At 47.0% G+C, this 71,315-nt stretch overlaps 3 protein-coding genes, 1 long non-coding RNA gene, 1 other non-coding gene and 2 pseudogenes across 5 annotated transcripts; 2 read left to right on the top strand and 5 right to left on the bottom strand.

Annotated features, from left to right (window-relative positions):
• Window positions 1-20,026: 20,026 nt before the first annotated feature.
• On the bottom strand, window positions 20,027-20,904 carry LOC136495352 (uncharacterized). The gene has a single exon (XM_066491301.1). It carries the CDS (start codon window positions 20,834-20,836, stop codon window positions 20,069-20,071), a length of 768 nt encoding a protein of 255 aa, XP_066347398.1. The 5' UTR covers window positions 20,837-20,904; the 3' UTR covers window positions 20,027-20,068.
• A 1,854-nt stretch (window positions 20,905-22,758) lies between these two features.
• On the bottom strand, window positions 22,759-26,509 carry LOC136496190 (U-box domain-containing protein 16-like; annotated as a pseudogene).
• A 12,433-nt stretch (window positions 26,510-38,942) lies between these two features.
• On the top strand, window positions 38,943-43,365 carry LOC136496889 (BRAP2 RING ZnF UBP domain-containing protein 1-like). The gene is made up of 12 exons (XM_066492659.1): window positions 38,943-39,362; window positions 39,440-39,555; window positions 39,636-39,744; window positions 39,838-39,952; window positions 40,573-40,670; window positions 41,278-41,384; window positions 41,779-42,028; window positions 42,124-42,177; window positions 42,322-42,465; window positions 42,567-42,631; window positions 42,863-42,917; window positions 43,023-43,365. The coding sequence occupies exons 1-12, from the start codon at window positions 38,988-38,990 to the stop codon at window positions 43,170-43,172; spliced, it is 1,638 nt and encodes a 545-aa protein (XP_066348756.1). The 5' UTR covers window positions 38,943-38,987; the 3' UTR covers window positions 43,173-43,365.
• A 1,300-nt stretch (window positions 43,366-44,665) lies between these two features.
• Window positions 44,666-48,958, bottom strand: LOC136496188 (receptor-like protein 15; annotated as a pseudogene).
• A 368-nt stretch (window positions 48,959-49,326) lies between these two features.
• On the bottom strand, window positions 49,327-49,398 carry TRNAD-GUC (transfer RNA aspartic acid (anticodon GUC)). The gene has a single exon. It is a non-coding gene; the product is annotated as a tRNA-Asp (tRNA).
• An 854-nt stretch (window positions 49,399-50,252) lies between these two features.
• Window positions 50,253-52,143, top strand: LOC136495307 (uncharacterized). Its single transcript, XR_010768964.1, has 3 exons — window positions 50,253-50,535; window positions 50,645-50,982; window positions 51,581-52,143. It is a non-coding gene; the product is annotated as an uncharacterized lncRNA (long non-coding RNA).
• A 268-nt stretch (window positions 52,144-52,411) lies between these two features.
• LOC136498080 (probable LRR receptor-like serine/threonine-protein kinase At3g47570) lies at window positions 52,412-55,892 on the bottom strand. Its single transcript, XM_066494020.1, has 2 exons — window positions 52,952-55,892; window positions 52,412-52,854 (listed from the first exon to the last, which is right to left on the bottom strand). Exons 1-2 carry the CDS (start codon window positions 55,860-55,862, stop codon window positions 52,484-52,486), a joined length of 3,282 nt encoding a protein of 1,093 aa, XP_066350117.1. The 5' UTR covers window positions 55,863-55,892; the 3' UTR covers window positions 52,412-52,483.
• Window positions 55,893-71,315: the final 15,423 nt, after the last annotated feature.

Genomic DNA, 71,315 nt, shown 5'->3' with positions numbered 1-71,315 from the left:
TTATAGCTGAAGATTCCGGTTGTTCGAAGAATGCATGGTGCTCTTAAAGAAAAAAGAAAAAGATTTCTTTCCTTATCAAGTGTGCCCACTTGTATTTCTAAAAAGAAATGTAAGTGACCCTTGGATAGTAGTAATTCTGGCAATCAGTCAAAGCGTAGGGGTCGAAAAAATAAATACATTCACCGCAAGGTGAAGTGTGCCCACTTAGTCCCCGAGCCTGGTAGTAGGTGACGTAGGCACATGGTGCCAGGGTCTAAAAAGAATTTCCACTGAAGTTAAGAATCCAATCGTCGTACAAGCAATACGAGATGCACCGGCAGGTGTATTGTACCGATGTACTCCCCGAGCTTGCTGGAAGGCGAAGTATAAGCCTTGTAGCAAGGTCCAAATAAATGCCTCTCGATTGTATGTGAGTACAAATCACATGTAGCCGAGGAGAGCGGTCTCTGAGTAGTGGTCGGAACAGTCCCCGAGCACGATAGTGGTCGGAGCAGTCCCCGAGCACGGTAGTGGTTGGAGCAGTCCCTGAGCACGGTAGTGGTCGGAGCAGTCCCCGAGCACAGTAGCAGTTTGGGCAGTTCCCGAGCACAATAGTGGTCTAGACCATCCCTGAGCACGAGACGTGCGGCGAAGAACCAAATGCCACTTGTACTATTATTTGATATATTTATTTATCTTCTTACTTTGTCAAGTCCAATCTGACACGTCTAGTCAAAAAAGTAGGCGGGTATAGCATATCATACTGCCTTCTTGTCCTTTCAAGCAAATAGTCCCTTGGCACCTGTAAGGAGGTGCGTTAGTGTGGGCCCTCTCACACTGGTAACGAAGAGGCGCATACACTGATAACGAAGAGGCGCATATATTGGTATAGATCTCGAGGTTGTGAAAATAACCGTCTGCGGCGCATGCGCATGTCTCCCAAGAATCTCGGGCAGACAAAATGGTGGACCTCTTGGTTAAATATAGTATAGAATTGGTAAGTTACTTTTTACCGAGCCCCATTACCATTCGTCGCCGCAGCCTTCTTCTTCCTCTTGCCAACCCTAATACCTCCAAAATCATCACCAACCACTCCTCCACCGTATCCGTTTTCATCAACAAGGTCGGATTCATGGCGAAAAGTGACGCCCAGAAGAAAGCCGGAGTCATGGCGAAGGAGTGGTGGAAGTCAAGAAGCAACGAGTAGACCATCGAAGACCTCGTCATCATGGGAGTACTCCACAACAAGGAACTCGCGGGATGACGCGCGCCGGAGGGCGAGGGGTACCCCGATCCACAACTAGGTGAGATTGTGGTTTTCAAAGATTTCTTCAAGCAGGGTTTTGGGGTTCTAGTGCACCCTTTCCTTTAGGGGCTCTGTCTGTATTATGAGATTGGGATTTGTAATCTGCATCCCAACTCGATTCTTCTTGTCTCCACCTTCATTCATCTTTGCGAAGCATATGGCGGCTTCTAGCCCCATTTCGACTTCTTTCGCCATCTTTTCTGTCTGCGGAAGAAAGGAAGCGGCGGCTCAAAGATAGCCAGAGGTGTGTACCTCAACCTTCATGACGGGATGAAGGCCCAGTACCTGCACTGCCCTTGGAACACGTCACTTGACGACTGGTACAAGAAGTGGTTCTACATCCGTGAAGAGCCAAACACGATCACACTGTGCGACGTGGGGTTTATTCCGGAGAAGAGGACCAACTGGTCGGAGAAGCCCGAGCACCTGGAACATATCCCAGAACTACTTGGGATGATCCTGTGGAAGAAACTAGACAGTCCGAGCGTGGTTGGGAACTTCATCAGCCGAAGGATCCAGCCCTGCTAGAGGAGGGTACACCCCGGCTATGAGTACCAAGGTAGCGCAGACCCAACGAGGACAAGGCAAGAGGCACTTGACAAGATCAAAGTCAGAGCCAGAATTGGAGAGCTATTTAACTTAGCTGATCCAAATTATGTCAGATTGAGCGACATCGAGCACGCTTTCAAGCTCACCCGACCTCCCCCAAAGGTAAATCATCCTGCCTTGTACCCGTAGTTTTATGTTGTAACAGAAACTTAATGTGTTATCTCCTTTGTGTTTCCCAGATTAATGGTCGAGATAGAGCAATAGTGTTCGTGTCTCCACCCCCTAGTGTAGATTGACCGCAAGTTGCCGGCCCAACCACCCAGACCAGCGCCGGGATCGAAGACGTCGACTAGGCTGTGCTCGGAGTTAGGGAGGAGGCAACGACCAAAGCTACTGGTAAGCGGCCGACAGCCAGGAAGCGTCGTCAGGCGATCTTAACACTACTAGACGGTGAAACAGAGGATGTAGACATCTTTCGACTTGTCCCTCGAAAGAGGAGGAGGCAACTGGAGTCGACGGAGCAAGGTGGCTCCTCCGTGTCGGTGGGACCCACATCGCATACCACTGCAGCGCCGAGGACAAGCGGCGGAGGGGTCGAGCACCAAGCCCCAGCATCGGTGCTGGTCATAGAGGGAGACCAGGTGTCACCCGCAGAGCATGTGGAGCAAGCATGGCCAAAGAGACATGCCTTTGCCACATCATTCCGCGCTTCCAACATATAAGTATTTGTAACTTTGATGTAAGCTTGCAATTTTTATTGACTATTGTTGCCTTCTGAACTTATCTTGGATGTACTAGGTCGGTGTCCACCAAAAATCCGGATCAACTAGCCGAGAGTAGCGTGGCTCCGGCAATAGATGTAGAGAAGACTACGCAGCAGTCGGCCATGGAGGAAAACATAGCAGAAGGTCCACCAAAGCCTCAGACCACAAGCGGTCAGACAATAGTCCCTGAGCAGGGGGTCGAGAGAAGAGCCGAGCCAAGCGCAAGTGCTCCAAGCACTAACCCTCCTGAGGGCGACACTTCAGCACCCAGGGTAACGGGTCAGACCGAGGAGCAGCGGATGTAGCCGAGAGCATAGAGCACGTTTATCGATGCTGCAGCCTGTGGGAAGGCTATAGTGATCGCAGAAGCTACCAACTTTGGACCAGCACCGATACCCGAAGAAGAGGCCGAAGAGGATGAAGTAGAAGAGGTCTTGGGCCATCCACAGGACAGATGACAACATGTATATGTGTCGCGCTGGCGGAACGACCAATGGGTTGTTCATGAGGAAATCCCAGAGGTCGAAGAGACCATGAAAGTTGAACGGGCGGCGAAACGGCTGGTGATGGAAGTCCAGGTATGCTTTGCTTGACCACTTAATCTTGCTATCTAGTCATACTGTCTTACTTAGCTTTTTGCATGTAGGACTTAATGAAGACCGCAAGGTATCGCAAGAAATGCTTCGACCAGATTGAGGGGATCAGAGCAAGCAATAAAGAACTGGCGGCCAAAGTGGAACGCTGGCGCCACCAACTTGAAGCCGCCAACCATGAGAGGACGGAGCAAGAGGCGCAGAACCAGAACCTGGTCGTCCAGCTCAGTAACAAAGAGTAGGAAAAAACAAGTAAGTAGTTACTTTATCACAACGATTGCATGACAAGTGTTGTTGCATTGTTGGTAGTAACAGCCGTAGTGCAGGCTTAGAAGCCAAAGTAGTCCGTCTCCGAGAGGAGAATAGTCGTTCAGTCGTAGAGTGTGATCGCCTGAAGGAGGACAACAGGAAACTAGCGCATGACTAGTCACAGCTCCGGGACCATACGACCAAGATGAAAGAGGAACTGAAAAGTAAGTGTTCTAGACCCCTTTGCTCACTTTTGTTTCCCACCTTATCTTGTCGTGGTATGACGTTTTAATGTCTTGTGCGGTTTGCAGTTTTAAAAGTCAATGCCAAGAAGCATCTGGAAGCCATGATGAAAGATCATGACGGCTGGAAGACGCGATGCCAAGAGATCACCGAGGATCGGGGCACATGGAAGAACCGGTGCCAGGATGTGGCAACGAGCATTTTGCCGGTCCTCAACCTTATCAACCGAGCGCTTACGGAGGACGTGCCAAGGACGCCACAGCTCGGACTGGTCGATAGATGCCAAAAGGCATGGGGATGGTTCTAAGAGTTTATGAAGGAGGCGGGTGAGTACACAGGCGCACATGTGCTAAGCATGGTACATGCTCACTACCCCTTGATCGATCTCAAGCGCCTAGAGGCTGGATACCCAAAGGAGGTAGATCTAGACAAGGCTGAGGAGCTTCAGATGACCCAGTTGGACTTGTCAGCAAAAAAAAATTGGTGACATTAACCTATATGGAGGCGGGATAGCACCTATACAGGGTACGCCATCAACAAGTCAGCTAGAAATGCTATCAGTTTTGAGCCAACCGGTGAAGCCTACGGTCTCGACTAGCCAACCATTGGCGAGGCCATCTTCTTTAGCTCGACCAGTACAAGAGTCCCCAGGACTCGAGCACGATGTTAGGCCCAGCGAGCAGCAGGTGCCGCGTGACCTGACCAGCCAATAGTATCGGCTATAGCTGTAGAAGAAGATGTAGTTGTGTTATTGTAAACTTAGACCTTTTCAGGCAAGTTGTAATAACATAACTGTATATCAGCATAAGCTTGTTTGTTTTGTTGAAAATGTATTTAAGCTTGAATCTCATGTTGGTGTAACTAAGTGAGAACATGTTAGTGTTCTGTTTAGTTGTACCAGTTTAGTCGACATGTCATCCTGATAGGTTTGTGTGGCCCTGGTTTGTCCTATGGTTGGAGTGTGAGGTGCGTAGCCTGTGCACACGTAGACGCAGACAAGTCAAACCAGAGGGGATCTGCCGATCACCCATAGCGTAGAGAGCAGATCCCATGCACGCGTTGGGAGCAACCGAAGACAGGGCCTGCTCCAAAAACCTAGGAAGGAATGGTGGTCGGTTTTGACTGGTTGAGTTAGAATAACCATAGACTTCGAAGTGACACATTAGAGTGGTCAGAGAAATCAGAATAGCTTTATTGAATTAAATTGAAAGTACAAGAGGAGTACATATCTTAGTAGTTAAGCATAGAAACGCCAAAGCTTGTCGATGTGCCATGAATTGGGCATGTCCGTACCGTTCAGGTGAGCTAACCTATAAGACGTTGGTCGTGTGACTTCTTTGATCATGAAGGGCCCTTCCCATGGAGTTGCGAGTTTGTGGACACCAGCCTGATTCGTCTTCCACTTCAGGACCAGGTCCCCGACCACGAAGAACCGCTCCTTAACGTTCTTGTTGTAGTACCTGCGCAAAACAACAAGGTATTTGGCTGTACGTACACAAGAATCAAGCCGCTTCTCTTCTGCACTATTCACTTCTAGCTCCCACGCTTCATTGACCTTGTCTTCGTCGAAGTTCTCTACCCTTGCTGATCTGAAGGCTATATCCATTGGTAGCATTGCCTCAGCAACGTAAACCATAAAGTATGGTGATATGCCGGTATTACGACTGGACTGGGTTCTGAGGCCCTAGACCACGGCTGGTAATTCTTTGAGCCATCTTTCGGGAGCTTTGTCATTTTCTCTGTACATCCTCTTCTTCAGTGCGTCCAAGATCATACCATTTGCCCGCTCGACCTATCCATTAGCTCTGGGGTGCGCCACCGAGACATATTTTATTACTATGTTCCTTTCATCGCAGAAGTCCCAAAAAGTGTTCTCGATGAACTGAGTACCCAGATCAGTGATGATGCTGTTGGGTATGCCGAAGCGGTGGATGACTTGGTCGATGAACGTGATAGCCTTTTCCGAAGATGCCTGTACCAGAGGCATATACTCTATCCACTTAGAAAATTTGTCAATCAGCACAAAGACACATGTAAATTTCCCAGGAGCCAGTTTAAAGGGCCCGATCATATCCAGTCCCCAGCATGTGAAGGGCCAAGAGGCTGGTATTGTCTGGATCTCGTGTGCTGGTACATGGATTCTCTTGGTGAAGAACTGACAACCCTCATAATGGCGGACTAGCTTCTCTGCATCGGCTACAGCTGACGGCCAATAGAACCCTGCTCAGAAAGCCTTACCGTCCAGCGTTCTCAAGGCTGCGTGGTTGCCGTAGGAGCCAGAGTGGATTTGGTCCAGGAGATGTTTGCCATCCTCTTGGGTTATACACTTCATCAATATTTCCTCCTTTACGTTCTTGCGCCATAATTTGCCATCGGCGAGTAGGTATTGCTTACTGCGACGCATCAGGCGTTCGTTTTCTGTCCGATCAGTGTAACTGCTACCATCTGTCAGGTACTTGATGAAAGGTACTCTCTAGTCGAGCTCATTGGTGGTCAGAGGTGGCTCAGTGGTGCTTGACGCCGGAATCAAAGCCACCAATAGCTGGTCTGGAAGCTTGTCGACCGTGGGGTCTTCCTCTTCGATGGAAGGCGTGAGCAGGTCTTGAACGAATACACCATGTAGAACTTTGGCTCAGGATGATCCTAGCTTTGATAGCACATCTACTGCTTGATTTTTGTCTCGGTCTTCCTTCCAGCTTTCTGATCGATTTACAGTATGCATCCATCTTTTTCGCTGGTCGTGTCCCAGTCCTTATTGAGTTGATTGATGACCAGAGCCGAGTCTCCATACACATAGAGACGTTTGACACCGAGCTCGACCATAATGCGCAAACCGTGTAGGCATGCTTCATACTCGGACGGCATTATTCGATGCTGGGAAATAAATCCTGAGAACATACCGGAGCTGCTCCTTAGATGGTGACACGAAAAGGACTCCTGCTCCTGCACCATCGATGTTGAGAGAGCCGTCGAAGTACATCTTCCAATAATCATCGAGCCCCTGAGAGGCAGGTGTGCTTAAGTCTGTCCACTCGACGATGAAATCGACGAGTGCCTGAGACTTGATTGTAGTATGGCTTGCAAATTCTAAGGAGAAAGGGCATAGCTCCATTGCCCATTTGACAATGCGCCCATTCGCATCCTTGCTGCGAATGATGTCTCCCAGAGGGTACTCGGTCATGACCACCACCACACGGTATCTATCGAAGTATTGTTTCAACTTTTGGGATGTTATCAGTATGGCGTAGATCAGTTTCTAAATCTATGGGTACCTGGTCTTGGATTCATTGAGTACCTCACTGATGAAATAGATTGGTCGCTGTACCTTGTAGGCGTTGGTAGGCTCATCGCACTCGACCACCATGCCAGTGGAGACCACCCGATTAGTTGCTGCAATGTAAAGTAGGAGAGTTTCATCTTCTCTGGGAGCAGTGAGGACTGGAGGTGATGTAAGGTATTGTTTTAGCTATGTGAAGGCAGCATCTGCTTCCTCTGACCACTCAAACTTCTCGGATGCTTTGAGCAGCTTGAAAAATGGTAGTCCTTTCTCTCCTAATCTTGATATGAAATGACTGAGAGCAACCATGTATCCGGTAAGCTTCTGGATATTCTTCACCTTTTTGGGTGGCTTCATGTCTAAGACAGCTTTGACTTTCTCCGGGTTAGGGCGTGTGCTGTCATGACTGACGATGTTGCCAAGTAGTATACTAGAAGGAACACCAAAGATGCACTTCTTTGGGTTTAACTTCAATTGGAATGTATTAAGGGCTGCAAAGGTGCGTGCCAGGTCATCAACAAGGGTATGTGCTTCCTTGGTCTTGACAATTACATCATCAACATAAGCCTCGATGAGGTCATCTTTTATCTCGTCTTTGAGGCAGGCCTGTATGGCGTGTTGATAGGTAGCCCCGACATTCTTGAGCCCGAACGACATGGTCGTGTAGCAGTATGCGCCAAAAGGCATGATGAAAGATGTCTTGATCTGGTCATCCTTTTTTAGAGCGATCTGGTGATAACCAGAGTAGCAATTGAGAAAGGAAAGCAGCTCACAACCGACGGTTGAATCTAAGACCTCGTCTATGCGAGGTAAGCCGAAGGGGTCTTTAGGGCAGTGCTTGTTGAGATCAGTGTAATCAATGCACATTCTCCATTCATTATTCTTTTTGCATACAAGAATCGGGTTGGCTAACCACTTCGAATGATACATTTCTTTGATAAATCCGGCTGCCAAAAGTCATATAACTTCTACCCTAATCGCCTCCTTCTTGTCGAGAGCGAACCGCCATAGCTTCTGCTTGATAGGTTTGGCCTTGCCATTGACATTCAAGGAGTGCTCGATCAAGTTCCAAGGTACACTGGGCATATCAGCAGGTTTTCATGTGAACACATCCATGTTGCTCCTCAAGAACCTGACGAGCGTGTCTTCGTATTTGGGATCCAGGTTGGCCCCGATAAGGGCCGTTTTGCTGGGATCACCATCGACCAGCTGGATCACCTTGTGCTCCTTGGACTTGATGTTCTTGCATGGAGCCTCGAGCTCTAGGATCTCCAAGTGGTCGGCTGAGGTCTTCTTGGCGTCGAGCATGGTCTCAGCCATGTGAATAGAGAGGTCGTGAGCCTCTGCTATTTTGAAGCTGTCGTCCTCGCAGGTGTAAGCTGCATATACATTGCCCCTGAGAGTTAGAACTCCTTTCTCAGTAGGCATCTTGAACACCAAATACCTGTAGTGAGGTATGGCCATGAACTTGGTGAGCGATGGTCGACCAAGGATAGCATGGTAGGTGCCATCAAAGTCAGCGACCACGAAGTTGACGTAGTCGGTGCGGAAGTGGTCCGGAGTACCAAACTGCATAGGTAGCGTGATCAGCCCGAGAGGTGTAGAGCTCTGACCAGGGAGAACACCCCAGAACTATGCCTCATATGGTTTGAGATCCGCCTGGGTTATCTTTAGGGCTGGCAGACTGTTCTTGAACAGTATATCGATGGAACTACCATCGTCAATCAGCACTCTGTCGAATTGAACCTTGTTGATACAAGGATCGAGGACCAGGGGAAAATGTCCTGGCTCAGGTATTGTCGCCCATTAGTCCTTTCTGCTGAAGGAGATCTCGCGGTGAGACCAAGGAGGGAGCCACAGATCAGCGATGAGGTTGTCAGTGTTGGCCACATTCAAGCAGGCGTGGGCGAGCAGCTTGCGTTCTTGTTTGGTTTCGATGGACACTTTGCCTCCAATGATGGTGTGGACATGATCGATTGGCTCGACGTACTTGTGACGGAGATCTACGTCTTCATCGTCGTTGTCCTCGTTGCACTATTCCCCTGCATCGTTAGGCTTGTCGGATGTATCCGGAGCCTGTTGACGCGTGTAGATAGACTTAAGAACGTGGCAATTCTCCATGGTATGGTTTGACTTGGGATGGAGCTGGCAGGGCCCTTTCAATGCTTTGGTGTAGTCTTCTTCGTAGTTACAACGTCCGCCACCTTTTTTAACGGTGTTGACCTCGCCGTCATCTTCCCAAGCACGCTTGCTCCTATAATCATCACGGCGGTTACGCCGCTGATTACGTTGGTCGTGGTGGTCGCGGGAGTCATTGCGCTGGTTGCGGTGGTCAAAATTATCGTTCTGACCATGGTTGCCACGGTAGTCGTCGCGGTGTGGGGGTGGTCGGAGCATGGAACCCTTGCTGCTTCTTCGATAATTATCTTTTTGGCGTCGTCGGCATCCGCATATTTCTTAGCAGTGACTAGGAGCACTGTGACAGATTCAGGTCTCTTGCAGAGGAGCTTGTCCCTTAGGGCGTCGTGGAAGCAGAGGCCAGTGATGAAAGCCTCGATTGCCTCGTTGTTGGAGATTGACGGGACCTTGATGCTCATCTCTGAGAAACACCAGACGTACTCACGCAGTGGCTCATCTTTCTGATCTTGAATCCACTACAGATCATATTTGTTGCCGGGTTGCTCGCAAGTAGCAATGAAGTTGTCGATGAAGGCTTGCTTGAGCTCTTGCCAAGAATCAAAGTAGTTTGCCAGCAAGTTGACCAGCCATTGGTGACCTGCATGGCCAACAGCGACTAGGAAGTAGTTAGACATGACGTGCTCGTCAGCCATGGCTGATCTGCACACAGTTTCATAGAGCATGACCCATAATTCGGGGTTCTCCTTGCCATCGTACTTCTGAAGTTTTTTGAGCTTGAAGTTCTTGGGCCATATGACTTGGCGAAGGTGCAGAGTAAACTGCTTCAAACCCGGAGGGCTGTGGGCAGTATCATATTCCATACGGCGATAGCTTTCGTGGGATGCACGATCGTTGGCTCTTTGGTTGATGCGATCACGTAGATCGCGTCCTCTGAGGTAATGGCGGAGATCATTATTGCCATCACGGTGATCTCGATTGCCATCCTGATTAACCCTGTGACTGTGGTTATCGCAGCGATTATCGCGGTTGTCTCAGCGGTTGTCATCCCAAACGTCGCGACGGTTGTCCTCTCGACGACGGTTGACGTCCCGACCACCATCATGGCCACCGTTTCCGCCTTAACGGTTGTCTGATGGGTCATTGTTGCGCGAGCCACGTTGGTTGGGTGGCTGTGAGCGACTTGAGTATTGGCGGCTGTGGCTTGATTTGACTGAGACGGATAGAGCCCGAGCTTGATTTACAATCTCTGCGGTCTGGGCCATAGCAGTCGTCAGGTAAGCTTGTATATCATCATGAACTACCTGTGTTTCCGGGGTGTTGGGTAGTCATTGCAATGGAGCCATAGCAACAGCTACGTTGGCGCTTGGAGTCCTAAAGACCTGCTTGTCCCCCACCCTGTCAAAAGCATTATTAAGGTCATGTGGCTGGACCCTTATGCGTCGGGCCTCCTCTTCTGCCTCAGCTTCAATTTGTCGATGATTAAACCGATCAATATTGCGTGCTTCGCGCGCTATCCTTTCTTGTTTTGTTTCGCCGACCACCAGCGGTTCGTCATTACTAACGACATTGATCAAGTCTCCTTGCCTTGGTGGGAAGGACGGGAATTGTGGGAACCCTAGGGCGTGGTCTGGGGTACCTAGATCGTACTCAACGCCTTCATCGTCATGATGCTGGAGCTCGGTGTGGACAGAGGCATTAGATACAATGCCGGACGAGGAGCTTGAGCCACCCTCTTGAACTTTATGGACCGATCCTTCTTGATAATCCTCAATTCGGACCATGTTGACGAAGTTGAGCAGGCCGTAGGGCTAGACCTGGTGGTTCTCCATCGGGGCTTCATACTCGAAGAGTCGGAGACCCATCGCAGGGGCTAGTCGGCGATGGACGGAGCGCCCTTCAGGAGTAGATGTGACCACGAGATCCGTACCGAGTCATGCAGGACGACTGGCCTGAGCTGGTCGGGTAGATCTGTTGTGGGTCATAGTTACCTACTCATTAGGTTGACTTTGAATCAAACTTACTAGAGCTAGGGTTTCGGCGAGTTTGGTGCCGACCCGATCGATGGAGTCGAGCAAGTCGGTGTTGTCGATCTGCCTCCTTTTGTAAGCGGAAGACAGGTTGTCAGCATGGCTGAAGACAACACGGGCATGGTCGGAGCCAGATCCACCATGGTCGAAGCCAGATCCACCGTGGTTAGAGCCAGATCCATCGTGGTTGGAGCCAGATCCTTAGTGGTCAGAGCCGAAGCCGATGCAGGTGAAGCAGTGGTCGGCGCGGATTGAACCCGCACCTCCTCCGGGGTCATGGCGATGAAGTCGTCGAAGCCGGTGGTCCAGGTGATCTGGCCGATGGTGAACGTGAGGCTGTTCGGCGTAGCCATGGAATCAGGGATAATGACCATCTTGTTTGCCTAGAGAGTAGTACGCATACCCCCTACCAGACGCGCCACTATCGACGAAATATGGTCGGTAGTCTACCTAGGGGTATGCCCAAGGTAGTAGATTATTGGTAGACAGATGCGCAAGCAACAAACAAGATGGTAATGCAAGACAGACACAAGGTTTTATCCAGGTTCAGCCGCCGCAAAGGCGTAATACCTACGTCCTGCGTCTGATTGTATTGTTGTATGTCAATGAGAGATGTTTTTAGAGGGGTCCCCTGCCCGCCTTATATAGTCCGAGGGGCAGGGTTACAGATCTAGAAACTAATCCTAGCCAGTTACAATTGCCATAGGTGGCCGGATAAGGATTCCTATTCTAACCGACCAGGATCTTGCTTGATCTCCAAATCTATCTTGATTCATTGCGTGGGATTCCGAACAGGTTGGCTGGGCCACGCATCGTCATCTAGTGGACCGGACCCCCTGATCTGGGCCGGCCCAAGCCTAGCCATAAGGGTATAGGGGTTAATACCCCCACAGTTAACAGTGGATAGTCGGGAGTAATTGGAAAGTCTAAGTGGACGTCTTGTCCTAAGCCCTATGCTTAGTTGACCGCGCTATGCATGCTGGGTCATTATGCTGCGTGCCCTACAAACACCGCCTGTGTCGGGATCTGTAGCATCCTGTTTTTGTGTGGCCACAGCATCGTGTAGTGCTCGCTGTCTTTGTGCACTGTGCGCTTCTCCTTTTTCCTAGCATCCGGTTGGCTCTCGACTCTCATGCCTCGTCCCTCATACCGGACCCCCCATTTCCCCTTCCCTTTCTTTCTTCTTTGGTGACGCGACTGCCCGCACGCTTGTCTCATCGAGTGGACCCCCTCTACTCCCTTTTATTTCCCCTCCGCCACTCGCACAGAAAGCACACCATATCCCCGACCTTATCTCCACAGCATGCACCGTCTGTGTACCCCAGCCCCGCCGTACCCACCTCCGGTGTGTTGCTCCCCACCTCCGTTTGCCTCTATAAAATCCCCTTGGACCTTGCTCTTCTTCATCCTATTCCCTCGTATTCAGAGTAGAGCTACAAGATCCAGTCATCACTCATGGAGTTAGGCTCGTCAGTCTAAGGTGATGGTGTAATCTGAGGAGGAGAAAGGATTTTGTTCTTCGAAGAAGTTCAAGTTCCCTTTGGTTAGTTGGTCTTAGGGGTCCCGATGTTTGAGTTCTGGGAGTCCTATTTCTGGACCATATGGTGCTATGCCATGTTTTGGATAATCATCTTCTTATTGTTTCTCCATTGTCCTCGTCTATCTCGACTTCTGGCGTAGGTCTCGGTTGTACCAAGTTGCTCTTAACCATGTATCCCAAGATCCCCGTGTGGTTTAGTATTCAAAGTCATGTAATCTTTTGTGTAATCCCTGATCTATAAAATATAATCGCATTTCCCCTTCTGGTTCTTGCTTCGATTCTCAGGACGAGATTCTTTTTAAGGGGGGTTGGTTGTAACACCCTGGTGTTACGATCCTTTTTAGCGCCGCGATTTAGGCCTCAGTAAAACTTTCGAAACGAGTTTCTTAAATTTTTGATTTAAAATATACGGGAAATGATAAGTGAAGCTTGCGTAAATTAGTAAACCACTGTAAAAGTTACGACGGATGAACGCGCTCCGAAGCAAAGTGTTGTTACGACGATATAGATATAGAAGAGTGTCTGAGTCAGAAGCACGTGGTCCTATTTTTGAGTCAACTCGTGTCATTTTCGCCGCGCTGTTCTTGTTTTGGTGGAGTTGGCCGACCCTCGTGCTGCTGTCCTCCTTCCTTGTCCATTTCTGCTGCTGGTCCCAGCTCCTATCCGTTAATCGCTCTGTTGTCCCATCGCTGCTCGCTCTGTCCCCTTGCCTCTTCCTTTTCTATACTGCAACCACCGACGTCTCCTTTCACGTCCGCAGCACTGCTTTTCCGCGTCTCAACCCATCGCTTGCTGAGCAAACCGTGCGCCCGACCAAACATGGCCATGCCCGTAGCCGCTCACCGGCACCCCTTCCTTTCTCCCTCGCGAGCGTGCCCCTCCCTGACTCCGCACAGGGTTGCGCCAAGCACAGCATGATGCGCGAGCGCGTCCCTTCACCCCGGTCCACGCTGGTGCCGCCGTGGCATAGCCCGGATGCCGTCTACCGCCGGAGGCACCCTGCCAGCGCTGCACCACCTCGCCTCCAGTGCCCCGCGCGCCTGTGCTTTGCCATCATGCCCCATCGTTGATTGGCGTCCGCTCCTTAGCCCTGCACGCCAGCACCGCCGCTGTGGCGCATCCACGTCGTCTGGGCCTGCTCCCCCACAGTTTCCCAGTGCCCGTGTGCCGGCGCATCCACCGCCGTGGAGCTCCGCTCCGCATCACCCTGCCAAGGCCGCGACCGCCCGTGTTGCTCACCCGGCCGCATCACCTCACCACCGCATCCCCGCAGCGCCCGCCGGGGCCTAGCCGTTCGGTGCTGGCCCCTCGCACGAGTGCACGCAAGGCGCCGCACACCATGGCTATGACTCGCGCGCAGCTCTGCCTCCCCGAGTCCCATGGCCACGCCTGCTATGCCCTGCCCGGTGTCCGCACCACCATCGAGCCCCGCTGCGCCCCCGGCGTCACAGCCATCGTGCCCGCCTGTCGCCCGAAGACGCCCTACCAGCGATGCATCGCCATCGCCGTACGTGCCTGCACGACCACCGTGCCCGCCTTGGCTCCGCGCGGGTCTGCTGCTCCGTGGCACGCCCGAGCAACAGCACCTTGCCTCCACCCGTGCCTCTCCATCAGAGCTCCACGTCGCTCTAGTACGGCCGCTCCACCACGGTACCCACTTGGCCATGCTCGCTGTCGCCCTACCGACGGCTGGCCTCCTCTGCTTTGGAAGAAGACGAAGGGTAAGTATCCAAGCCGGAACGTAATACAGGGTCTTTACTGCTAATACATGACTCAAATGAATAGTGTAGTCAGGACTGTGGATCGATTTCGTAAAACTACAAGGACCTTTTTGCATAAATTCGCGTCCTCCCTGGATCCTGGCCGCATGGGCTAGCTGTTGGGCCACGGCCTGCACCTTTGGCTCGACTACGCCAGTTTATCGGCCTACTTCCACGCGTGCGCCGGCTGCTTGCCCGCGCTGGGCCGGTCTGTGGCAGCCGCGTCTGGGCCGCCTGCGCGCCACGCTGGGCCGGCTAGTGTCGCCGCATTGCTGGGCCGTGCCGCTCTGCTCGGCCGCGCGCCCTGTCCCCGCACCTAGGCTGCGCGCGTCCTGCCCCGTCTGGGCCGGTCTCGTGCTCGCCTGGGCTGATCTGGCCGTTGGGCCGAGTGGGTGATTGCTGGCCTCTTTATTTTTCTTAAGCAATTTCTAAATTCGCTTATAAGGCAAAACTGTAAAATCAATGTAAATCTATGTAGTGATCCAAAAATTTATGAAACCAGTTTTGTTAGTCTCCTAAAATTATGCTCTACCTATTAGTATATTTTGTTCACAAAGTTTGGTAATATTTTTGGGAGCTATATAAGTATTTTAAAATGCTTAAAAGATGAACTTGTAGGAATTTTCGAGATAAATTGGTAATAGTGTTGACTCTAAAAATTTGATAGGAAAATACTAATATTATTATCTATTCACCATAATTTTGTAGCTCTAGAATAATTAGTTGCTAGATAAATAATAATGTCCTATTGCGAATAAAGAAGCAACTTGGGTTATATAACCTAAATAATCGTTGGGAAATAACGCCTTGTTCGATAACATGAATATGTAGCCTAAGTGTGGTCATTGTTAGAACTAGCTTGTTCGCTCGAGAGACGTAGAGCGTAATTATACGAGTCACGATTGCAGTCAATTAATTACATCTTTGCATTGCATTACATTGCATATCATGATAGGGACCACGATGGATCATGGAGTCATCGGGAGTTGCTGGAGAAATGGTGCTTTTGGAGATCATGTCGCCATAATGGAAAACTAACTTCTGATTATACTTTACCTAGGCAAGCCTCGGTGCATAACCCTAACTTTTCTGCAGTTTAAATTATGTTTGTGCATTAAGTTTTAAGGAGTCGAATGAAACCCACTTGCATATATATCTTTATCCTATGAGTCTTACTAGTATGACAGGATCGTGTAGGATGCTATGCTATAGGACTCCGGTAGAAGTCGAGTGATTACCTGTCACTCGCGAGATATAGAAAATATGTTACTATATGATTATCACTTGGAATATAAAAAAATGGTGGAAAGGAAAATGGTGACCGGGCAGGGATATGGTTTGGGTATTGGTGGGTGTAAGAGGTTGTGTCGCCGTGGATGTAGGGCATAGCTTGGTTACACTGCTTTCCCTGTCTGGTCGGTTAAGGACCGTTCGTTGCATACGACTCTAGGCAGATCACAGACTTATTATCCCGAGCACATATTTGTGTATGGGCGCTTGGAAGACTTGTTGCTCTCTTATCGCGGATCCGGCTCTTTCCGGACTGACTGTTAGGGTTTTATTTTGGTGGAGGAGGTCCTTGTACCGCACTGAGTTCGGGACTCAGGGGCGGGGGCTTGGAGTCCAGTTTGGATGAGGACCTAGACACCTGGGACAGGAGAGTGATGGGTTGATCCTGCTTGTGCCTAGGGTACAAATGGGGCGTGTGTTTTTAGGGTACCCAGCTGGGGGCATTGATTCACGAATCGCTAGGCTATCCGGTACGGCTTGTCTACGATTTAACATCGTAGTAAGAACTAAAAGATAAAAGATGGAAGATGGACAAAAAAAATCTGATTGCTTACCACCTGCTTGAAAGTAGCACAGGTGCTTACATAGAATGGTTAGTTAATGAACCAATACGGCTATTAATAAAAATCGAACATAAGGACGCACGCTTAGTAATGCTTTCTGTAAATGCAATAAACCCACAAGCCAGATAGCCCTGCATATCCTTGGAGTCTTTTCTTTTCTCCTGTCCGGTAAGTCTTGATGAGTACAATTGAGTACTCAGAGTTTTATTCCCCCTGTTGCAGGTAATAGGTGGAGGCTTGAGCTGACCTTTGTGTGTGGATTTCTCCTGGTGGGCTCAGAGAGGATTTCCTTTACGTTGTGATCGTAGTTGTCATTTATAACTCTCACTAAATACTTTTATAAACGAAAGTTTCATGATCTATTGTCGTAGTTTATATATCAATATTTCATCATGTCATTAATAGATGTTTATTTTCGCTGTAACTCAGTTCACATGTTTCTATTCTGCTGTTCAATTAAATTATTTATAACTCTGATAACATGATTTCATTCCGCTGTTATATTAATAAATATTATACTCTGATGTTGTATTAAAAGTGATGTAAGAAATGATTACGAATAATGTAAGCTTTATTCTCTCATTTGTGATCCTGATGGCAAAAATGTGGATTTTCGGGTTCTCCCCTGGGGTGTGCCCGACGGAACCGAGTAATTTAGTGTTCTCCCTCGAGTGCTTAGTGTCTAATAGAAGACAAACACTCCTATGAGGTATTAAATTAGGCGGTTCTGCCACACCGCTCGCCTAGGACGCGTGCGTTCCGGATGGAAAAAATAGAGAATTAGTAAATAAAGCCCCTTTGGCATGGCTCATCCAAAACGGCTTCACCGGTGAAGCCAAAGCCGGTGAAGCCAGAAAAACTGACTTTTTCTGACTTCTAGTTCATTTTAACCCTGGCTTACAAAACGGCTTCACGCTACAGTGCATTGATTTACGCAAAATAGATGAAGCCAAAGCCGGCATAAGCCGTGCCAAAGAGACCCTAAGTAGAGGGTCTAGCTTGTGCACAATATGCGTGTGTGTGTGCGCGTGCGTGTGCTGTGAGTTGTGAGTTTGTGCTTAAGTTTAGATACTGCAACTTGTATATGAAGTAGTGAGGCATAAAAAGAAACAATACTATAGCAAAAATAGTGGGTAGGGTGTATTGAACACAAGACTTGTAAGGTAAATATTTTGTCTAAGTTATAAAAATTGATATTATTAAATTGTATCAGACAATTTTAAGTCAAGAAAAACATTCCATCCTCACATGAATAATGTTCTAGACCAAAATATACTACGAAAAATCTCACATAGAATATAAAAATCTACTTAAAAGAGAAAACAAAACACAAATATAAAAGAAAAAAACGGAATAAAAAATAATAGTCAAAAGATAAGTAAAAGAAAAAAACAAAACATGTTACAGAACAACTGTGTACTACACGAACATTCCAAAATACGTCATAGAACATCACGTGTATACTAAGTGAATATTACAAGTATGTTATGTAAAACAGGGAATAGAAAAGAAAAAGCACGACAATGAAAAATATAAAATGATGAATTAGTGTAAAATAAAGAAGAAGAAAAATGGAAATAAAAATGAAAAACAAATGCCGTGAATATATAGAAATAAAAATAAATAACTTAAATAGAAAATAAATTAATAAAAGGTTGAGCAAAACATGAAGAAAATAATGAAAAGGAAAAATATCCACGTAATACAGGAAAATAACCGAGAATGTCTAAACCCTAAACCCCTAAACCCTAGATGAGTTATCGAGAGATGAGGGCATCAAGCCAGCGCCGACAAGGCCTCATAGACGAAGACCTCCGCGCCGACAAGGCCTCAGACAAAGGTACCGAAGACGAAGGCCTCGAAAACGAAGACCCGTGCGGTAAGAGGATACCACACGAGAAGGTCATGCAGTAAGAGGATACCACAGGAGAAGGTCCTCAAGGTTTGCTTGGGTGGTGCCAAATTACAAACTTTAAGCAAGATTTAATAGACAGATGTGGGAATACGTGAAATACAATCAAACACATCCTTAACCTTAGGCTCGGGATCATTCAAAACATATTAAGGAAAATCTTAATCCAGTCTTCGCCTGATCAGATAGCGAGGACCACGGGATCTTTGTCCTCACCCACTACTATTCCATTGGTATAAACTTTTGGAGGGCGAGCCAGTGATTGACGCTGACAATGTAAGCAAGCAACAGAGCACGGCCCGTTCACTGGGGAGATGCCAAGCAACCAAAACCCGAAGCATGCTTGCACGCTGCAGCAGGGTGCACGAACTGGAGCGGCGCTGCCGAAAAGCCCGGGAAAGCAAAGACAAACCACTGGCCACTGGGCGTCTGCGGCTGGGGGCCTGGGGCGCCGGAGGCCGGACCGCTGGTTACCTTTTCGTCTTGGTTGGTTCTCGTGACGCCCTCAGGCTTTGCTGCTGCGAAGTGCGAAGCCGAACTGCCCAAAGGCGGGCCAAGCATGCATGCACGTTTCGGCCAGGCTTTTCTCGACTGCAACGGTGTGCGGCCATGGCCTAGATACGTACGCAAGTCTCGCCCTTTTTTTTTTTGTCCCCCGAGATGTGCATCACCAAACGGCAAGTTACCGAACACATGCAGGGGGCGTGCCGAGCTACAGCTTTTGCATGTTCCGATGGCACCAAGAGTTGGCGGTGTGCTTCTGTTCTGTGAACACTTTGTGTCTTTGCCCATCATCCATGAGAGATTTTTCAGATTTACATGATCTTCATTCTGCAAGACTGCAATGGGGCCATGGGCGGCGCCAGCAGGGACGGATCTAAAGGGGGGCCTTCAGCCCTCTACAGCTGGTGCATCAATGAAAATATGGAGAGGACGGAGAAGAAGAGGTGGAGAAAAGAAAAAAAATAAAGAGGGAAAGAAAGAAGAAGAAATCAGCCCCTTTAATCCTTTTCTGCATTCGCCACTGGCCGCCTGAGTAATCGAGTACACTGCGTGTGTTGAGGCGTCGTCAACAGAAGAGACCAGCCCCTTCTGTTCTGCATGTGTCGCTGGACGCCAGAGTAATCGAGTATACTGCGTGTGCTGAGGCGTGGTCAACACCAGTTTGAGACCTTTTGTGCAACAAAGTTACAGCTCGGTTAATGGAATAGTGTTCTTGGGTCTGATGTCAGGACCCACTGAGCCGATGTCAGCCTCTCTGCCTGAACACAGCACGACGGGGCCCTTCTGTACCGGTGTCCAGGTTGCTGAAACGACCAAGGCAGCGTTTGGATGTCGAAAATTTTGGTAAAACCACACGGCATTTTCGTTGTTATTTAACTATTAGTGTCCAATTATAGTATAATTAGGCTTAAAAGATTTATCTCGTGAATTTTGTTTAAACTGTGTAATTAGTTTTATTTTTTATTTATATTTAATACATGTGTCTAAAGATTCGATATGACGAAAAATCTTGAAAAATTTGATGTTTTGGAGGGGAACTAAACAGGCCCCAACACAACTCACGAACTGAAAACTGTTTCCTTTCTTCGCAATGAGATCAATCCTCTGTTCAGATATTCGTGAACATTAGAACTTACTCCTATAGTGGAAACAAAGTTAGCGAGTTATATATGGATAAAACACTGATTAAAGGCTTCGGTTTTCGCACGCCAAAACGGCATCATAAGCTAGTGGAGATGGAATGTGCAAGAACTAGCGGGCCGAGCCGATGATAACGATATGACTGAACAAGGAAAATGGCCAAAATATTGAATGAAATCGAGCTGCAAAACACGTCCATCTCACTACATTCGGCGCAGGTTACCAGTGATCTCTTACTTCGACGACCATGAAGAGAAGAAGTAGGCGGACGACGTCGAGGACGCCCGGTTCGTGTCGGTCACCGTCGTCACCAGCGACGGCCTGGCATTGGAGAAGCTCAGCGCCGGCGGGGGGTACGCGGCCAGGACGCCCAACGGCGGAAGTTTCCTCATTGCCGACAGCGGCGGCGAGAACCCGCCGCCGTCCTCCTCGTCGTACGCGTCCGCCTCCTCCGTGATCCCGAACGACGACGGCGATGGCGACGCGCCGGGAGTCTCGAACGGCGGCGTGTCCCCGCCCGCGGCCACCTGGCCCCGGTCGTACACCGGGTTGGAGATGCACATGAACCCGTCGCCGCGCGCCGAGGAGCCCGACCCCGACGAGCCCGACGACGGCGACGAGCGGCGCGCGGGCGACCACCGCCACACGGCGCCCTCCAGCCTGGGGATGGCGAGGAGGAGGTCCTTGGTGCTGCTGGCCGCGTGCAGGACACCGTGCGCGTAGTAGAAGGGCGGCGTGCCGGCGAGCGCGTCGCGCGCCGCCGTCGTGGCCGTGGTCGCCACCGACGACGCGGCGTCGTCGGCGCTGTGCTCCGGGGACGTCGTCGCCAGCGCCAGGCCGAGCTTCGACCGGGACGCCTCGGCGCGGAGCCGCCGGCGCCGGAGGTGCGCGCAGATGAGGTCCGCGAGGAGGAGCACCAGGATGGTGAGGAAGATGGCCAGGCTCAGCGCCACCGTGACGCTCACCGCCACCGCCAGCCTCGACATGCCGTCCGTGAACATGGCTGGCTGGCGCCGGCCTCACAGCCCGTGGCGTGGCGGTCGCGGTGCAGAGCTGAGGGAGAGCGTGTGCAGCTGCAGCTGCAGCAGGTGCAAGTGCAACCACCAACAAGTGGCGAGGCGATGGCGAGGAGGACTGTTTGAGGTCGCATAAGGCTGCCTACACCTGCTTAGGAGCTGATGCCCCCCCTCTTGATTGTCTAATCCACTTCCTCGTCGCGCTTCCCGAGGCGAGTTACTTCCAAAAGCTAGAGCCGGGTACGATTAGCGCGTGCTTTGTCTGAAGAAACCAGCAGCCACTCCACTCGTCAGCGTCCGAGCCCTCACAGTGGCAACCGGGGCCCGGCCCGTGTGGGGTAAACCTGTCATCGCGAGCTGGTGAGTGAGAAGCGACGTGAGCTGTGTAGGCCTGAGGCCTGTAGATAAAGGCCCTCAGCGTCGTTCTGTTTATAATGGCTTCCTGATCATTGATTCATTGGGCGTCGAGAAAGGAGCCGGCTCAGACGGGGACGTGTTTTTGGCGGGAAGGCGATGATCTGATCACTGTCGCAAATCCTGCTCTGACCGCACGAGTAGTCATCATCGTCGAGGTATGTCCGTTTGTGTACGTGGAGAAGTGGGGACGTTGACCGCTCCATTGTGGTCGTAGACGACACGTTCCTACGGCATGATTGCCAGTTGGCAAAGTCATAACATTGGTCAGCTCATGTATTCGCCTTTTTTCCTGCGTTACAGTTTACGGGGTACACGATCAATGGCACCACTTTGATCAGGACAAACCGATTGGAGTACCATAGGCCTTTGGAGCTAAGCTGCTTTTAATCCTAGCTAATAAGTCAGTTAATGTCTTTTTTTTTTACTCTCTCAAATATACAAGAGCATTGTGTATCATTTGCATTAAGAAAAAAAGAGGTTTATGTTACGTCTGGCCTTGGCCGGCCCGGCGTTAAACTGAATGCTGATTACATGATTTCTAAATCAACGGATAGTTGTGGTCTATGAGCTTTGCGCTACCTTGCGTTCGGTGCTGCCAAGCTCGACAAATTTGCCGCTCCTGCTTGAATCTGGCTAATAAGTCAGCTAATGTCTTATCTATCATCAAGTTAACAATTAGCTATTAGCTAGTACTCTCTAGCTAATACAACTAATAGTTAGTTGGGTGGACCAAACAGGCCTATACGCTTTCGTGATTGAAGTGCTCCTAAACAAGCAGTATGACTTCGAGGAAGTCGTCGTATTGTGCACCTTTCCTTTTGCTATTTATGTTCTCGTTTGTTTGTTGTTCCATCGTCATTCTCTCCTCTCTCTTTTGAAACAACTATGGGGAAGAGCCACACAAACAGGAAAAAAAATCCAGATTTGACGATACAACATACCAATAAAACAAATAAAGCGGTGGTTCTAGAGGTCGACATTTGGAATAGGAAAAAAAGTTGGATTGGGTAATTCAGGTTTTAAGAAATTTGGTTTTAAACTGATACCTAAAATTTGTTTTGAGAAAGTAGTATCTACTATTTCGGTTCAAGTTCAGGTACTCCTAAACTATCTAAAATTAGTAAAACCATAAAAAACACAAGAGACATAAATATAGCTGCAAGTTTAAGTAATATAAACAACTCTCAGCAGTGTTTTAGAACAAAAACATGAAATTTACAATCTTAAATCAGCAGGTCCCAATTGCATCACATCTGACATTAGAAAAATAGCATAATCAGTAAATCACAAATATCGATTAGTTGCACATATATTGGCTTATAATATTTCTCTACTCCTAAAAAGAGTAAACTGGACCCGTTCACCATCCGTGGTGAACCGGCTTCACCCTTTGATTCCTTACGCCGACATGTAGGCCCCACCATCCCACGCCGTGAGCCCGCGACTCCTAGACCGCTGCCCCAGGCGGCCAGGCCCTGCCTCACCGGGACTCAGATTGGGTAACGTTCCTTCAGCAAGTCACAGCCTACGTGCGGCCCTATATCCGACGTTGAAACACCATCCGACGGCTGCCAGCTTTCTCCCACAAGATACTTTAGTTTTCCTCCGTGAAAGCTAGGCGGGAGTGGCTGCTCGTTCGCGCGCGCTGCGCTGGTTTTCGGCAGGCTGCGCCGACCCGTGCCCACTTCTCGCCGCCACCGCCAGCGACGCGGGGCCTTGCGGCGCGCGCGGTTCGTGCCGGTGCCCAGCAGCTCCCAGATGGCCCATTCCACGCCGGGACCGCCAGCCCACCTGCGACGCCGCGGGCGGCGCCCGCGCGCCGGCACAGGAGCACCAGCGCGGCCGCCGCGCACTCCCGCGACCACTCTGTGCCGCGCCGCATCTCGGCCACCAGCCGCACCACGTTGCCGTCCAGCGCGACGACCGCCTCCGCGCCGCCACGCTTCGCCAGCGACGCCAGCACCGCGGCCGCGGCCTCCGCCTCGCTGCCCATCGCGGACAGCGCCGCCTCCGCGGCGCCGGCCTCGACGATCCTCGGGACGTTCTCCCGCTCGGCGGACAGGCACAGGAGCGCCGCCAGCGCGTCCTTCTTGGTGCTGGAGGGCCCCGTGCGCGCGAGCCGCATGACGCTGTCGACGATGCGCGGGTTGCGGCCGAGCCGCCGGCGGTACACGTGGACGGCCGCCAGGCTGAGCACGGTGGCCGCGGCGTTCTCCTTGGCGCGCCACGTGGCGCCCGAGCGCATCACGTGGCAGAGCGCGTCCACGGCGCCCTCCGCGTGCATGATGCGCTTCTTGTTGGCCTCCAGGATGGAGAGGTTGAGCAGCACCGTGATGGCGTTGAGCTGGAGAGCCGAGTCCTCGGACAGGAGCAGCGGCACGAGGAGCCCCGCGGCGCCGGCCTCCCCGATGAACGCGCGGTTGTCGGACCCGGACTTGGCCAGCTCCCGGATCTCTTGCACCACGCGCTTGGTCGCCTCGGGGGAGAACGAGGCCGACAGTTTCTTCACGAGGAACGACGCGGTCATGCGCGCCGCCTTCAGCGCGGCCTTGTTCGCGCCTACCACCACTGGCGCCGGCTCGGCTTTCCCAGACTCGCCGCTGCTCTCCATGGGGATGCCGTTCTCCCGGCACCACCGCGATATCAAGTTCTTGAGCGCCTTGTTGGGCACGAGCTCTAGATTCGGCAGCACCTGCCCGGTCTTGGGGCACGTGGATTTGCCGGCGCCGAACCACCGCGTGATGGAGTCGCGGTCGTACGTCTGACCCCTAAAAGCCACGACGGGGTCGCCCATCAGCTCGAGGGAGATGGGGCACCGGAAGTCCTAAGACTGTTCCAGCTTATTTACTGCTGGCTGGCTTGGTGTGAGAGAAAAATACTGTTCCAGCTTATAATCCACGATAGTATACGAGCAAGTGAACAGGGCGACAGTTACAGTTACACCTCAACCTGTGCAAAATATAGACCCCCATTCAGTAGGTTATCTTCTAATAACTTAGCCCCGCCCCCTCCCCCTCCCCTTCTCATCCACTTCTGCTTAATACAATCGATAGTAAGAGCAACCAAAGTAAAACTCATAATAATATATGCTCATCAGTGTTTTATATTAAGAAAAAACTGCATGCATATAGTGTACCACATGGACATGAATACAAACAACACCAAATAATTTGATCATGGAAACCTTACTAGAAGTTGTACAAATGAATTAAATTACTGACCAAAGATTTCTGATATCCAGTCTTTGCAATACAATGACATCGAATTCTTTTAAATAGCAGATTTCAGCAATTCCGAGGGCTAGGAGTTGGTAGGCATCCTCTTGTCAGCAGCAAGGGGATCGAAATGCTAATGGTTGTGCAGCCAAACAATCCATATAGCTAGCTTTGCAGTGATGCAAGGATTAACAAGGATGCAATTTTCCAGTTTCTATCTTGCTTCTTTGGATAGTTTGTTGCCTCTGCGTTAATTTTGTGTATGAGCTGTCATGATGCAGGTTAGAATGGTGTAGGGCTGGTACTAAATCCTGCATCTCAAGATAATAATACAGAGATTGAAAAAAATAAGAATAGTGGTCATTTTTCTCTCCAATGGTCAATTTTGCCCCCAAAGATTATAACATCCCAATCAATCTAATTAATGGGATGGTTTTAGCATACTAGCTTTCAAAAATTCTGATAATTTATGTGTTTTCAATATCTCTGATAATTTCAAATCTAACGAAGGTTTGCATGTTTGTCTTAGCAGACTATCTTTACAAAAATGTAATTGATGACAAAAGTAATGTTCTAATACTGATATCTGAACTATGGTAGATACATCTGGCAAGCATAACAAAGATATTCCTAAAATTTACTGCTCTAATTGTTTGCATTGCAGGCCATCCTTCACATAACGAGTGTATGCAGACCAGTGTCCTCCGATGCGATTAACAAAAGCAACAAAAAAAAGGTCCGATTAGCCTATTAGGAATCACATTGGGTGATCAATGCTTGAGGCCAAATACATGTGGAAAGCCTGGAATGTTTTTAGGTTGACAATGATTTTTACTTCAATTGTGTTTGGTTATGCTCGATATTGATGCTCATATAAGAATATGGGTGATTATCTCTGTTTCAATTTTTTGTATGCAAGGATGAAATAAATTTGTACTATGCTTGATCCTACTTCAATTCTTGATTGGTGTAAAGATATGCCATTTGAGCGCTATGTGCATAAATTATCAATGTTCCCAATGATTATATACTTGCAACGGGAGTGTAAGCCCGTGGATATTTGTCCGCTAATTTTGACCCACTATTTTTTTATACTCTTGTTGCCTTGAAAATTTTAAGACTCGTAACATACCATTTTTTTTCTTACTCTTATATTGTGTTGCAAATGTTTAGCCGTAGCAACGCACGGGCATATACTAGTTTGGGTAAAACGAGTAAATAAGGTATCGGGGCCTAATACCCAGACTAGAATCGGTTATCATACTTACCATCCATAAGAACATCTCTAAGAGTTTTCTAAATTTCTTCCTAATCTTTGGTTTTTAGCGAGATGAGAAAAAACCTCTCTCATACAACTCCTGATCCATCCTCCTAATAAATTAGAACTTGACAAAAGTCACCCTGTTCCGCGTAAAGTTACGTCGCTTCCGAGTCGCGCGTATCTTCTCTCTTCCGCGTGTGTTTGTCGGGCAATCTAAGGTGGAAGGGCGTGAAAATAATAAAGAGTATGAAATGGTTCCTGATGAAAATGTACAAGAGAAAAATAATATATAAAAGTGGTTATGATAATTTAGAAATAGTATATGATTCCTGATGTAAAATTGTCTTCTATATTATAGGAGTGAATTATTAGAAACTTATAGAGATGGCATTTTTTATTTCTTCCAATATTTTTTTAGAAGTTGTAAAATTTTATATTTTTAGGAAGAAAATATTGGATACTCTCAGAGACGCTAGCGATAGGGTAATTTGGGTTTGGATATTTTGAGGTCAAGTCCGAATAACTCCTGTTCAAGTTTCAAGTATCAGGTTTTATGTCCATCCCTTCCACGATTGCTCTCTTTTCTTATGACCATGAATGTCTTTGTTCCTTGCACAACTTTGTCTTCCCTCTCTGGCAACACCCCGTTGCTATATTAGCGGCCATTCATCTCATCTTTAGTAAATACACAGTATCGCCAGCTCAGTACCAACCCGCTCACTTCGTCGGCGCGCCAATGCTAAATACCAACAGTCTTTCCGCCATCCCACGTCAATAGTTGTGGCGACAAGGTTCATTGCACTGGTGGTTTGGAGTGACCTCATGTTTTGGTGAAGGGATACATCATGAGTTCATCTTATAAATTTTAATGAAATTAACTCATTCCTTATACATGTACTAATTATTAGTTTGTGATGAATGAGGTGATGATGGATAACTCATTCCATTCCACAAACCAAATAAAAAAATGAAGAATGAGAAGAAGATGGATGACCTCATTTCTCGAAACAAATACAGCCTAGAGAGTACCACCTTGCTCTTCGTCTATGGCTACCGTGGCAAGCAAAGTTACATACATTTGACAAAGATTCTTGGATAGGACAAGATCAAAGGAATGAAAACTAAACCAATCAACTCCTCTTCGTACTGGAAAATATGTTAATTTAATACTACCATTTACTCTAAGCGACATCAATCTCATGACTGAAGCTTCAAATTTATGGATGCCATTTTCACTTGTTTTAAGTTATTGGGTCTACCCATAACTTACAAAAACGAACTAAAACAAAATACCATGTACTAAATGAATTAAAATTCCATGTAAATAATTAATTGACCCATAAATAAAACACCATTTGATATTTACTAGCATCCCCACATCAGTTCTCTTGTGGTAGCGGCACTATAAATAACTAATTGACCCATAAATAAAACACCATTCGATATTTACTAGCATCCCCACATCAGTTCTCTTGTGGTAGCGGCACTTTCTTTTTTTCGTGGTTGCAGAGAGGACAATATATTAATACGCTAACAATAAAAATACAACAATATCAGTCTGGACTCTATACCACCAAAGAAGCTTAGGCTTTGACCCCTCGACTGTTGTAGCTACGAGATTAACTATTGCACATGTAAAAAATGTTATATGACCATGCCACAGGAAATTTGCACATTAAAGTTAGTGAATGTAATTCTAACCATTGAGAATCTTCATACCGGAATCCCCCCCCCCCCCGCGTTGTCTACAGGCGACTCAGGGGCGACCGAACCGCCGCCGCTAGAGTCCCCGCCTCGCCGGGCCCCGGCCCGCCGCCGTTGCTCTCCGGCTAGCGGTGGCGGCAGCCCGCTGCGGGCGCCCAAAAAGGCCCTCACGCAGCAGATCCCCACCTTTCCCTTCCTCTCCTTCCTTCTCCTCCTCCTTCGACCTCAGTTTTTCTGGCAGCAAGGATGGCCAGCAGCGAGCTTCAAACACCGGATCCTAGGCCTCTCAGCCCGGATCCGGCGACCTCGCCCCAGATCCAACGCATGGCGGGCGGATGTGCGCGATGGTCGACGGACGCATTTCAAGAGACTGATGCGGCCGGTGGCGGGAAGATGTTGCCCAGGCAGCTTCCCCCCGTGCTGGCCTACAGCAGCAGTGGCCTGGCATCCAGCGCTGCCTAGATCTGCGCTAGGAGGAGTGCGGCGCTGGGAGGCGACATGGCCGGCGCGGTGCGGCGCTTGATGCAGCTCAGCGATGAGCCCAAGGCCCTGTCTCCCAGCTGCGCACCGCGAGGGTCAGGCCCAACCTCAAGGCGCGTGCAGTTCTGCAGGCTCTGGCTGCGCGCCGCGCCTGGCGCCTGGCAGCGCGAGCCGCACGGAGGCTGCCAGCACCACATCTTGGCAGCAAGTGGTGGCAGGAGCAAGGCTCTTGCTGGCCGTGGCCAAGGGCCCGAGCGTCCCTGGAAGCCCCCGCCCAAACGGCGGGGAGCACGGCATCAGCGGCCCACATGGTGTTGAGGGCTGCTTGCCGAGGGAAAGGGACAGCCGCGGGGTGCTTCTACATCTGCAGCATCCACGCCTACGTGCTCCCGCACGTCTCTGGTATGGCATCTCTGACGTGGCCTGCAACGGCAGCAGCCGGGCCGTGCGAGGTTCGGGCAGACGCATTCCAGTTGGTGGGAACGGTGGCGACTAGCATGGCGCACGCGCGGCTCATCATCATCCCAAGGTCTTCACACTACGTGCCGCCAGCCACAACCCAGGATGTCCTTCGGTTGTCGGGTCTGGCCGTGCGGTGGGTGTCTACTACATCGTTGCCCTCCTCCAGCTATCGTCGCTAGCATGCTTTGGCCTTCCACTGACCTATAGAGTCTGGGTGAAAACCCTATCTGGCTGTTGCTCTAGGCCAGCGACAATGGTGCATTGGTGTCATAACCCTCCATTGAGGCTTCGCTGCAAACTCGTTCCAGGTCACGGATGGCTAGCTGGCTACCTGTGTGGATTGGAGAAACAATGGCGAAAGCCACACCTGATTCCCCGAGCTAAAAGTGGCGGCGCCCTTTGCGCCGCACACCTTCCTAAAGGCGTTGTCATGCTCCTCCATAGGCCAACTTGTTGTGTGACGATTGGTGTGTGCCTCCTTGCTCCTTGTTCCCCTCTTAGGTGAGACTAGCCCTGGCTGTCGACCGTTGCCGATGTTTCGATGAGTGTCCTCCTCTGGCGTCTCTGCTCTGTCGGCGCTCTCCTTGATGATGCCAGAAAATCAAATGTCGGGTGGTGTTTCCACCGCTGCCACCATTCTCCTCCATGGTTTCCTCCCCGTGGACGGCGTTGAATAGTGGTACGTGGATCCGAAAGTGTTGTAGGTGTCACCATCAACTTCAAAGGAGGTCGTCGTGTTTGGTGATCTTGGGCATGCTTGTCCGTCACCACTCTTAGTCCCTATTCCATTGTTGGTCCTCAGATGGAGGGTGGCAACGGAGCAGTGTAGCTATGAGGAGTGGTGCAGGGTACAATGGCCACAACGCAAACGATGAGTATGCTGTTCAGCGGTGGCACAAATCGATGATTGGTTGGTTTCCTTCGGCTTGAGCCTAGGCATATCCTTGAGTCCTTGTGTTCCTGTTGTTTCTGTTAACTTGTTGGTGGTGGTGGTGCTGCTGCTGTTCTAATCTCCCCCCATTATACTTCTGGACTTATTGTATCTAGATTGGCGTCACGCCCTTCCACCTCCTGGCTTGCCCGGTATCTGTGGAATGAAAATTTAGGTGGGGATAGTTGTAACACCCTCGTTGTTACACCATAAATCATTTACTAAAATATGTCATGAGCATCATGTTTATATATTAATGCATGTAATAAAGTGTGTAGATCAATTTCCATAACTCAAAACGATCAACAAAAATAAGAAACGAAAGTTGGTTCAATAGTCATGTTATATCATTTAGGGTTGAAAATCAATTTTTATTAAGCAAAAATACTATAGAACATATATGTGTCACCTTAATAAAGTTGGAGGTACAAACTTTGTAGATGACAGTGAAATACTTGTGGTCAAAAAATGATATTACTAGCTAATATTTTCACTAGCTTAGAAATCACAAATGGAAATAAAATTCAGCTCTAAAACTTAGAAGTTCTCAAGTCTATCAACAGCTAGACCTTGCTATGTTTAGCAATTTATTATGAGAGATTGGGTTAAGGAGTGGTGTAGTGTTATAACTCAATTTGGTAGTCTCATGTGCCATCTTGAGCATGGTGAGGATAGTTTAGGTCCTAAAGCAACCGTTTGGTCATGTTGAGCGTTTTAAAATTCGTGCACATCACTGTCTCGGGTTGGTTGGCACCGGGTGCGCGGTCACCGCGCGGCCTCCTCATGTCATGCACATGGTCGTGCCTCGTGCGGTCACTCTGCACTGCCACGCTGGGTCGGTCGGGCCACCCGGGCTTGGCTGAGGCCGGCCGCAGGGAGCCATTGGACCCACGCCCTACTGCTCTACCTCGCGCTACCGTCTTAGGTGCTACCGCGGCCGCGCTACGTTGTCGTCATGTCCGCACTGCCGACCCTTCTTGCGTCACGACGCTACCGCTACCAATGCCACTGTGATGATGTGCTACGCTGTCGTTCACCTTGTCCTAGGACGCACGTGGGCTGTCTCGGCTGCCCTACGCCGTCGCCTCGCCTTAATGATGCTGCGGTCGTGCATGTCGTGCCCCTACCTGCCTCCGCGTGCACATGGTTGGCCGCATTGTTGTGTAGCGGGTGCGTAGACGCCGCCTTAGATCTGGTCGGCCTACGCGCACACATGGTTGGCCGCCAAGACATGGACGAGCCGAGCCCACCTGTCGCGCTGTCTCTCTTTTTCCCTCTTTCTCCCTCTATTTTCCACCACCGCCGAGTCATGCTACGATGAGCCAGAGAACGAGCACCTCTCATCAATTCCCCGTGCTTGCATCTCTGCCTTCACGCCCCTCTCTAGCTGACCCCACCCTGCCTTGATTACGGCCAGGCCAAGCTCCAATTTTTGGAGCTTTGCCCGCCACCGTGTCATTATGAACCGTCACCGCCCGTGTCGTGGCCAGCCTCCGCCACTTCACCCTCGCATAAATTCCTCTACACCACTAGCTCGCCTTGGCTCCCTTTTCATTGTGCGCATGCTAGTCACAGCTCTAGTGTCGCCTCCTCGCCGCTGACGCGGTCGTGCCTTTGCGGTCCACCATTCACCTCGCAGCGCGCACATGGCTAGCCTCGCTCGAGTCATCTCTGGTCGAGCCAGCTTCTCGGTAAGGTCACTGGTGAGTTGTCATTGCTCACCCGCTACCCTACAGCCTCATTGTTGTTGTGGCTCACTAGAATGCCGTCACCATTAAGGCAGGGTGCCCACCATCATGGAGAGGTCCTTCTATGATGTCCTAGCTTGTGCAACCACCGCCCATTGTCTCACATCAAACCCTAGATGAGTGTCGGCCTCGTAAATAGGTCAGCATGGGTCCCGTGTGGCCGGCGTAAGCACCAGTGCCACCGCTCCCCATGCCGACGCGCGCAGGGATGGTCGAGGGCCTTGCCATTGTAAAGAGGAGAAAGATCTAAGGGTTCTGTTACAAAGTCGATGTCTATAGAAATAGTACGTGTAGTGTTCGCGCTATTGTTTGATAATGCGAGGGCATTTTTGCAAAAGTGCCTGTCGATGTTTTACCACCGGCAACCCATCACGGGGTACCCGGGACGGTGATTTGTTTGGAGGGGTATCAGCGCTTGCAGGAACTCGATGGTAAACGTAGGGAGACAACGATTTATACTGGTTCGGCACGCCGGAAAATCACGGCGCCCTACGTCTAGTCTGGTGTGGATAGTATATTGCGCCCTACGCTATTTGTTGTGTTGCGAGGTATGTTTTGGTTGTGAGTTCTATCGGTTATGTGTAGGTGCCGATCTAGGGACCCCTGCCCTCCTTTATATAGTCCAGGAGAGATGGGAGTCCTAGTCGGTTACAAAGTAGAGATCCTAGTAGGATTACGTGTAACTAGTTCTAGTAGGATTACATGTAGGGAATCCTAGTTGGACTAGGTCTTCTTCTCTCTTCTCCGTGGGAAACCCCATGGGTCCCATATCGACAGTGCCGCGCGCGCAGGCTTCATCGCTGCGGGCCGCCTCCGTGCGTGGGTCGTAGCTACGTGGGCCACACCGCGGGCCACCGTGCGCTCACGCGCGCACTGCGTCGTGTCGTGTGGGCCACGCAAGAGAATATATTTTTCTTTTTTATAAGGAATTAGAAATAGTTTTCTAATATAATTTTTGAGCCGATCTTTGGTAAATAATATAAAATCATGTAGGTATCCAAAAATTATGAAACAAATTTTGTTAAGTTCCTAAAATTATGCTCTATCTGTTAGTGTATTTAGTTCATATATATACATGTTGATACCAGGAGCTATTAAATCATTTGAGAGTGCTTAATATTATTAGGTTAAATATTATAGGAATTTTTGTGGTAGATTGGTGATAGCCTTAGCCCTAAAAATTTTATAGCAGCATCGTGGTATTATTATGTGCTCACTGTAATTTTTGTAGCCTTAAAATAGGTTGAGAAATATGGTAGCTAAGTAATCATTGTTTTAGTATATATGAAATCGTAAAGAAAGTAAGAAATGCATTTTTGTTGCTAAGATAATACTTGAATGTTTCATGCCTGTTTAATGGAAAAGATGGGTAGCATAGCACCTTAGTCATTAGAGTTAGTTTAACAGCTTAGTGAATATATTCTTAATTTAAGAGCTGATGTTGCAAAAATACTAAGTGTTGCATCACCATTGCATGCATGTAGAGAATGAGTTGGTGGAGATCGCGATCATCGATGATCACAAGTACGAGGAGGTGATTGAGGAGTATGAGGAGGAGATCCTCGTGTAGGAGGAGATCCTGGAGCCGTCACTGACTGACTTAGCTGACAATCCGCCTGCCCAAGGCAAGCCCCGATGCATAACCCTTATTTTGCATAATCACTGGATATATATATATATATATATATACTCACAATAGGTGGTTATATATATATGTGTGTGTGTGATGTGCATTTACGTTACAGGCTTATTGTTGAAACTACATACATAGATAAACCTACCTATGAGTCCTACTAGCATAGATCGAGTAGCTGCTATGCTTGGACTATCGGTAGCATGAGTAACCTACCATTACTCACAATAGGTGGTTATTATTATTACTCTCATGATAAAATGGTGAAAGAAAATAGAGACCGGACAGGGATATGGTACGGGTATTGGTGGGTGTAATAGGTTGTATCCCGCGGCCAATGGGACATAGCTTGGTTACACTGTTTTTCCTGTCTATGTTGGTTAAGGACCGTTCATTGCTGTGGATTCTAGTCAGATCACAGATTTATTATCCTGAGCACATACTTGCTTATAGGAGCGGGAAGGCTCTTTGCTCTCTTGTTGTGGGTTTCGGCTCTTTCTAGACCAACAAATTAGAGGCGGGGATGGTGAAGGTCTAAGCACCGCACTGAGTTCGAGACTTAGGAGTGGGGACTTGGAGTCCAAGTTTGGACGGGGACCTGTACCCCTTGACAGGAGAGTGGTGGGTTGGTCTTGCTTGTGCCTGGGGGTACAAACGGGGCGTGTGTTTTAGGGTACCCAGCTAGGATACATTGGTTCATGAACCGCCGTTTGATACGGTATAACTTATCTATGATCTACACCATAGTAAAAACTAGAAGATGAAAGATGGCGAAATGGATCTGATTGCTCAACTTTTGCTTGAAAGTAGAACATGTGCTTACATAGAATGGTTAGATAATGAAGTAATCATGACTGCTAATAAGAAACATATATAAGGATTCACTACTAGTAATGCTTTTCATAAAAAGGAAACCCAGCAAACTATAAAGCTTATCATATCATTTGGAGTCGGGAAATTATTCTCACTAGTCGGGTAAGTCTTGCGAGTACATTGTGTACTCAGGGTTTATTTACCCCTATTGCAGGTGCAGCTTGAGGAGTGGCTGTTGTGTGAAGGATTCTTCTTGTGGGCATAGATGGATCCTTGTATCTTATCGTTAGATGTTTATTTCAATTCCGCTGTTTAAATTCTGCACTCTAAACTTGGTATTGTAATAATGTATTTTCGAGAACTATTGTTGTATAAAATGGACTAAGTGATGTAAACTTGTTCTCATTATTGGATCCTAGGTGAAAAACATGGATTGTTTGAGTTCTCCCTTGGGGTGTGCTCTACGGGACCGTTCGATGTAGTCAACTTTCGGGGTGCTTAGTGTCTGGTGGAAGACGAGTGCCTCCATAAGCGTGCTATTTCGTGCGGTTCTGCCACAATAGTTCATCCCCGGTGACCTTTCAAAAGAAATGTAATTCTAACCTGAGCCTTCCGGGTGTATGTGAGCTGTGGGGTCAGATTTTTCCAAGTTGGATTGCGTTTTATGGAGTTGAGTTGGTCTTGAAGACAAATATCATGGAGCCCAGGACTATTCTAATAATTGCAATGTCTTAGGACTTGTTTCGTTGATTATAGAGCGTTGCTATGCCATATGATTTGTTACACTATTGTTTGGTTGCACGGTTATGACTTGCCATAATTTTTTAGCATCATAACTCATATGTTCTAGACACATTTCGTGTTAAATTTTGCTTCATTTCTAGTTTCGAGTTTATTCGCCACATCTCATGTACCAAATATTGTAAGTCAAAGTCAAGCCAAACGTACCGAATATATTGGTTTGTGGAGTGGCTCATGACTCATGAGTCACACCTAGTCACTTGTTGTGACAAATGAGATTTGAGGTCTTGATTGCCAACATTCCCTAACGTAGTACTACTAGTGAAATGAAAACTATTTTCTACCAAACTTGGCAACTTGACGTATAAAATGTCTAGACATTTAGAAAATCGCTGATAAAAAACAAAGCAATATGGAGTACTGTGGTTATTAAAAAAAGGATGTGGCTAGCGTTCGGACGCCCGCGCAACTCGCCCCTATCCGCCTCGGTCCCACCCCACACACGCACCCCGCCTCTATCGCTATGCCCGTGGCTCCTTCCCAGTGATCCTGCTCCTCTCTCCGTTCGCAGGACCTAGGCGAGCCACGCGCTCCGACCACCGGTGCCTGGTTCGTCGCGCCTTATCCCCTGGCACCTGGATAGTGTCCCATGACTCTCTAAACACTAGTCAAAGAAATTATTTTTATGTATCGAAATGGAAAGAAGGACCATCCAAAGGTTTTGAGTCTTTCCCTAGAAACACGAGAAGGTGCATTTTGACCAACAAGCCAGAAATAGAAATAAAAAATACCAAAATGGGGATTCCCACCTCTGAAACATGAAACACTTAAATGCAGCATACGTCTAAAATAGATGAAATATTTGGAACATACACTTAAAACATGTGTATGAAACATATGCAACATCTAGATAAAACACTTATTGCAACATAAGACTGGAGCGGCTGAAATAATTAGAACATACTCTTGCAACATGTGTGAAACATATGCAACATCCAAATAAAAAAACGCTTAAAAATTGATGAAATATTTTGAACAAACACTTGCAACATATGCAACATCCCAATCTACTTTTGCAACATCCATATAGAACACCTGCAACATCCCTCTAAAATATCTAAAACACTTGAAACATACGCTTGCAACATGTCAGGCACATCACTCTAGTGGGCAGTGACCACCATGTCAGGTGCGCTGAGGAACTCGATAACCGCCTTGATGGGCAGATCAGAGTTGGAAGGCGGCAGAACGAAGAGCACCACGGACTTGGCTCCCTGCGAGCTTCTTCCGCTACCAGGGAATGAGGGGCCTTGAGGCGTACGCAAAGTACGACACAGCCATGATGCCCTCACCGTCACTAGCCGTAGGACAAGGTGATGAGGTGGACACCGACACTAGTGACAATGATGAGGGTAGGGTCAGGTGAGAGGCACGACTCTAGCAGTGGATCCTGGCGTCGCTGAGGTGGGCAAGGGCCATGAGGCGGAGGAAGCGAAGAGGAGCCTGCGACGAGCACGGGGCAAAGGAAGCAGAGCAGAACCTATGGCGAGTGTGTGAGATGGAATGGAAGACATATTTTTTATTTGGAAGGACAACGCTGTAAGGTCAAGATGGCGACAGAGGGGAGTAAATAGTCGTTTCTAAAATTAATCGCGTCGGCTAACCGAAACAAATACGGAATTAAAACAAACGGTCTAGCCAAGACTATGCCCCTCTATCGAAGTTCACAAACACCTTATGAAGATCCTAATTATACAACAAAGGTGCCGGGCTAGCTAGAGCTCATCTAACTAATTCTAGAAGTAAGGTCACACAAACCTATGTCACTAGTATTTCAAGCAACAAGGAAGCTCCTACACATGCTAGTAAGCAAAAGCACAAAGCCACCTAAGCTCACTAACAATGCTCAATAACAAGGCAACCAATGCTAAATTAGAGAGCGCAAATACTTAGCTACATAAACTAAGCAATGTGACTAACAAGGTTACACAAACTAAATTAGCCACGCAAGGGAGCTATTTCTATGCTACACAAGCAAGAAGGTAACTAGTGAGCTACACAAGCTAGCTAGTTACAAGAGCAACTACACAAGCATAATGTATATGAAAATAATTACAAGCTTGTGTAAGAGGATTGCAAACCAACGAGAAGAATAATGTTGACACGGTGATTTTCTTTCGAGGTTTACGTGCTTGCCAACACACTACGTCCCTGTTGTGTCGACTGCTCACTTAGTGGTTCAACGGCTAATTGGCATCACCCGCCAAGCCCGTACGTCGGGCACTGCAAGAACCTACCCTGAAAGTGAGGGTAGCTTAATGACATGCTCAACTAGAGTTGCTCTTCGTGGCTCCCGCGGGGCGAGCACAATACCCCTCACAAAGCTCTTCTTCGGAGCACCGCACAAGCTTCTTGCGGGCTTCGACGGAAACCACCACCAAGCTGTCTAGGAGGTGGCAACCTCTAAGAGTAACAAGCACCATTGGCTTACAAGATGATCACCTTGTGCCACTTGATGCAGCCTCACGATGTAATCGCACTAGAATCGCTCACTCACTCAATTGGATGAACACTATCAAGCTAGAGTGAGTTAGAGGGCTCCGAAGCACTACCACATAAAGTCACCAAGGCTCTAGTGTGCTCAGCTCTACCAAGATGCCGACCAACACTTCTATTTATAGCCCCCATGAAATAGGGCCATTGTACCCCTTCACTAGGCACAGCTCGGGGTGATCGGATGCTCCGGTTAGATCGACCGGACGCACCCGGTCCAGCGTCCGGTCAACGGATGCACGCCACATGTTATCTCCGTTCAACCTCAGTTGCTTGATCTCAACGGACAAGTGATGACCGGACGCAGCATAGTGCCAAGACCGAACACAGGACCCCAGTATCCGGTCACTTCTAGTAAGGTTCCAGTCGTGACCGGACGCGTTCGGTCGGTGATGATCGGACGTAGCATCAGCGTCCGGTCCTTCTCCAATTCTCTGTGTCCCCATGTCAGTGGGACCGGATGCACCCACCTAGCGTCCGGTCGAAGACCGACGCCAGTGCATTCACTGCTTCTACTGACCAGACGCACCGATCCAGTTGAGGCCATCGTCTGGTCCACTCTGTGAAACCCTGTCTTTACCGAGTTGATCCACATCAACTCCAACTCCTTCTCCTTTATAAATGTGCCAACACCATAAAGTGTACACCACCATGTGTATGTGTGTTAACTTTTCACAAACATTTTTCAAAGGATTAGCCACTCAACTTGCCACGTCACTCGATCCTAGCGATGATGTAAAGTTAGATCACTCGAGTGGCACTAGATGATCGATATGCAAACAAGTTTGTACCTCTTGATAGTACGGTCATCTATCCTAAATCCGACCATCAACTTCTCTACACATCTATGACCGGTAAAATAAAATGCTCTAGGTTATACCTTTGCTTTACGCATTCCAATCCATCTCCTCCAATGTTGATGCAACACATGCACCAACACGATCAACAATGATATGATCCACTTCATATCATCACGTGATCATATTGGTTCATCGATCTTGACTTCACTTGCTTTTCACAGTTGTCTTTGTCCATCGGCGCCAAATCTTGCTCAAGCTTCATCGTCACGCGGTCCATCGCTCAAAAGCCTCCGACTTGCCCTTCACGCTTGCAACCGGTCCATCAAACGAAGTCATGTCTTGATCTTCTCCACCTTGATCATATGACTTCATATCATGTCTCATGTGCAATAAGCTCCTTCATCATCACATGTGTGAGCTTTGCAACATCTTTGAGCCATCATCACCGTCATGGCATATGTTGCTCACACATACGTACCTGTGGACTAATCACTTGTGTATCTTACTTAAACACATTAGTCCACCTAAGGTTGTCACTCAATTACCAAAACCAAACAAGGATCTTTCAGACGTCTGAATAGTTTTTTAGCAACGCCACCCTTTTTATTCATCTAGGAGGATTGTATATATTACAAACACCATTAGGTGGATTCAAGAATCAAACATGCCGCCCTAACTCGGCATGGATCAAGATACGAGCTATCCTATGAGCATCGGTATTTGAGTCCCTATGCTCATGTACAAACTCGACAGTTCTAAAATATGCCTTCCTCGCATTGATCTTCCGGATAACTTATCCATAGATTCCAAGATCGCTTTGTTGGATACTCTTCACGACTTTCAGACAGTCACTGACTAACCTGAAACTGTCAGCTCGTAGGTCTGAAGCGAGAGCCATCCCTTCTCTGCATGTAATACCATCACCTACGGGTCGACAATTCCCTGAAGAACCAGCGTCGAGGCTCCCATAAATCGACCATCCTTGTCTCTTGTTATTGCTACCACCGAAGCCGTGGATGTATTATTAGATAAAGCCGTCGACATTGATTTTGACAATACCCGAGGGGGATGCAATCTATGTCGACCTACTTTGGTACACCCGAGCGTGGGGCCGCTGCACTTGCTTCCTCCCCTAGCTGCATCATAAGCCTGTTCACAAAATTATGTGTCCGCGGAGGGCTTCGGTAAACATCTTCGTGGATCTACTTCCGTCGTGCAAACATCTTCATGGTATTTTTTTTGAGTATTTGGGAAGATGGCGCGATGAACGTCCTCGCTGTATCATTTTTATTATCGTTAAAAAAAACAAAAACCGAAGTAATGGAAGTCCAGCTAAAAAGAAGGGAAAGGGCCCAAAAGCCCAGCGAACCCAGCCATCATGTTCGTCCTGCGAATCCAGTCCGTCGACTTCCCCGACGCCGCCGCCGCCTCCGCGTCCCCGGCAGCAGTCGCCGCCGACGAAGTCGGCACCAGCAGAGGCAGCGCTGCCACCTCTCATCCGCTCTCCCCGCTCTCCGGCCACCCTCCCCCCTCTACCACCACATCGTCCATACCTCCTCTCGAGCTCCCCGGCGCAACCCCCGCCGCGCCCGGCCGAAGCCCTAGGATCCTCCACACCCGCGGCGTCATCCACCTCTACCACTTGTCGTCGTCCACCTCCACCTCCTCCTCCTACGCCTCGGCTGTCGCCGCCACCTCCTCCTCCTCGTCCGGGCCGACCGCCCCGCAGCTTGCCTCCGACTCGCACCTCCCGGTAACTACTCTTCCTCGGGTTCTCTCTTATTGCCTTCCGCGCGCTTACGCCAGTTGCTTTCTGTCTCCCTCTCTCAGCCATGTCGCGGTACGCGCCTCCTGGTGCTCGCCGTTCCGACGCGCGTTTCGCCGGACGACTTTGTTCGCTTCTGCGGCCCTTACCTCGAGCGTGCCTCCGACATTCGTTTCATCAGGTCAGTTACCGCCTTAAAAACAAATGGCAACATGCCCTGTTTAGTGAGGAATTTACTTACACATGCTGTTCGAACGGTAGGGATGATGGAGTGGAGGACCGGTACAGCGTCCTTGTGGAGTTTGAGGACCAGAATAGCGCTGAAAGGTTCTACGCGGATCTCAATGGCTGGAGGTTCTCAACCTCTGAGGTGTCAAATATTCTTAGTTGAATTCCAGTTTATTTGCTGATCATATTCGAGACTGTTGCTAAATTGGCGATTAACTCTTGTTCCATGGTGTAGCGAGAGGTGTGCCATGTTCTGTTTATAGCTGCTGTGCAGTATACACCTTCCTCAGAGGTTGCCACAACTCCACCGGCTGGATCCACTGAACTTCCAATGTGTCCTGTTTGCATTGGTGAGCTTACTGTTTTGTATTTTTGTTTCTCGGTTGACTCTGCAATACAATTTATAGTCATGTGTACACGTCACCATGGTGTCACATTTGAATTCATGTTGTGATCTTTGATGAAGAGATTTAGGCACTTCTGTTCTATGCTTGGAAAAACATTTCTGCAAAATCCCCGAACTTATCAGTCTTGGAGTTCTGTTTACTTGAAGGCTTAACTAATAACCTTACTCCTGCTGCATATTCCAATACCTTTCAATTTTGAATTTTTGACGAATTACTTTAGAGCTGCCTTCAGGGAGCAGCTTTCTAACCTACTAGGATCGTACCCATATTGAATTATGTTGTATCAAACTGTGCATCCAAGTTTGTTTTGAGGAAAAAAAGAAAACTAATCATGCGTTGTCTAGCCAACATTATTATGTACACATGTGACACTTCATAAATAGACGCTAAATTTCTTATTTTCCTGACTATAGTTTTTAACTTTAGATACCTTTCTGTTTGATGCAACAGCAACACTTCATCTATTATTTTTACTTTTCATATTTTGTTGATTGTTTAAGTTGTCTGCCCTGTTTACGGTACACCTAACTATTCTCTGCCATCTTAATGTGTTAATTTATCAGAAAGATTGGATCAAGACATCAGTGGGATTTTGGCAACTACTTGTGATCACTCTTTCCAATGCTCATGTGTTTCAGTGTGGGCCAATTCATCCTGTCCGGTAATGAATGATTGTTTTGCTCTTAAATAATTTGCCCTAGGGCAGTAAACAGTCAAAACATGGGCTCGCTGTGGCGTTTATTATTTCTTTCTATGATGTATACATTGTACTGGATTTGAAATAACAAGTACGTCATATAAATTTATAGTTGTGTTATTTGTGCATTCTTGATGACTAGTGAATTTATGGGGTGCTTGATATTCTTTACAACAGTTTGGACCTCCCCCCCCAACACCAAACACACACAAACTTGCTAATTTGATATGCTGGCCACCCAATATGAACTTACCCAGAGGCAGGGACATATACATGATACTGCTTACTGAATTCACTAGATGCCTACATGTATATCTTCCAAGTAATTGCACAAGGAAAAAATATTGAGTTTGGTAATGGAAACCATGTGAGTCATAGGGACATTATACTCAGGAAATGCTTGCTTATGTGCTCCAATTTATTATTGCCAGTACTTCAACTAGAAGTGATATCGAGTTACTTCCAGTGTATTGAGAATTATGAGAAATGAGAACGTTTTCCTTTCCATTATCACATATGGAACTTTATTGAGCATGAGTTGGGCCTTTACCAATAGCTGTTTGCATTTCAGGTATGCCAGTTTTGTCAGAAACAGTCTGAAAATTCTACATGTTCTGTTTGCCAAACCACTGGAAACCTCTGGATATGTGTGATATGTGGTTTTGTTGGATGTGGAAGGTATGCCATTACTGACTTACTCCCTTCAGTTAGTGAAAACTGACGTTTTCAGACAAGAAAAACAAGCTACATGCAAGTCACATTTGTTGTCTGAAACGTTAACTAAAGTTAGCTGGAGGTATTAATATTTTCTGCTGTAAGTCAGTAACCAGTAATCATTGCCATCTTAAGGGTGTTCATATTAAAGTATTTTTACATACATAATTACATAGTCCAAGTTAAGACTGCTACATGGAAAGACATTCATTTATAATGATGCGGACATTAGTTATTACCAGAAGATTGAAATACACAGCTTGGTATTCATTGAACCTCTCTGTACCTGGCCAATCAATCTTACTATTATAGTTGTAAAAAAAAATCAACCTTACCAATATTGACTTCGATGTTCTAGGTATAAAGAAGGCCATGCGAAACAGCACTGGAAAGACACTCAGCATTGCTATTCACTAGATTTGGAAACACAGCGTGTTTGGGACTATGTTGGTGACAGTTTTGTACATCGGCTGAATCAATCCAAGAGTGATGCAAAGCATGCTAAGTTCAAATCAAAATGTAAGTATTCTGGGGATGACTGTGTAAACTGCTCGTGCAATGATGACTCTGACATGGGTGGAGCTATGTTCAACAGCAAAGCTGAAACAGTAAGAATTTTAAGTTCACTTGATTTGAATTACCCTCTCATGTTTTGCTGTTAATCTCGTTTTATAAATTACATACACCGTGCTCTTCTCAATAGATTGTGGACGAGTACAATCGCCTCCTGGCAAGTCAACTTGAAACTCAGAGAGAGGTGTAGTCCATACCTGCTAAGTTTTCTATGTCAGTATTGAAAGCAAAGTTTGTCTCTGATGTATAGATTGTACAGACTTTGTTAGCCAGTTGAAAACGTAGTTCATCTCTGATGCATTCATCTGCCTAATGTTCATACTCGTAGTATTATGAGGGTCTGTTGTCTGAGGCTAAAAGAAACAAGGAGCACCAGATTTCTGAAGCTGTTGATAAAGCTGTAAATGATAAGCTTCAAGAGATGCAACTTAAGCTTGAGAACCTTATTGTGGAGAAAACGAAAATTGCAGATGTGAGCATTTTATCTCATGCATATTTATCAAGCACAGCCAGCTGTTAGCATTATTATAACCAATTGTCTCGTTGTGTTGATATTTTTCTGCCTTTCTGCAGATGAACGAAAAACTCACTAGGAGCCAAGACATGTGGCGTCAGACACTAAGAGATATAGAGGAAAGGTGTGTTTGATTTCTGCAAATAGGAAACAGTGTTATTATGGTTTCAAAAACAGAAATAATACTATAAGGCTACAAATGGCATCCGCTGAAGTAACCCAAGTCATTGATATTTGCAATGATCCAATGAACTATATATATTTTTAAGTCCCAGTTCAGTGAAAAGGTCACTCTGTGTGACCACAAGTTTTCCTTTTTGTTTGTTGATATTAATAATTAGGTGTGCATTGTCAGGGAAAGAGCACAGTTGAAGTCCAAGGACGAAATGATTCTCGATCTGGAAGAACAGGTGCTTTTCATTGTTTTTGTGTGAAGTATACATTTTCAGAGGGTGGTATTTGTTGTTCAGTAACAAGGGCCACTCCTTGACACTTGTCTTGTAAAATTCTTGCAGATAAAGGATTTCAAATTTTCCATCAAACTGCAGAAGTCAATAGAGAAGAACGACGGTGTCAAGGGTGGTACCCTGGTTCCACTCCCTACAGTTTCGGATTCTGGAGGCAAGGGTAAAAGGTCATCAAGAACAAGCAAGAGGAGGAATTAGTAGCCTTTGCTGGCTAGCATTTAGTCTTGACTGGAACACACGTATGCGAACCTTATTGGCATGTATTTACTTGGTATGTGTTTCCCGGATAAACTTCTTCGAAGATATGAACTTGGATACTACATGCGGAAAACACAATCTATATTGAAGAGATGTAACAAGTGGAGTGCCTTGAAATTTGTTCATCTCATAACCACATACAGAGCCAAATCTCGAAGCATTGCATGTCAAACGCTAGAATACATGAAGAATGGGATCGTCAGACGCCTGGCCTCATTCGGGTTCCACCTGCCTTCTGAGTTCTTCGACGGTACAAGTTTCTGAATTTGGTATGCTACTGCGAGTTAACACGAGCTAAGACCTTTTGAGAAAAAGAAAAAGAAAAAGAAAAAGAGACACAGAGGAGCCATGACGTGTGGCGGTCAGGCAATACTTAAACATCTCTGCCTTTTCACTTGCAGATGGATGAAAAATTATCTGAGGAGGCATGATGTAACTATTTTCAGTCCCCACGAAGTTCCTAAATACCTAACAAACATATAAACAACATCTTCCATAATATAATTTGATCAAATGAGCTTCCAATGATGTCAATAGGAGCTGCAACGCAACACCACACTCACAAACCTTGGTGATTGCCTTCGAAGTGTCGAGCCATATCTCGCTCCAAGTGGTGACTCCGTGGAACCGTTATTATAACTTGATGATCCATTAAATAGACGGATTAAATTCTTCTCCTTTTCTGCTTATTGATATGGTAACTTTGTGATCCCCTGAACAAACAAATTTTAACTATTTGTTTAACTGGCATGGACTTTATTTATCTATTTCACTTACAGTTCGTATTTATACCAAACTACTGATTTTATTAATTTTTATTTCGAATTTAGCTATATCAGTCATATTTCGTATGGACTCCTCAGTGAAATCTAACCGTTACAGTGCGTACTCTTTTATTGTTTATTATGATAAATCTCATAATTTTTAGACCCTGTCGGTGAAGATGGTGGCTTCTTTTAATAGTATTGTACAATAATATACTCCTTTCATTTCAAATTATAAGTCTTTCTAACTTTCTAGGAGAGTCAAAACATCTCAAGTCTGACCAAATTTATATAATAAAATAATAACATTTATAATACCAACTAAGTATCATTAGATTCTTTATTAATTATATTTTCATAGTATATCTATTTGATGTCATAAATCTTTGTAATTATCTCTATAATTTTAGTCAAACTTAAGATGTTTTGACTATCCAAGAAAGTTGGAATGACTTATAATTTGAAATGGAGAGAGTACGGGATAAAGTGCTAGAAAAATTCATTCATCCCATAACCAAGTACAACCATCGTACACGACCTCCCAGCATTTCAAGTCAGACACTAGGATACATGCAAGATTGCACATGCAATGCAACTTCAATAGACACTACAGGGTTTCATGAGTACATCTTATTCCACGGAGGCAGTCAGCCATCCTGATGTTGTGATCTATATTTTGAGCATGACAGAGCGCCCATAAGGATGGCAAAATGAGAATGCAACAGTGGCCCAAAATGCCAACACAAACGAAGCAGCGCTGACCACGTCAAGGATTACATCGTCAGATGCCTCACCTGCATCTTCCAGCACAGGGGAAACGGAACCTGATCCAGCAGAACACCCATGGCCCAGTGACATGTCTTGGAGGTTCTTGTTGCCTTGGTAGCTGCCCATGCTGAAAGTGCCAAACTGGCCAGAGTCTGGTATGCATCCTGATAGGTTATTGTATGCCACAGAAAACATCTCCAGCGATGATAACCGAGTCAACTCCCATGGTATCGTTCCATTTAACTCATTGTTTGACAAATCCAAGCTTTCTATCTCAATCATATTTCCAAGGGTAGCTGGAATTCTGCCGGTAAATGAATTGTGTGACAAATTGAGGGACTTAACATTACTCAGATTTTCCAACCTCCCCAGGAATTTCTCCTGATAACATGTTTCTAGATAGGTCGATGCCAAACATCATACTGACAAAGTTACTATCATATGTGTAAAGATTCCCTTTAGTATAGAATTTAAACCATTTGAGGTGATACTGATCAGAATACATGAAAGATAAGTCATCAGGATCAAAACTAGCAATTTCCGTTCCAGAGGACATATCAAAACTGAAGCCAACAAGCGAAAGGTAATCTGCTTGATATCCAAAGGACAGGCCACCAATGCAAGGTGGTAATGAACCCGAAAGTTTGTTGTGTGAAAAGTCAATTATAGTAAAGAAGTGGAGGCGACATATATTTGGGGAGATACTTCCCTCAAACAAATTGCTGTATAGGCTCTGTTCGGCTGTCATTATAAGCCGACTTATCAGCAATGGTACAATATTTTTCTCTCCCAATAAATCAGCCGTACAAATCAGCACAAGCGGCTTATAGACCAGCAGCCCTAATAGAAGCATCCTGATTTGGGAAATATGTTGTATCCAGTCAAGAGTACCTGTAAACCGATTATATCTTAGATCCAGAACTCTGACATAGGAGCTATTGAAAAAAAACACTAGGGATGCCTGATATGGAATTTCCCGACATGCTCAGAACTTGCAATGGTAAACTGCCATTACAGTTTGGTATAGACCCCATTAACTTGTTGTCTGACAAATCTAAAAAGAGAAGGCCAGTCAGTTTGCAAATAGTAGGATCAATTTCACCAGTTAAGTTGTTGCTCAGAACTGCCAAAAAAGGGAGATTCCAATATGAAGCAGTGAGATTGCCAGACAAGTTGTTATCGTGTAAATCCATGATATACATATTGATTGCGGACAGATTGCTGGGGAGTGTTCCTTCAAACCTGTTGCCGCCAAGGCTTATTTCAAGCACGGATAAATTATTGGCCCCACCAAGTATTGGACCCCCGAGATTGTTATCTGAGAGCTTCAAGATTGGGACATCAAGATCAGTGAACAAACAGGCATGCACTTCTCCTATAAATTTATTATTTGATAGGTCCACTAACTGTATGCCACTAATGTTGCACAATGACAGTGGAATATATCCGGAGATGTTGTTATAGGAAGCATCTAGAGCTTCAAGATTTGGAAAGACTGAGCTGATGTTGTTTGGCAACTGTCCTTCAAAATGGTTCATAGATATGTTGATAAATGAAAGATTAGATTGGTGCCACCACATTGGATCTACTGATCCTACTAGCAAATTGTTTGAAAGATCCAAATATAATAGAGTTGCTTCATTGGTAAAGATCCAAATGAGAATATTTCCTGTCAATTTGTTGCTAGACAAGTCAAGAACTTGTAAATGATGTTGTGTGCCAAGGAACGGAATGATGCTGTTGTCGATGTTACAATCAGAGAGCATTAGTGACCTGAGTCGAAAATGAGGTACCTATCCACTGAACGTCACGCCAACAGTCAAATCAGCGTTCATGGATAGCTCTACAGTCTCGAGCACGGTAAGGTTTCTTAGCCAGAATAAATCAAATGTCCCCTCTAGTTTATTTCTTGCTAATATAAGAGTTTGAAGCGACGGAGAAAGATTTGAAGATGGGCTTGAAGGAGGTTATCTGACATATCCAAGTACTTAAGGTGTGGAAGCTCAAATAAGGAAGCTGGGATGGTTCCGGTCAATTGATTTCCCTGTAGATGCAATTCTCACAAGTTCTTCAAATTTTTGAAAGCTGTTACATATACACACTTAAGTTATTAGGGCAAAGTACACTTTTCAACCTTCAAATTGCATGTCAGTCTAATTTTCAACCCTAAACTGTGAATCCAAATAATGAACACATTCTAATTATCGTAACTGGAAAATTTTGGTCGTCTAGCTGGTTTCATAGGTGGGTTTCTATTTTCTAAAAATAATAAAAATCTGATTTGATCTCTTAAAATTCATAAAAGAATTATTTTAAAGCAGAAAAAGTAAAACTAGTAAGATTTTTTTTAAAATGTTATCGACCTGTTTATGGTATATACATATATATTTGAAACTGGTTTATTTATGTTTTTGTTGTTTTATTGCTTGTAGTCATGCTCATTATTTTTTAAAACAAATAAGATCCAAATATCTCTAAATAGAGTATCAGCAGATAGATAACATTTTTAAAAGAAACGTGGAACTACATTTTTATTTAAAATAAATAAATTATAAAAAAATTTAAAAACAAACCAGATTTTTGTTGTTGTAAAAAATAGAAAACCAAACCATTACCAAGTTTTGTAGTTGAAGGTTGAAAATCAGACTTACATATACAACTTGAAAGTTGAAAAATACTAGATGTTACGAACAACACTAACACACAAATGTTTTACTAGCTTGCCACTGTACCTGTAGTCTGAAGGGTACCGTTCAACTCGACAGAAGCAAGATTGATTACTTCAAGAGAAGCCAATTTTCCGACAGATCCCATGATATCATCATCCCCAACGAAATTTTTTTCAAGGTTGAGATTCCGGAGCTTAGTCAATCCATGAAGACCTGAGGATTAATTGGAGCTTTCATTGGACTATGAAAATGTTTTGTTCAGAGAGAGGTATATATAGGAGCAGCCATGGGTACCGTCAAAATTCTGTAAAGAAGCGAAACTGAAATATAGATCCAGTAACTGGAGCTCATGAAATGGAGAGAACAGATTCAGGTCTCAGAACACACGATCCTCGATGGCATACAAGTCCAAGTACACATGGTGCAACTTTGCCATGTTCACTTGAACTTATCGGTCGTACCGTTTCAGCGAAATGATAGTGTTTTTCTCTCACAACAAATCAACATCAGCATCAGCATCAGCCGTTTTTCCGGCCAGCCGAACAGGGCCGAAGCAGTCGTCGCTCTGCCCCCCATGAAGCCGGGACTTCGTACTGCCCCAACGAAGCTGGGACTCTCTGGTTTCCCTCTATCAGCAAAGACCGGATACGCAGAAGAGCGATCCTCTCCTCAGCGACGCAGCCGCGTGTGATGTGAAACATGGACTGCAGCGTGCATATGAGAATGAGCCAGAACATGGTTTCCAACGGAGACGAGACGCTCATCTCTCTGGAATGGTTTATTTTGCCCTCTTGCCTGTCTGCACAAACTATGGGGATGCACTCAGCCAGCTCTCAGGTGTTATTACTTTATATGGATCTACATCTACTTAGTTCTGCGTAGTAGTTGCCATCTGCCTGTCCAGCGCCCTCCGTCCTTGACAGCCTGATTCCCTACGACCAGACTCCAGTTGATTGACTAAGACAGGACTGCGTTCACGCCTGTCGTGCACTTGTGCTCGGCCGCCCACGATTGAAAGGTGCAGCGAGCAAAAGCAGCCCATGAAAGCTCTCGCAGTCTTGAGTCTTCCTTTCGGTCAATACTTGGTCCTTATTGGCACTTCACCCATAGTCCATAGAATCCTTGTCTGGTGCTGCTTCCAGATGACTTATGACCCCCCGGCTCGTTCCTACTAAATTCCTTCATGATACTACTACCATGACCATCGATCGTGGATTATAAGCTGGAACAGTATTTTTTTTTCACAGCAAACCAGCCATCAGTACTTCTGGCTTATAATCCACGATCGTTTCAGCCGAAACGAACAGGCTGACTGGCTGATCCTTCCTGGCAACGAGCTTCAGTTGTTTCTGATATCTACCAGAGAAGAGAGAACGCATTGACCACTGCCTGCTGATTCAGTGCAAGCTCATTCTCCCGTGACCAACCGCTCAATTTCTTTCTTCACGACGAGGTGCCAGGACAGGCATCTGCCTGATCGGATCCTGTACAGGATTAGGTAGGTAGGTTCAAGTACTGCTAGCATCGCAGTATTACACTGTCTGATACTGCTCATGACTTCGTTCACTCCAATCCAGAATTGCCTGCCAAGGACGCTTATTTTCAGACCTGACTGAAGCACAACCGGATCTCCATTTTATTTCGGTGGATGTTATTGCCCTCCCCCCAGAATTAGGAGCAGCCTGCCTCTATGCCTTTCTGAATCCTGGACCTGAGGCTCGTCTGTAGTTTCTCCGTTGAAACCAAGACGCAGTGCGTGCTCTGACTCCACTGTTGCTGCATCTCACGGACGCACGGAATACTCAGGTGATGGCTAAAATAAAAACTCAGATGATGGCTTAAACCAAATTTTTTTTAAAAACGCTACTTAGGTGATGGCTAAAAAAAAATACTCGCCGTTGCCGGGGATCGAAACCGGGTCGTCCGCGTGACAGGCGGAAATACTGACCACTATACTACAACGACTTGGTTTACTACAGTCGATGTTAACTCTATTTGGATTGATTTCATCCATCTATCATCTGCCAACAGTTAACATGTTCAACGGAACAACCACAATCGTGTGCATCAACATGGTCAAAAGTCAAAACTAGGAGGTAGCGTGATGTCACGTATCGCGCACGTTGGGAACAGCCGGCTCCAGCTGCAATTGTGACTATATGCCTTGATGGGATGTCGTCGGATTCACATCAACGCACATGTGTTGGAGTGGATTGGAGCGAAATTTAGTTCAAATTCCACTCCAATCCACCTCAACACGGATTAATGCAAATCTGACTACATCCAAACAAGGCCGTAAGAAACAGTGCTCGGTTAGATCTACAAGTATTCTTTCGCGATCGGTGTACACCCGTATTTCGTTAAGGAGAAGAGGACTGCTGACAATCAAGCCTGCCGAGTATTGCGAGTGGCAAGCTGGCAGGTGTCGAATAACTAGAGACAAAAGCAGCATTTCTCGAAGTGATCTACGTGTATTCACCTTAATTCATATATATTGAAGTGAATTATAGTAAAAATTAGTTTTTATTTTTCTTATAATTTACTTTAATACATATAGATTGAGATAATATATATGCATTCAAACAAGTCCTTGTTATTTTTTTTTTTGAAATAACAAGTTTGTTGATTAGGGTGGATTTTTGTTCTCACGGTGAAATAAAGATCTACAAGATCTTTCACTGGCCACTACCACTTCGCAGCCCAATACACAGAGTCACGGCCCAACGAAACCTCTGAGTCCGAGTTTGAAATCTCCAGCGTGAGTTTCGGCCTTTTGGCACGCCGTTTGTGTTTCTGAAACCGTGACTTCCGACCTCATCGGCGGTATCTTCGCCACGGCGATTCCCCTCTCCCCTCCGCACTGTTCGTACCGCTGGCGACCGTCCCGCCCTCCACCACCACCGCTGCTCCGAACTGCAAACCCAATGTTGAGCAAGTTGGCAAGCCCTCCAACGGCATCACCGCAACGGTCTAAAAAAATCTCGCCAGCGCTCGCCGCGCGCCGCTGGCCGTGGCGAATTTGCGGATCGATCAGTCCTATTCTCTTCACCCTAGCCTCCCCCGCCCTTCTCCATCCGTGTTCGCCAAACGTCGCGCGTGCAGGTCGCTCGCTCGAGTTCCCTAGCTACCACTCGCCTAATTGGCTTATCGCCTTCTCTTTCCACTTTGGTTCTGAATTCTGAGCATTTTCGATCTTGCTGTGCACGCGCAGGATGGCGAGGGAGCGCGGCGGTGCTCGCACTCCGGCGATGCCTTCTGCGTCGAGTCCGGAGCGAGGAGAACGTGCCGCCGGGTGGCGCTTTGGATACCGCGCCTTTGACTCCCGCCCCAACGGAGCCTGCCGCCGCCTCCCGGCCTCCCCTCCGCGCTATCCAGCCGCACGGGCAGCCCCGGCCGCTGCAGGCGATGCCCAAGAAAGGTTTTGGGGTTAAGAAGGCAGCGAGCAAGGGCAAGAAGCCGACGACAGGGGAAAGTTCTGCGGTTGTCCCTCGTCCCAAAGTGCGAGATGCCATCTTGATCTGGGAAGAGAATTGCAATCGTAATGTGCAGGTGAAATAGATCTACCGCTACTTACCCTTGTTACTCTGTAGTTAAACTGAGGCTGCTCAGTACTGTTTCGACTCATATATGACCTTTGATTGACACTCTTTGAAAGACTATAGAACATATTAGGGATATAAAAGACAGCCCAGCTAAGGCCTCGTTTAGATGCACGTGTATCCACTCCAATCCACATGTGAGTGGATTAGAATGGAACTTAGTTTAATTCCACTCCAATCCACTTCAACATATACGGATTGAAATTAATACATGCGCATCCAAACAAGTCCTAATAGGATTTGGGGCTATTGCAATGCTAGATTAGAATCAAGCATCCACGCAGATTGCACCTTCTGCGGTGCAGCCTTCATATTCATCAACTTGCTATCCTTCTTTTCCATCACAATCCCTTTGCATTCTACCCTCAGTGCCTTTTAAGTTTGATTCTGCACCTCGAGATGCCACATTACATTGCTAAGTCCCATGTCAGCACGACAACCTAATAACTTCTCATATGCTAGCCTGCGGATTTGTATATGTTCTTCCATTTTGGTGATGATGAAAATAACAGAAATCTTAACAATATGCTAATTGATTTTGTGGACAGAATGTTTCGTCAGCACGGCTACAAGATGAGTGTTCTGAGCTAAAAGAATGCAAGCTTGACTTGAGAAAGCACTCAATTTAAACGCAATATACCAACAGGAACTGGCATCTCGCAGTTCTGTTGAGCAAGACAAGGATGAAACCCATAGGCAGGTTGAGGATGAATTGGCTAAGGTGATTACATCGTTAACAGAAGAGGTGTCATCACTGCGACAACAGCTAGTTGTCAGTAACAAAAAAGAAAAATACTATGTTTCATTACTAAAGAGGAAGGAAGAAGTGATTTGTCAGATGGAGTCCCAACTGGACCAGTCAAAGAGAGTCTATGAAAGTAGACTTGAAGAACTGGAGACAGATGCAGAAAATGGATGCTGCTGCTGCTGCACATCGATGATTAGGATGCAAATATATTTAGTTGTTCTTCGTTCTTGTTATCAGATAGTGATGCTTTGCAACATTTTCATTTATTTCTTATGTAATAAGTCATATTGTTCGTTTGGATAGCTATGGGGTCTTTTCATTGATCTCATGTAATTTTCTAACGTTGTTTAGTATTTACAATGTTTTTTTAAGCAGAGAACTACATTAATTTATACTTTTAATGAAAAGCTAGCAACGATATTGTTCATTGAATCATTGTCCAATGGAACCAATAAAATCAGCCTCAAATATCATCGCAAGAATGTTTTCACTCTTGAACGTAGGAGATCATATCAAGGAAGTTATGCTAAAACTTGTGAACAGACACCCTGAATCGATAGGATAATCACGTTACAGGTTTCCTAAGTACAGAATAAAGGATTCAAGACAATCCTTCTACTAGGTAGTCACATTAGTAATTGACAAATGCAAACCCGTGTGTAATCTACTAGCACGAAGTTGAGCCTTTGCCATTGCCTTTTGTTCAAGTGGAGTAATCCTTCCTGATGCTCTTCAGCTTTGTGACAACATCATTCATTTCAGTCCTCTGCGCAGGCAATTCACTGCAGCACGCTAGGCCAAGCTCAAGCACTGACAAAAGAGCCATTTCACTTTCCAAAGAAGCCGTCTTATTGCTCTCGAGATCACCTTGTATTACTATTTCACCTCGGAGTTGCCTGTCATCCACAACGTCTGCAAGTCTCCCTGGAAGTGCTTCAAGAACCCACTGTCGAAGGCTCATTGTTCCAACAAACATGGGATCTGTGGGCCTTCTACCAGTGAAGACTTCAAGTAGCATGATCCCAAAGCTGAACACATCACTCTTCCTCGATGCTTTTCCCATGAATGCATATTCTGTACAACAATTTTTTGTTCAGAATTCAGAAATACATGTTTGATCGATTAACCATACAAAACCTCAGTGCTTTCGAAATCAAATAATCAAATATACCTGCAGCCATGTATCCTATTGTGCCAGGCATGCTTGCTGAAACAGCGGAGCTGTCGTCACCTAACAATATCTTTGCAATTCCGAAGTCCGCAACATGCGCGGTCATCTCTTCATCGAACAGAACATTGCTAGGCTTCAGGTCACAGTGCAGGATAACCTCACCGTGATGATAGTGCAGGTGCTCCATTGCCATTGACACGTCAAGCATAATGTCCAATCTCTTGAGGAATCCTAGCGGAGGGCGGCTTTCAGAGTGCAAGCATGCCTCCAAGCTACCATTGGGCATGTATTGAAGCAGCAAGGCTCTGAACTCTAAGTTTGAACAAGTGCTAATTATCCTAATCAGGTTGCGGTGCCGGACCATACGTAGAACTTCACACTCAATGTCAAAACTCGTCATAGCTTGCTCCACATGCTTGTTGAGCACTTTAATCGCAACCACCATTCCATCGTCCAGTCGACCTTTGTAAACCTTGCCAAAACTTCCAGCTCCCAGCATGTTATCCTCGCTGAAATTGTCCGTTGCACGAACAATCTCATGATATGACACAAACCTATGTGTGATTACATCATCTCCATTGCCAGTAGCTGCTTCCTTTACTTGATTCTTTGCAATATATCTTTTGGTCAAGAGGTATATGCAGCTGGCTATAACCAAAAAGATTATGGTGACACAAGGGAGCAGGATTTTTAGCAGGCGCCTATTTGTTGTTGAGCGAGAATTTCCCTGGCATGGAGAAAATCCTAGACGGGGAACGCCGCACAACCCATCGTTCCCTATCAAAGATTGCAAGGTGATGTTTCTGAAAACACCACCGTCTGGTACTGGACCTTGTAACTCGTTGAAAGACAGGTTCAAACTGGCAAGGTAGGTTAAGCCTGCCAAGTATACTGGAATGGTACCTGAAAGATTGTTGGAGGACAGGTCCAGTGCTGCCAAGTTAATCAAATTGCGAAAGGTGTATGGAATTGAACCATTAAACGAATTGTGGGACACGTTTAGGTAAGTCAACATGGTAAGCTGTTGAAAAGAATCTGGGAGGCTGCCAGACAAACGGTTTGCAGAGAGATCTATCGTGTCGATTTGTTTCATATGACCAAGATCAGATGGTAACACACCAGTCAGAGAGTTGTGGGACAGATTAAGGTTCACGAGGTTATCCAGAAGAAACAAGCTTGCTGGCAAACCTGAAGATAGCTGGTTTTGAGATAAGGAAATGTACTCTAACATAGTGAGATTACCGATGCCATCTGGTATTGGGCCAGAGAAATTGTTGTCGTAGAGACGCAGCTGAACCAGTCTCCTGAGCATACCGATCTGAGCCGGGATGGGACCAACGAAACTATTGCCAGAGATGTCGATCCTCTCAAGACTCTCCATGGTCATGATGGATGGTGGGATTTCCTGGCTTAGCTGGTTGTTCATAAGAATAAGCGAGCTGAGACCGCTTAGATTGGATATTGTCGAAGGAATTCCGCCAACCAGCTTGTTGCCAGTGGCATCGATGACGCGGAGCTCCCTGGAGAGGTTTCCGACATAATCTGGAAGTCTTCCGGTGAAGGAATTCATCTGCAAATTTATGAAGTTGAGCTCCCTGCTATTGGCGAGGCCAGCCAAGAAGCCAAGGTCCCCTTGGAGGAGGTTTTGTCCAACGTTGAGTCTCACAAGTGATCTCATGTTCCCAAGTGAGGTTGGTACTGATCCAGTCAGCATACAAAAGTCCATCTCTATGTCAGATAATTCAGTCATATTGCCAAGAAAAGATGGGAAGGAGCCTGTCAGTCGATTGACTGAAAGCATCAGGATGCTAAGATGCGTGAGCTGCCCAAATTGCACTGGGATCTCTCCATGGAGCCTACAGAACGAAAGGTCAAGCCTTTGGAGCATGGTGAGATTGCCAAGGACATCAGGGATTGGACCGACGAGGTCATTCCCTCCGAACAGAAGGCCAGTAAGAGCAGGCAGCTTGCCCAGCCATGTCGGCACAGGACCAGAGAAGTGATTCGAAGACAGCGAGATGATCCGGACGTCCTTGCTCGACGCAAGGCCCGGCGGAACTGGACCCGAGAAGTTGTTCAGGGACAGGGATATCACCTGCAGCATTGGGAGGCTGAAGGTGACGTTGTCGCCTGGGATTGGGCCAGTCAGATTGTTATTGGCCATGTACAGCATTCTGAGGCTGGACATGTTGAACATGGCTGGGGGCATCGCACCAGAGAGGTGGTTTACCTGCAGGGCGAGGAATTCAAGCTTGCGCAGGGAGCCAATGGCGTCAGGTATCCTTCCCGACAAGCTGTTGTTCGCCAGCGAGACATGGCTTAACATGGGCGTGTTGTTGAACAGCTGGGCTGGTATCGCTCCACTCAGTTGATTGACATGTAGAGCTATGAATTCAAGATTGTGCAGCCCCTGCAGCTCCGCTGGGATCTCACCGGAGAGCATGTTGATGCTCGCATCAAGAAACTGAAGGCTCGTGAGGTTCCCAAGCGCCGCGGGGATGGAGCCTGACAGGCGGTTCCGTCCAAGATGGAGGTACCTGAGGCGACGCAACTGGCCGAGCTCTGCCGGGATGGTGCCGTACATGCCGGCGCCGGTAAGGTTGAGCACGGTGAGGAAGGAGAGGTTGCTCAGGTGCGGGCAGAGCGGTCCGACCAGCTGCACGTCCGGCAACACCAGGGCGGTCACGCGCTGCCGGTGGCGCCGGCCGCACGACACGCCGGCCCAGCGGCAAAAGGACACGTTGGCGGGCCAGCCCTCCCGGAGAATGCCGAGAGGGTCGGAAAGCTGCGCCTTGAATGTGAGCAGCGCGGCGAGGTCGGAGGAAGCAGTGCCGGCGGCCGCCCCTTGTTGTAGCGATGCCAAGGTGGTGAATACTGCTGCTAGTACGACGGGCCAGTGCGAACGCGCCATAGCTGCAGCGTGGTGCTTTTCCAATTGCAGGCTTGCTCATCTCTTTGTGAAGCTGAAGCCTATGTAATATCTTGACTGGTTGTAGACTTGTAGTCTAGGACCACAGTCTTCTACAGGCCTGTTTGGATCTCGATCGGTTAACAATTGGCAACTAAAATCTAGCTGTCAATAACTGCTTCAACAACCATCTAACTTAAAAATAGCACGGTAATTGCACGTGCACTAGGACCGAAGTTTCTCAACACTTCATAGCACTTCTAGCAATCCAAACAACGCCCAGTTTAGATCCGAATTTTTTTACAAAATGCAATTGTAGCGTTTTTCGTTATTATTTAATAATTAGTGTCCAATCATAGTCTAATTAGGCTTAAAAGATTCGTCTCGTGGATTTCCACCATGTTCGCTCGTTGATTTCAGCCAGCCCAAACCAGCCAGCCAACAGTATTTTTCTCTCACAACAAACTAGCACCAGCCAGCCCAAACCAGCCCAGAAACCAACCAGCGAACAGACCGTTTGTCTAAACTGTGTAATTAGTTTTATTTTTTATTTATATTTAATGTTTCATATATGCGTCTAAAGATTCGATGTGACGAAAAATCTTAAAAAAATTAGAAAAATAAAGTGGAACTAAACAGGGCCCAGGGAGGAATTCTGCTTGCGGCATCGCAAAACCACTGCAACATCTCCGATCCGCACTTCCCCACAAACGCAATCACGGTCAAAATAAACATGAGGGCTGATCCCTCGTACCGGCGGATCACAATATGGTTAGATGAAAGTAAAAAAAAAAAAAAAATCGGTTGCGTTTGGTTAACAGACGCGGTAGGATGGGATGGACCTATCTTGCATTTTAGAAATTGTATCACTCCATTTGGCGTTTGGTTAAGGGAAAACGAAACTAACCTATTTTCTGTTTGGTCGGGGACATAAAGGCCCTGTTCGTTTCGTTGAAAAAACAAGCCGAAACACAGTTCCGGTTGATTTGTTGTGAGAGAAAAACATTCTTCCGACTAAAAAAACAAGCTGAAAAAGACGAATTATAAGAGAAACGAACAGAGCCTAAAGTAGATCATGAATAGTTGTTGACTTATTATTTTTATTACCTACTTCATAAGTCATAGCATACTGCCTTATTACCTAAACAGATTTAAGATACATTGTGGGATACACTAATGACAATCTAAAAATCATGTATAGGAGTTCTTAAGAATTCTGAAATTAAACTTTGCATACCCCTTGATAATCCTACCATCAACAATAATTACATAAAAAATCAAGTTCTAATTTGTTTTGAATGCTTATGCACATACATTATATGTTTTTTTTTTTGCGAACAATACATTATATGTTATATGTACATGTACTCCGATCCGTAACTAAGCACTACCTGGGTGAGTTGGTGTTGGTGCCTTTACTAGCAACTTATATATATGTGCCGCTTACTACTCAACTATGTACTCCCTCCGTTATTTTATCAGACGCGAGTTAGAATGACACGGTCTTCTTTGACCATTTATTTTATTTTATATTATATTATTTATGCTTATAAACTTATAATCATTGAATAGTATAATTTTTTATAAATTTAATCATATAAAATTTGTATTATAATAGTTAAAAATTATTAGTCTACTTACTAGTCAAAGTTTTTAAAGTTTAAATCTTGATATATGTTGACGCCGGATAAAATGGAACGGAGGTAGTATTACGTAACAGGTAACAAGAACGAGACTGACTGATTTCTAAATAGCTTCGAGGAAGGCGCGCATACTACTTTTAGACAGTTAGACTAGTACTGTACTCCGAGCGTGTTTAGTTGCCCAAATTTTGGAATTTAGGTTACTGTAGTATTTCGTTTTTATTTGGTAAATAGTGTTCAATCGTAGACTAATTAGGGTCAAAACGTTCGTCTCGCAATTTCCAACCAAACTATATAATTAGTTTTTTTTCGTCTACATTTAATGGTCTATGCACATACCGCGAGATTCGATGTGATAGGTACTGTAGAACTTTTTTGAAGTTGGGGTGAGAATAAACACGCGCTCCTTTGTGTGGTGCTAACTGCTAAGGCATTCGGGCCAACAATGCGTACGCTGCGGTGCAAAACGGGTCCATTTTAAAGTAAATGTTCGTCCGAGCCACTGTTTTACTCTGTCCACGCGTGAAGCGGGTCCCTGCTGCCTGACTAATTCCACCGGCCCACTGTTTTTCTCTCTTTTTTCTTTCTCCCGTGGCGCACACTCCAGAAGATTAGACTTTGTGTCGGTATGCAAAGTACAAAGTGGAACATTTGGATTATATGATATCCATATCCGCTGGTATTTGTATCAGACTATAATATCCATATCCGCTGTGAATTATCTGAAATAAAAAAAAGCACGATTGACTATTCTCAGGATCTTTTTGCAGTGTACATGCATGCATCTTAGTTTGATTTCCACTTTTCCATCTCCCTTTTCCCATATTTATTAATCACTACTTTAAAAAAGTCCCACATAATCTTAGAAAATCTAGATCTTACATTTTTATACTTTTAATCTTTTTACACGATATTGATGAGTGTTTATTGTAATTTCTAAGTTGTCCAATACATAGCTAGCTTCTTATGTTTCCAAATTATACCCCAAAGTTCTATGTACTTCATACTCCATAATAATAATAATATGAGAGCCATTGCTATTTCCTGCAGCAACGCGCAGGGAATTCTTCTAGTTAACTTATCCATTTCCATTGTGTGTTTGTATCTGAATGTAATATAAATGCCAAAATGGATGAATTTAAATCTGATTTTATTATTTCTCTATCCGTATCCGTATTCAAAAAATATGGATGGATATTTGATATTATTTGTATCCAAGAAGAATAAAGTACTTGGTGAAATTATCTAACAGATATATCTATGACTATTGCTATTCATTCTATTGATGATTCATAAAGACACTAAGAAACATTATCATGAGGTGCTTGATCAAAAAAACGAGTTCATTTCTTGTTGCCATCGTATACTATTCAGCTTCTTATCTGAATGAAAATATTGTTGTTGCCATCTATCTGTAGCTAGATTCATATACTCCATCTGTCCCTGAATAAATAGATTCCTAAAGTTATCTTAAGTCAAACTTTTGAAACTCTAAAGAAACGCGTCAAGATTCATGGCATCAAATTAATATCATTAGATATATCATAGAATATATTTTCATAATGTGCTCATTTTATATCATAGATGTTGTTTTTTTACTATAAAGTTAATCAAACTTAAGATAGTTTGACTTACACGGATTCTAAGAATTGAATTATTTGGGGACGCAAGGAGTATGTCTCTGCTCGATCCACACACATCAAAAGTTATTGTGAAGTGCTTTATGAAGCATTGGTGGAATGGAATCTAAATGAAATGATCTCAACTTTGACTTTTGATAATTGTACCACAAATGATAAGGTAATCCATGAACTTGTCAAGAAGATAGCAAACAAACACTACTATACAAAGTATTAATAGAGGCGGAGGTTACCCGCCTGTCTTTCTATTTTTTGTATCTCTTGATCAGAGAATAACAAAGGCTGGTCATACTACCACCTCTATATATATTTTTTTGAAAAAAAAAAGAAACAAAAAGAGGCCATCTTGGCTCCACCACGAATCCCGCCACCAGTGGCCAATCTAGGATTTCAAATATGGGGGTACCGTTGTACGAACCTAAGGGATGCAACTCGCTAATGATATAATATGATGAGCAAATGACAATAAAATAGTTAGGTTTATGTATTCAAGGATACAATTCATCAACATTCATACAAATATAGTCATTGCCAAAGTCTATATAAGCATATTAGGTGACGTTTGGTTCCATCGCCGGCAACATAACGTGAAAGTTGCAGGTACCGATACCGGAGGGCAACGGAAAGGGAATTAATTATTTCCTTCTTTGTTTGGTGGGCCATCGGAAGTTGCTGCCGCCGAGGATCGGGCGTGAATGGATCACTGAAGCCTCGGATCTATTCCTGGAGCAATCGTTTGCATCGTGCATGTAACTAGCATAAACCAATAATGCAGTAAACAGATACGGGCCTAAAAGAACCAAACAGCGTCTTAGTTTCTTGGTGATTCGGAGTGGAAAAATAAATCTTCTGTGCTTTATTGAGTAGTTCACAAAAAAACTAAATTACTGTTCCTCTTAATGCCATGACCGTTCTAAAAAATAAAACTAATTATTATTGAGTAATGCAGAAAAATTACCTAACAAGTGGGGTCCACATGTCATTCTTTTTTCTTTTTTTTTTCTTCTCCCTTCCACCATGCGGAGCAATCGATTTGTCTACCCGGAGCTCGCACGGTGAGACCGAGGACGGAGCGCCGCCTGCCTTGCTTGCGCGTGTGGCCACCATGCAACGGAGCGTCGCCTCGCCTGCGCGCACCTCCGCTCGCTCGTGACGGAGCGCCGCCTCGCCTGCGCACGCCACCCCGGCGACCACCAGCGGCCGAGTCTCGCCAATGCACCCGCCACCAGCATGCCTCTTCTTCCTCGCGCCTTCTTCCTTGCATTCATCCCACCTAGGATGTCCCTGTCCGCCCTTTTTTCGGGGACAAGATGAGCCTGGATCTCAGCAGTATATTCCATGGTGGGGTGTCTCTGTCTCTAGATAAAAGAAAGGCTTATCTAAGTCCAAGTGTCTCCCTAAACCAAGTATAAAATTAGAGACTACAGAGTCCTTCGTCTTTATGAATATCCTTGGAACTATACTCAATTGAACCTGTAGCGGCCGAGACAACCAAGTGGCCTCAAAAAGTGAATCTGCAGCGGCCGAGACAACCAAGTGGCCTCAAAAAGTGACTAACTAATTATTTTAATTTGAAAAACAAAATTAGCCACGTACGCTTGTGTTCATCAATCACCAAATTCTAATAATGGGGCGCGTTCATATATCTTGAAACACGCCAGAAAGTACTGTCCTCTGGTGTCTATGTTATATATAGTCGTTTATTGAAAGCTTGGCAACGACTCTTGCAGCACTTGACGTATACCTTTGTCCCCTCTAACGACTAATCAAAGCTGTGTCCGTCCATTGAAAGTTTCACGACTACTCCTGTGTCCACACGAGAACAATTATGAGATTAGTGCCGGTCAAGTTAATTCAAATTTAACTAAATTTATAGTAAATAGTATTAGCATTTATGTCTTCAAATAAATTTATTGTGAAAATATATTCTATAACCAATCTAATAATACTAATTTTGTATTATGACTATTAGTACTTTTTTATACAACTTTGATCAAACTTTAATCTATTTGACTTTTCGAAAAACGAGAATTGCATTCTTTTATGGACGGAGGAAGCAGTACTCTTGCAGCATTTAACGTACTGCCGTACCATTTGTCCCCACGCACTAGAGACCAAAGATTAGCTTAGGTCCTGTTCGCTTGTCTTAAAAATGGCTTGTTCGGCTTCTTTTTTCAGCCGGAACAGTGTTTTTCTCTCACAACAATTCAGCCGGAACAGTGTTTTCAGTCAGTTTCAGCCAAGTTTCAGACCAGCGAACGGGGCCTTACATTTGTTTTTTTTTTTTTGGAAAAAAAAGAGGGATCAGCTTACATACTGTGTAGCCAATAGCTTGCATTTAAAACAAGAGGATGACCCCTTGATAAGCTTAATGCCTTCGTCTCGACTGAATCAAATATGAGGTCACGACCTGGTCGCCCATAGCTTGCAATTAAATAAGAGGATGACCCATTCTTGACGAGATTGGTCGGTAGAATCAACAGGAGATGAGGTGTCTATCTGGTCATTTTTTCTAAGCTGCTGTCATTGACTCATGCATTGTCGACATCTCCTTTCAATTCGTCCATTAACATAAGGCATATCTGGGTATGGAAATCTGTTGGCAGTTCACTAGCAATCAAACATAAGGTCTTGTAGATTTGTAGTCTAGCCCTGTACATGGTCCGGCTTCAAACCGAGTAACCCGTGAAACCAGCCCATGTTAAACCGCTTCGGAAGCTATCTCTGGGTTCGTTTGCGTACGGTTCCAAGCCGGGTAACCCGCTGACAGCCTGATACTCATGGCCTCGCCGCACAGGCGCTTCTTCCCACAGGCGGCTGTCCTCCACTACGTCTTCGTTGTTGGTGTGTAGCAACCAACCAGAGGCAGTTAGAGCTTGCCGTACGCAGCTAGACACGGCGCACAGTCGCTGCAGTGTCACCACCGCCGTCGGCCTCCGGCCACCGTGCCGCTGTAGCTCATGGCGGTCTGCTTCGCGAACGCGGCTGCCGCGCCGCTGTAGCACATGGCCGTCTGCTTCGCCAGCGCCGATGATGCGCCACTGTAGCTCACTGCTGCCTCAAAGGCGCTTCTTCTCGTTGACCTCATGGAGCCTGCCACTATCGCCGCTGTAGATGTCGTCGTCGTGCGCGGCGCACCCAGCAGGGGCCCGCGCGCGCGAGCTTGTGCCCGGCCGGATGCCAGCGCGGGCGGGGCCGGCGCGGCTCGGGTCCGGCGTGACCGGAGGCCAGTGCAGGCGGCGCTGCCGGCGGCGCGTCCGGCGTGACCTCTGCGCGGTCGGGCGAGGTCAAGCGCGAGGCGGGGCGGGGCCGAGGTCGCCACGGCCAGCGCGACCGGCGGCGGGGCCAGTGAGACCGATGGCATCGCCATCACTAGCAGGGGTCCGGTGCGAGGCGAGCCTATTGGTAGGGGCACATCTCAAGGAGGAGCTTAGTCTGACCAAGGACGACGCAAGGAACGGGTCAGCGAGAGACTGCAAAAGTTCTGTGTAAACCGTAGAGAACGGGATATTTAACTTTTTACCGTTATAACTCACGACGATTTTTGATATAGTACTATTAGAATTGACGCTATGATTTTAACAGTGAAGAGAGAAAAGCAATACGGAATTATCACTTTTACTCACGTGCCACGCCAGCACCTCACGCCAGCGCGGATCTGAGTCAGCAGCCCCATGTCAAATGACCGCCCCTGCTCCTAGCGTCTTTCTTCATCTCCCGCTCGGCCCACTCGTTCCTCCCGCCGCGCCGTCGGGGACGAGTTGCCACACACCTCCACGCCGCTGCTGGCTAAGTCGCCGCAGACCTCCACGGTCTACGCAGCCGCAGGTCACTCACCCCACGTAGCAGCAGCACTACTGCCTCAGGACGTCGTCGTAGGGTTCTGCGTTGTCGCAGAGCTCTCGCGCCGTGCTGCAGTAGCGCACTTCAGCACAAGGCCATGCCGCTGCAGCACTCCTATGTGTGAAGCAGGATGATGAGCTCCAAAGCAAGAATGCATTATATCCACAAAAAAATTAAAAAAAACATTTGAAGATCACACAATTGTTAACCGAATCAAGCACAATTCATCACGTCGCCACAACTGGCGAGGAAAAGCAGAAAAGGTAGTGAGGACCGGACGATGGCAGCCCCGACATGGTGAAGCCATGCTTGCGGGAGACCTGCGCGGTGCTCCTCGACGACGGTGTCCCGCCGTCCGCCCGTCTCCAGGACGGCGGCGGGCTGCTTGGTGGTGTCATGGCGTCGTGAGCAGGTCTCCCCTCCGGGCGCGGGTGTACTGTGCGGTTCGTCATGTGGCACGACTGCAATGGCAGCCGCAAGGTGCTCGACGCTGAGCGCAAGGAGACGGCGCCGTTGTTCGCGTTGAGCTCCTGCTCGACAACCACAAGCGTCACCACGCGCGTGCAGGATGCACACGCTGGGCAGGAGCTCGTCGCTGCATGGTTGCTGCCGCAGCCGTCGTCGCCTCCCTGGCCGCGCAGACGCTCCACGTCGTCGCTGCGCACGCACGCGTGGGGGAAGGGCGCCGCTGGCCGGGCCAATGGCCACTGCCGCGAGTGCGCGTGGGCAGCCGTGTTAGCACCCTCAGGAGCAGCATCACGGGGGAGGGGAGGTCGTGCAGCGTGTCGAACGCCGAGCTGAGCTATGTGCATGATGAGGGCCACGTCGTCGGCTGCTCCGTGTCCGTGGACTGCGCCAAACACGGCGTGCATGCCAGATCGCTCCACCTATGCAAGCTAGAAGGGCGCGCGCCGTCTCGCTGTTGTCTGCGGAGCACACGCCGAAGTTTGGCAACGTGCAGACCTGCAACCCCACGGCTACAGCATGCTGATCAGGGCCTACTCCAAGCGAGAGTGTGCGGTGCTCGCTCTGAGAGTGTTCGACAAAATGCGTGTCACGTGGGTGGAGATGAAGAGGGTGGAGACAGAGAGGGCATGGGGCAGGAGGGATATTTCACATGTCCCGCTGACTCGAATCCATGCTGACGTGGAGAGTTGGCGTGCCACATGAACAAAAGTGGTATTTTTATAGTCGTTTTCTCTCTCTGCTACTAAAATCATAGCGCCAATTCTAAGAGTGCTATCTTATGAGTCGCCATCTGTTATAATGGTAAAAAGTTAAATATCCCATCGAGAACCGTGGAGCCCGTTTGTTCCAAACCGCCACGTTCAATCTTCTACGGTTTTGATTGCGTTTGAACCAAAACCCGCTATAACCGGACCATGTACAGGCCTTGTAGAAATCTATTGGCACAACTTTGTACAATAAAAGCATATATTTTGCAAAAATGCTATGGTCAGGGCGTCTGATCATCAGGATGTTCCTGTTCGCGGGCCGCTACACTAGCCCAATGGCCCAACAGTCGTATCCTCTCGTCCACTTGCCTCTAACCATATCCTGATGTCTCCATTCTCCAAAAGGCTCTCCACCACAGCGCCGCAACCATGATCCACCGCGACCGCGCTTCACCGCACCACCTCGGCGTTCTCCATGGCGTCCTTGGGCCCCGCCGGCCAACATCTCCATCGCGCCCGAGCGTGGCTGTCCGCCTTCCTACATCTCGATCACACGTCCTGCACGCCATAGCCTTCTCCAGCGCACAAAACCACCTTCTCCACCAGAGCTGTGATAGCTCGCGCTAGATTTGCCGTGGCCTTCTCCACCTAAGCGGCCTTCTACATCGGACCTATCTTGGCCATCTCCACCGGGCGGTGGGACTCCGCGCCACCAGCGAGCTCAACACCGGTGAACTCCATACACCGACGAGCCTCCATTCTCCCAATCAGCAAGGAGATGTTACGCTGAAAGCACATGTTGCAAACTTATATTTCAAGTGTTTCAGAGGTATGTTGCAAGTGTTTCATACGGATGTTGCAAAATTAGATCAGGACATTACACATGTTGTAATGGATAAACACGTATGTTGCAAGAGTTTGCTTAAAATATTTCATCTGTTTCAGAAGTATGTTACAAGTGTTTTATTTAGATGTTGCATATATATGCATCTTGCAAGCATATGTTTCAGGTGTTTCATACGTATGTTGCAAGTGTTTCATTTGGATGTTGCGTATATTTGAATGGCTACACGTGTTTTTAAGTCTTTTCTGGTGTTTTGCAAGTGTTTTAGATATATGTTGCAAGTGTTTCAGCTATTTCCAACGTATGTTGCAAGTGCTTCATCTAGATGTTGCAAAAGTAGATCTGGTGTTGCACATGTTGCAATGGGACCCACCTACCGCAGCTGCCCGCCTTTGCTGCTTAGGCACCGCCGTGGGTCACCGTGCGGGCGCTTGAGATCGGCAAACGCATCCGCGATGCGTATCCCAAGGCAAGACAGGTGACTGGGACCCATGTAGCGTTCCCGCGTGCAAGCGCACTGCGGTCAAGCGAAGCAGAGCGAGCGTGATGGTAGGGTGGGAAACAGCGTGGGGTTCACATGGTGGTTTGCGCGAAAACAGGCAGCGCGGGCTTCGCTCCTTACACGCGCGGCACCATTCGACGCTAGAGCTCTAGAACAGTCGTCCGGGCGCTAGAAAGTCCATATATTTTGTACATTATAAAAGCTTAGCTTGACCACACGACCACATCCATACCATATTCAGGGCTTAGTATCTCTAGAAAGGATGAGGTAACACAAAAGTAAGTGTCCATATTTTTCATAGGTACATATTTTGATTTTGCTGATGTGGTAACAATGCAAACTTGATCTATTTTATTGAGTCATCCATGACAATATGATAATGATGTACTTCACCTCCGTAATAGAACTCTATTTTATTGGGCCATCCAGAGACTAAAGTAACACAGCAGCTCTCTTATGGGCAAGGAAAAGAAAGTGGCTTTTCTACCTTAAACCCTTGCAGAGAAATTGTACAAGAAGCAAGCTAATAGAAAGCGCTAGCTGCTAATAAGAAGAGAGAACTTGATGTAAATTCTCAAACTCACCAAGTAGTAAAATTGAGAGTTTATGTTATGCTCGCCACAAAATCTGATACGGAATTGGCGATGATGTGTGATGTGCTTTCATTTGCAGAAGGTTTTATTCCATTGATGATATATCTAGCACTTTACCTCCTCCCGTCACTAACATTTTGTAGGAGTATCATGACATTTTTTCCTTTGAGATGCCTATGATATTTTTTTTCTTTGAGATACCTCTATCGTATGAGATGGCCCCTGCTTTTTCCTACATATATAGACTAAAATGTGAACCACTTTGTCGCCTCCGATTGACATAAAACCTGTAATTCATGGGTGGTTCTTGTAAAATCTTTTAAAGATGCGGATTGTCAAGTCAATAACATGCAGTGTCTTCAAAATTTTCCTCAAAATTGTTGTGTGGTGAACACAAAAAATTAGCAACCTTGTACTCAGTACTCACCAAACTGCATCCGAGCACAAATGTTCTTTGCTTTCCCAATTTTTTTCAGCTCTGCTGCTAAAACACTTATTTTGTATTTCTCAACCTGGCTTATCATCCATGGTACAGTGAGAAAAACATTATACCATTGATGATAAGTCGGGCTGATAAGTTTAAGCTAACCGGGCGAAAGATTGGGTGGCACTGCATAGAATTGACAAAAACCAGCCACGCAAAAAAAAATGGGCTGCACTACTGAAGAGGTCCTGAATCAGAGCATTCCATGTAAAGTTCCTCACTTCCCAGGCCGCAACCCTGTCCTGTGGCTTGATCAGATCCTCCGGGCTTAGCGCCTGGGTCGGCGTCGTCCACCACTTGGACTCGGGATCAGAAGAAGAGGCAGTGCAGCGCCTCCATGGCCGGAGACCAGAGACGCTGCATGGGTTGTGCTGGGCCCTCGGAGGGAGAATGGGCTAAACGGGCTGATATGTTGGGTGTCTATGGGGTGTACAAAAGGAGCAACCGTGTTGGACGGGCCCTGCCTGTCGACACAAGGGAAAAATATACTTTTGCCCTTAAACTATTGTCTGATTTTTCTTCTCGAATTTGAAAGCCTATATCTTACCTCTCAACTCTAAAAACATCTAAATTACCTACTGTCAGGTTAGAAGTGGGTTTCGAAACGGTTTCATCATTTTTATATATAGCCAAAAAATCTCATAAATGCCTGATAAGGTTTTTAAAACCACAAAAATGCCTCCAAACTTCTTTTGAATTTAAAGGTAGACTAGGACATAAAAACTAAATAAAATATTTTAAGCCTGTGAAACTATCACTAGAAACTTCCAAATTTAGTTAAAGTGTCATACGTTAAAATTTGTGTGTGGGTGTGTGGGTGGGGGGACTGAAAACAGGGCTATTGTTCATCACTGAAATAGTTTAATGTCTATGGAGTATGGGTAGAAACTGCTGCATTTTGACGAGTCACTCTTCTGTCTCATTTCATCATTTGCGTCTAGGCATGCGTGTTGCTGCCGCAGGGATGCGTTGCAACTTGCAACTGTAAAAAGCTCTTTTATAAATCCTTAATACTACTTGAGACATTTTTTTAGCATAATACTACTTGAGACATTGGGCTGTTGACCTTTACCCAAATAAAACAAAGTGTATTTCAACCGTCGAAGAAAAAGACGCGCCATTGCCTCACAGCCTCAGTTTGTTTAGTCTGAGGCGATAAGCTGACAGCGACACCAAATGCTGCTTAATCACGCCGTTACGCTGGCGCCGTTTGTTCAGTGGCCGCAGCAAGCAAATCTGAACGCCGGCGCGTTATGGCGCCAGCCTCGGCCTGCACAATAAGGCATTCTAGTCGTACACCGATGAGTTTGGTGTAGCTGTTCTCACCAAGTACCCCAACCACCCTCTGTGCTCATCAGTTCTCAGTAATCCGCAAAACGAATTTATTAAACCTAATTAATTCCGTCATTAAGAATATGTTTACTGTAGCACCGCATTGTCAAATCATAGACTGATTAGGCTTAAAAAATTCGTCTCGCTAAATTAGTCGCAATCTATGCAATTAGTTATTTTTTAGTCTATATTTAATACTCCATACATGTGTTCAAACATACGATAAGATAGGGAGTAAACTTTAGTAGGAGAAACTAAAGCAAGGTCTTATAGCTCCTCTTCCAACTTATAACTCCTTCCAACTTATGATCATACGGTAAACTTATAACCGTAGTCTCGAAAGTTACACAAAGCTACATACCAGTGTCTGATTATATTTTCAACAACACCAAAACGCAAAAAAGTTGATGCATGCATCATTCGATGATGGGCAAATTCTATAATATCAAAGTATGAAGCTTTGACTAGCTCTATAATATCAAAGTATGAAGCTTTGACTAGCTCTCAGGCCATCCACGTCACCTCAATTACTTCAGCCGTTGGATTCTTCGATCGACGGTCCTGGTTCCTCCCATCGGCTCTCTACAGTGCCCGCATGGAAATATCTGCTCCCACCGCGTCCGCGGCCTCTCGAAGCCTCCCGTCGTACCGTCTCCCTCGACCTCTCCGCGACGCTCGGCGCCCCCTCTTCCACCCCTTCCTCTCTCTCTCCCGACGCGGCGACGCCCTCCTCCTCCTCCCCTCGCGTCGCCGCAGGTCGGTCGGGTCAACGCTGCCGGCTCACCACGCGAGTCCCTACCGAAACTGCAGCGCGATGCCGCGGCGGTGGCCGGCCCTCCGCGCAGCGGCTGGCCACACTCCTCCTCCAACACCACCACCACCACGCCGCTTCCTCCTCGCGACGCAAGGCAGCGGGTCGCGCGGCCTAGGGTTTGGCCCTCCGTCGCCGGTCGTCCCCACGGCCACGCGGGCAGCCAGCTGAGGCCCTGACGCGATGGCCGGCTCTGGCGGAGGAGGGACCTCCGTGCTGCACGTCGATGACGACGGGGAGGTCACTGTCAGCAACCTCAGCGGTGGATCTAAAGCGGCCGCTCGCGGGGCCCCTCCCGACGGCGGATCTGAGGCTGGATCACGGCGTGGGGCTCGCGCCGGCAACAGAGGCGCTTGGATCTGCGGTGAGAAGCCAGATCCAGCGTGTAACACCTCTGGTGTTACGATCTCGTTTAGCACTGCAATTTAGGCCTAAGAAAAATTTTCGAATCGAGTTTTCTCGGGTTTTAAATTAAAACGTACTCGAGGCGATAAGTGAATCCTGTATGACTTAGTTTCGTGGACTCAAATACACGCTCAAGTTAAATTACGCCGTACGTAGGAATATTCAGGACTGTCTGATGCTATCGAATGATTTGTTCTTTAAGATGCGGCATGACGAGCAACTTTTATAAGTAGAATAAAAGTCATTAATAAATGGAACGAGTTATATATATATACTCAATTTAAAACGGGGGGTCAAATCATCTTCTATGACTTCTGGCAGCGTCGCCTGGTTCATGACGAGGCTAACTTACATGTGTCAATAGAACTCCGTGAAAACCACACCAGTCATCACATTAAACACGTCAAATGCAGATCCACACAAGTCCATGCAGAACTCATATATATATATATATATATATATATATATATATATATATATATATATATATATATATATATATATATATATATATACATGCACACATACAGTCTGCATCTACCGAGCTGCTACTACTGCTGTTGTCCGTGCTGCATGTTTTCTCGTGCTTGACAGTGAGTGGTCTTGTCCATTTTTTTTATGGAAGCACAGCAATCCTGCAGCGGTGCAGTTCCTTTTACCCCACTGTCCTTGCCTCTGCCAGGCCACTGATGTCTCTGCGCTGCACGTTGTCACTGTCGTTCACTCCGCGCCAAGACAAGGCCAGGACGGGTCACAACGACAGGGGTCACCTCCGTGTCTCTACTGCTGCTCTCGCTCTGTGCCAGCGCCACCCTTTTCCTCCTTGTGAGCGCGCCCTGAGCCCTAGAGTACTGCCACAAGCGGTCACGCAGTCTGTTGTTTCCCTTTTCCCTTCGTGTATGCGTGCCCGGCTCTGCCTCGCCTCCTCTCCTCTATGCACAGCGGCACCATTCTTCTTCTTCCAGCCCGTGCGCGCTCGAGCTCCGCGCTGGTCCGTGCCTTCCCCGCGAGCGAGCCTCGGCCTACGCTGGTCTGCTCCCCGCAGCACGCGCCGCCACGCCACACTGGACCGAGCCTGTGAGCGCTACTCCTCCGCGCACCTCCGCATCGCCACCTGCCGTACGCGCCCGCACGACCACCGTGCCCGCCTTGGCTCCGCGTGGGTCTGCTGCTCCTTGGCACGCCGGGCAGCAGTACCTTGCCTCCACCCGCGCCTCTCCACCAGAGCTCCACGCCGCTCTGGTATGGCCGCTCCACCGCGGCACCCGCTGGGCCGCGCTCGCAGTCGCCGTGCCTCGCACCGCCGGTACCAGTCTTCACCTATAGCTGCGCCGTCGCCTCCACTACGCGCCGAGCCGCTCAACCCGCTGGTGCTGGTCGCCCTGTGAGCGAGCGTGCCCGTGCCTCTTCGCCCTCGCTGGATCGTCAGCCCCACAATGCTGGACCACGGCCGCCATGGATGCGCCCGTCGCCGCCGTGCCGTGCCCGCTCGGTGTCTCGGCGTTCGCGCAGCCCCACCTCACCGCGCTGCCCCACTACAGGCCGAGGCCGCTGGCATTTCCCCACATCGCCTCGCGTCCCCTCCACCGCCTGCGAGCCGCCGATTGGGCCAGCGAATCGTTTCCCGTCCATGCTCTGTTTTGGGGATGAAGAAAGGGACCCTGGGGTAAGAAACGAGTAGTGCAGGGTTCTTTTTGCAAATTGCGTGACCCATATGAACAGTAGTGTGCTAAATAAGGAGAAGCGTAGGGTTGTTCCTGCTTAATCGCCGGGGCTGTCGGGCAGGCCGTGCTTGGGCCGGTCTGCTGGGCCGCGCGCGCCTTGATGGGCCGCTGCCCATGTCCTGCTCGCTGCCCCGCCCGGGCCACTGGCCATGAGCCGCGCCTGGGCCGTCCGCTGGTCAGGTGCCTGCCTGGGCCTCATGGTCGCTCGCGTGGGCCGCGCTAGCCGTGGTTGGCCCAGGTGCCTGTCATTCTGTAGTTTTTGCTTAAAATGGCTGAAACTTGTAAAATCAATATAAAATGGTATAGGAATCCAAAAAAATATGAAACCAGTTTTGTTAGTCTCCAAATATCATGTTCTACCTGTTAGTATATTTTGTTCACATAGTTTGATAATATTTTTGGGAGCTATATAATTATTTTAAAATGCTTAATATTGTACAAGATGAACTTGTAGGAATTT

Source organism: Miscanthus floridulus, chromosome 12 (genome assembly GCF_019320115.1).
Source record: "Miscanthus floridulus cultivar M001 chromosome 12, ASM1932011v1, whole genome shotgun sequence".
NCBI classification, from domain to species: Eukaryota; Viridiplantae; Streptophyta; class Magnoliopsida; order Poales; family Poaceae; genus Miscanthus; species Miscanthus floridulus.
The sequence above is the reverse complement of the archived record's forward strand: the minus strand, read 5'-3'. Positions and strand labels throughout refer to the sequence as shown.

What these genes read in the sequence shown, in the direction of transcription:
- LOC136495352 (XM_066491301.1), bottom strand. Translation starts at nt 20,836, where the DNA reads ATGTTCACGGACGGCATGTCGAGGCTGGCGGTGGCGGTGAGCGTCACG.
- LOC136496889 (XM_066492659.1), top strand. Translation starts at nt 38,988, where the DNA reads ATGTTCGTCCTGCGAATCCAGTCCGTCGACTTCCCCGACGCCGCCGCC. An exon ending in CTAAGAGATATAGAGGAAAG is followed by an intron (nt 42,632 to 42,862) that starts GTGTGTTTGATT and finishes GTGCATTGTCAG; the next exon opens with GGAAAGAGCACAGTTGAAGT. An exon ending in TTCTCGATCTGGAAGAACAG is followed by an intron (nt 42,918 to 43,022) that starts GTGCTTTTCATT and finishes AAATTCTTGCAG; the next exon opens with ATAAAGGATTTCAAATTTTC.
- LOC136498080 (XM_066494020.1), bottom strand. Translation starts at nt 55,862, where the DNA reads ATGGCGCGTTCGCACTGGCCCGTCGTACTAGCAGCAGTATTCACCACC. An exon ending in AATAGGATACATGGCTGCAG is followed by an intron (nt 52,855 to 52,951) that starts GTATATTTGATT and finishes ATTGTTGTACAG; the next exon opens with AATATGCATTCATGGGAAAA.